The sequence below is a fragment of the Neofelis nebulosa genome, chromosome 5 (assembly GCF_028018385.1).
Source record: "Neofelis nebulosa isolate mNeoNeb1 chromosome 5, mNeoNeb1.pri, whole genome shotgun sequence".
Taxonomy (NCBI): domain Eukaryota; kingdom Metazoa; phylum Chordata; class Mammalia; order Carnivora; family Felidae; genus Neofelis; species Neofelis nebulosa.
In genome coordinates, this window is record NC_080786.1 from 21,486,118 (window position 1) to 21,558,206 (window position 72,089).

Consider the following 72,089-nt stretch of genomic DNA (forward strand, 5'->3'; position numbering starts at 1 on the left):
CCCAAAACTTGGTTCTCCCTGAGTTTATGATTCTCACCACCCGTTCTATTTTCACACCTCCTTGGCCTGAAGGCTCCCAAGTATCTGTAATTTCCTTAAGTCAGAAGGCCAAGCTATAGCAAGGACTCACCAAAAGTGGGTGCAAAATGTGAAACTGACAAGGTCAAGTAGTGGTGGGAACGATCTCAGTACAATTCAGTTACCATCCAGAGAAACAGGAATGTCTCTGGATTCAGCCACTTGTGTTTGCATGAGGAACAAAAACGGTTTATGATACACCCTGCCCCACATACCTACTCACCCCCACAGATCTGCTGGGCAGCAGTAAATTCTGGGAGGGGCTGCTAAAACATGGCTTCTCTGTGAGCTTCCGTAGTTGGTTCTGTTTAATGCACTGTTATTCACACACACACACAACCGGGTTATCCATCCCCAATCTGTGGACATGGGAGCCACTGCAGTGTAAAAAATGCAGCTGGTGAATTACTCTATCAGTGTGAGGGAAGAAGGCCTCTTATTTAATAGAAGTTAAGAGACCGACAGTCTAGGTTTGAATTTTGTGTGCCATTTTCTGTGTCCTGAACAAATGACCAAACTTCTCTATACCTTGACTTCCTCCTCTGTAGAATGAAGACACTTGGAGGGTTACTGTAAGTAATAAAGGAAATGACACATGTTTTCTAGGATGTGTTCTACCATAAATTGACCCTGAGAAATACATTCAAGTGCAAAGAGTTTATTTGGGAAATGATTCTAAGAAAAATATCAGGAGAATGAGAGAGTGAACCACATAAAAGAGGGAGGCAGATTAAGGGCATGATATCAGGCAAGCCACTGATGTGATCAACTACAACTTCATTCCACTAGGAGACAGTATGGAACCCAACTGAGAGTTTTTCTGATCAAGGGCAAGGATGACGGAGTATCTGCGAAATTTTTTTTATCTGCCATTGAAGTATGCTTCCAGAGTCATTTATTACCCAGAATTTCTGTTTTGTCCTGTACGTGTAATTAGTGAGTTCCTGCACCCTCAAGAGTTCAAGTATAGACAACCAGAGGTATTCTCCAAAAGCAGCCTTTGACGGAAAGAGGTGAATGTTTATTAAAAGCCTCTGCTACACACATCAAATATATGGAATAGTGCCTTGTGCATATTAAATACTATTGCAATTTAGATATTATCACTCCAGTTCAAATATTCATATAAATCCCACCATTTAAAAATTATTTTAAATAACATCCTTGTTAATGACTCCCTTCATGATCCCGGAAACTACTGACCCTCATTTATGACTACTTCCAAGGGACAATTTAAGCTTCCTGATTTATATGTCCTCAAACATACTTCATGGTTTCCCACTGCTATGTTTTGTACACATTTTTTTTTTTACCTCACTTAAAAACCTAAGTTCTCCATCATTTTATTTCCTAGTATTGCCTTTTCTATTAGACCCAAATCAAACATCTCCTCAGTGCCCTCTATGATTTTTTATGGAAAGTCTTCTGTCATGTGAAGGCTCATACAATTTTACGCTGAATTCTCACATTTATCATTTTTTGCCCTCTGTGAGAAGGCATTCTCTTCTCTAGTAAGAGTTGCGTTTGAAAGACAAGTTATATGTTTTGCATTTTATCATACGTTCCCCCTCAATGCTATTAAATGAATGTTGCTATGCATCAGAAGTTATAATTAAAAGTTTGGTTGGGAAAAGTTTGGTGTGATGAACTTAAAAAAAGGGTGGGGTAAATGTAGATGGTGTTGATTTCTAAGAAGTTGTGCTCAGGCAGAAACAAGACAAGGATGTATGCTTGCACCACATCTATTAAACATTGTACTGGTGGTTCTGGCCAGGGCAATTAGGCAAGAAAGAGAATACACACACAATTCACCTCCCATAACAGCTAAGACATGAATTCCGCAAATCTGTAAGATGCAAAATCAATATACAAAAATCAATTGCATATCAACACGTGAGCAATAAATCTGAAAATGACATTATGAAAGTGATTTCATTTGTAATAGCATCAAAAACAAGTTATTTAGTAATAAGTATAACAAAAGGAAGTATAAGCTAGTACATTAAAGACTGGAGACTCTCATTAAAAAAAATGAAGATAACCTAAGTAAATGTAAAGATATCCCACGTTTATAGGTTGGAAGACTACTATTGTTAAAATGGGAATACTCTATAAATTGATACACAGACTTAAAATATTCTCCTTCAAAATCATAGCTCAATTCTTTGCAGAAATTGACCCAACTGATCCCAAGATTCACATGGAAATACAAGAATCCCCTAATTGGCAACACAATCTTGAAAAGGAAGACCCAAGTTGGAGGGATCACATTTCCTGATTTCACAACTACAAAGCTATGGAAATAAAGACTGTATTAATGGTATAAGTGTAGACAAATAGGTAAATGAAATAAAATTGAGATTCCAGAAATAAACCCATAGATTTATGGCCAATTTATTTTCAACAATGGTGCTGAGAGAATTCAATGAGGAAAGAGTAGCCTTTTCACTAAGTGGTACATGCTACAATCTTGATGAGCCTTAAAATTAAGTGAAATAAGCCATATTTAAAGGGCCATATATTGCATCATTCCATTAATATGAAATCCAAATCCAAATAAATAGATTAGTGATTGCCAGGGGGTAAGGGAGGAGAGGGAAATGAGTGACTGTTATTATATATAGGGTTTCTTTCTGGGCTGATGAAAATGTTTTAGAGTTAAGACAGTGGGGATGGTTGTACAACCTCATGAATACACTAAAAGCCACCAAATTGTAGTTTTAAAAAGTGATTATGTTCCACGAATATCTCATTTAAAAAAAAAATGTGGTGATCATTGTTCTAAAAAGGAAAACTCTAGCATTTAAGGGAAGCAGATACAAAAAGTAAAATTTTTTCTATCTCTTTAGTTCCTGAATCCTATCTTTTGCTTAATTGATTCCTTAAACACATTTCTGTTTTATGCCAGATGGTATCTTCTATGATGGGCATACAGAGTGTAGAACCAGGTGGAGTTCCTGCACTCATAGAATTTACAACCCAACTCTAAAGAAAAGTCAGATCTATGCCAGAGTGGGGGGAAAAGTGTATGTAAAATAAGAAGTGATAGGACTCACAGCAAGACTTGAACAGCTGAGGCAGGCTTTCAAGCTTATCCCATGTTTTCTTCTCAAACTTCTCAACTGGTTTTCAACTCTGGGAGATTGTGTCCACTATTTCCTCTACACAATAGTGAGGAATGACTTTGTTGAGGTGACCAGCATGCAGACTGCCTACAAGACAGAGCTGCCAAATTTATACCCCCCCCCTTTTTTCCAGATTCTAAAGATATACCATGGCACAGCAGATACCTATTTTAAAAAAAATATCTACATCTCTTATTCCAGTTGCAAAAACCAGAAACAGCAGCAAAATTCACACCAAGTATCTTGGTCATTGTCTCTGGTTCCTTGAAGGAAGGGATCTGGCCTTCAAATACACCTACTTTAAAACTGTGTGCTCTCGTTACTGCATGCAACTTCTCTATACTCTCTCCTGTTTATTCCACATACATTTTGAAATCCCAGCCTTAATATTTTTTTCCTTAAAAATATGGCCATGTTATAGAAGTAAAGAGGAAGTAGAAGTCTCCGCATCAACCATACAAAGCACATAAGGCATGGTCAGCACAAGCCTTGCATATACACACAAAATTCATGTAGGTGCAGTGAAAAAGGGAGAACAGTGGGGGCTCCCAAACATTAGACTAAGGGTTGCAAAGAAAGTTGCAGAGTCTTTTCTTCGAGGTTTTTTTATGTAGGAAGAGGGCTTGGTCTGTGAATTTGCCCAGGTAATCTTTTGCCTAAAGACAGGAAGAGTCATTCCTGAGACTTCTGTTCTCCTTAGATTTCAAACACGGTTTTGCATGGGAATTATAGTTCTTTTTAAACTCTTAGTGACCTGGAGTAGTTCAAAGTCATTCTACACGAGTGTCTTCCTTACATCCTGTAGTCTTGAATCATCTATTTTTCACATTACTTTTGAAAAGAGATAAGTGAATTTTACCATAGTCCCTGCTTTCTTTTACTCTTCTGAACTTTTCATGGCTCAAAAAAAGAACTGGCATTTAACATTTCAGTAAAGAATGGTTATATTTGGGGATATACGATTTTTTTAAATGTTCATCATCTATAACAACTTAAACTTGAAAATAAATAATTCCACATTAAGCCATAATATTTCCAGCATGACACATGTGTTGCAAAAATATTTCAATGCCTGTGCTCTCATGCACAATCATAAAATAAACTCGAAATTTGGCTCAGAGAAGACAGAACAGGAAACAAATGGATGTTAGTCCTAGGAAAGGAACACATGATTAAAGAGCTGAAATAATACCCTAATTTGTAAAGGAAATTGCATCTGGAACTCCAGATGCAAAGTCAATTCATATACTTTAAAGATGTTTGACCAAATGACAAGAGAAGTTCTATCAGTGTTTACAAATACTGAGCCATTCCAGAAGGACTAGGAGATTAGAGTCCTTCACTGTGAAAGAAACCAAGAAAATGAAAACTCAAAGTAGAGGAGAAGGTGTGTGTGTATATAAAGATTTCCGGAAGGTGTACGTCTGAGTGGCTGTTGGAATTAGGCAACACGTGTTTACTCCTGAATGAAGTCTTGACTATGTATAAAAAAAAGGGAATAATGTGACAACTGCAGCATTTAAAATTACCATACAGGGGTGCCTAGGTGGCTCAGTCGGTTGAACATCCAACTCTTTATTTTGGCTCAGGTCATGACCCCAGCGTCAGACTCCAGGCTGAGATGGGAGCCTGCTTGAGATATTCATATTTTTTTCTCTCTCTCTCTCTCCCTCTCTCTCCCCACCGCCTTCCCCTGTTCATGCTCCAAAATAAAATAAATAAAATCATCATATGGATTTCTAGTACTAAATAAAAGTTGGCAGATTTGCTACTGGTGTATTTCAGGGAAGCATTACTCTATCACTCAAAATCAACACTTGCCTATCCGTTTGCCAAATCCTAAATGAAGAATTTAGGTCAGGGGAAAGGAAGGAAAAATAAGATGAAAACAGAGAGGGAGGCAAACCATAATAGACTCTTAAATACAAAGAACCAACTGAGGGTGGCTGGTGGGGTGTTGGGTGGGGGGATGGGCTAAATGGGTGATGGGCATTAAGGAGGGCACTTTTTGGAATGGGTACTGGGTGTTAAATGTAACTGATGAATCACTAAATTCTGTTCCTGAAATCATTATTACATTATACGTTAAATAACTTGGATTTAAATAAAAAATGTTTAAGAAGAAAAAGAAAAAAGAATTTAGGTCAGTGTAAAAATAATCATGTCACAGTGTCCACAATATCAAAATCTGAAACATAAAGATGCCGTTTCTAACTACTTAAGACACTCATGAAAAGATTTTGAAATAATGGTTGATTTGTTTCCATTTTTCAGTGAAAAATGTTACTGAAATGAGGTTTTAGCTAACCGGTATTTACCTGTAACTGAATAAATAAATGTGCATCTACCATATGCCAACACTCAGGCGTGCATGCTGGGGGGTGTGGGATGCTATAGTGAGAGTAGGTGATATAATATTGGATCTATTAATATCCACCATATTCTAGTGATCAGAGGATCCTCTGATGGAACAGTTGGATGATTCATTTGATAAGTAAATGTCTGTATTTAAATGCTGAAACAGTACTACTCTAGTACCTTCTACGGGCCAGTTATTATAAGCAACACCCGGAGCTCATTAGAAATGCAGAATCTGAGGTCCCATCCAAGACAGTGCATCCGATTTTCTAGGGGTGGTGCCCAGGATTCTGTGCCTGCATTCACTATTTCTTCCTACTATTATATCTACTAATAGGGTAAGTTATTGAAATATTCTTCTTAGAACAGAGGTGTATATGGCTCTTATACATCCAGAGTCCTCCCTCAGTCTTGGAGGCATCTCTGGTAACTCTTGAGTCTTTTCCATCCAGGATGTCCAGTTTTATGTTTGTCCTGTTGCACCAAACTAGTCCCTGTGATTCCAGCTTATATCAGAAACCCAGACTCTTGAGGTACAATGTTATTTACTTCTCTTGTGCTGCCAGTTGGAAAATGGTGGTGGTCTCCCTATTAATGCTAATCTCAGGGTTATGGTACCATTCACTTTTTGTCTTGGCCCTACCATCACCTGCTTAACTTACTCCCTGTATTAAATTCTGCCATTTTTAAATACTCAAGAGTGAAGTTTCTTTTCAAGGTTGAACACTAAGTTATAAATGTGCTTAATGATGTCCTTCCTAATTCCCTTTTCCACTTGTCCCCTCTTCTGTTGCAGTACTTTAAAAAAATCTGGACTTCTAAGTCAATCTTTTTGGATCCTTGCTTCCTATCTCTGTGACCTTGAGTAAGTTGCCTTCCTGATCCAGTTTCTTCAGCTGTGAAATAGGAATAAAGTTTCCTGCATTTTAAGAAGAGATAGTGGTTAAGCTCACTGAATTATGAGACAGATCGTAGAACTCCAATTCTGATTCCATCCCTTCCTAGCTGTGTGATTTAAGCAAGTAGGCTTGATGTATGTAGGCCTCTGTTTCCTCCATAAAACACGATTATTATAAAATTCTCACGCAACTATTCTGAGGACTAAATGAGACGACAGACATGAAACATGTAGTTTCCTGGTACCCTCCAAGTGCTCAATACTTGTTACTATAATGACCATAATGATCATTATCACAATTACCATAATATTTGTAAGTCAGGGAGAACCTTGCCAATAGTACCCCAGTTTTTTCTCCTTTCTCTTTATACTTCTTTTATCATCTCCCTTTCTATTCCTACTTCTGAAGTACTTATAAAAAATGTAACAAAGTTCACTTTTTTTTTTAACTTACCTCATAAAGCTCTTACTATAAAAATTTTAAATTAGGTAAAACAGAAGATAGCACTACAGTGTGCCTAATGCCATTATTCACAGTCCAACACAAGGGCTCATCACAGTAGGAAGAGAAATAACTTGTAATATATTCACGCAACGGTGTATTAACCAGCAATGAGAACGCATGAAGCACAACTACAAGCAACAATGTGAATTAATCACACACACAATGTTGAGCAAAAGAGACCAGATACCCGAAGACTTACGAATGATCCTATTTACATAAAATTCAAAAAGAGGTTGACTATGAGAAGTTAGTAAAATGACGGTGTCTTGGTGAGTAGAAGGGGGAACGTCTAAGGTTGCCAGTCATATTCTGTTTCTTTTTTTTACTACATCTTTTAACGTTTATTTATTGTTGAGAGACAGAGAGAGAGACAGAGAGAGAGAAAGAGAGAGAGCACGAGGGGGGAGGGGCAGAGAGAGATGGAGAAATAGAATCCAAAGCAGGCTCCAAGCTCTGAGCTGTCAGCACAGAGCCCACCTCGAGGCTCTAACCCACAAACCATGAGATCGTGACCTGAGCCGAAGTCACACACTTACATGTTCTGTTTCTTGACTGCACTGCTTATCACACAGGTGTACTCACTTAGAGAAAATTTACGTAATTCAACACCTATCTGTGCACGTTTCTCTACATAAGTTTTAATTCAGTAGACACACAAAACAGGCAGGAAGACAACTTGTTGTCTAGTATTAATTATGTCTAGAATCAATTGTTTTATGTTTATGGCCACCAAGTTATGTTCCCTTCTAATACTCTCAATAGGAACAAAACATACTTCCACTTGACTTCTTTTCTGCTACTTGCTGCTTTTCTGCTTCACTTTGTAGTATGTCAGTGAGATCAGTTTTAAGTGTCATTAACTGTATCTCACAGTTCCTGGGGGGAAATACAAATTGAATACAGTGGGTGGAGTGTGGAAAAAACCAGCCAACCTCAACATGGCAAAAGGCACTGTTTCTGGTCCCACTTCTTTGCTCACTTACTCAAACTCTGTGAGAAATCACAAACCCTCCCTGCACACCAGTTTTTTTCATCTATAAATATCATGGATGGTATCTGTGATGATAAAATACCACATGGCCACCGCCCCCCTGAGCTGCACTCAGAAACAAATGAGGTGGTCCATGTGAAAGCCTTTTGAAAGGTGAATGTGCTGTATGGACCCAACATGAATATACGAAGTAAATGTATGTAAGACCCTCCACGAGGTGTTCACACCTGTTTCTTTAAAGGCACACAACTTTATGCTAGCATTCCTGTCGATCTTACACATCTTACTAGACTAATCCAGATGTCACCTTCTCTGATTTCATCCTCCTAGGAAGAATAATTTTCTCTACATATGTTTCAATGAACCTTAGGCACACTTCCATCCCAGAATGAATAAGTTCTTATAGTTCATTTTTCATGATCTGCTCCTGTGATTCCCCCTGCGTAAGGAATCTGGCTTTTCATCCTAATAAATGACTAACAAATCACAGAACAGAGGATTAGGATTCCTGAGATTCTTTAAAGAATTTTACACTTAAATGATTCACTTTGTCATTCTATTTGTTCTTATATGCTCCCGTATTATGTGTCTTTCAAATTTATGCAAACATCATGTTTACTTCCCTTGCGTGGAATTAGGAACACGTGGCACCACCTCAACAAACTCTCATAGTGTGATTATAGGGCACCAAACCCACTAGTTCCCATTGTACAAGCTTTCTATTGCAGGGTGGAGAATGCTTCAAAGCCCTTAGTGGAAATGCCATCGAAGTTATAATGACCTTTGTAACAAAGGGAGTGAATCCAGTGGCATTTTGGAGCTTTCTTGTATTGTAACTGAATACTTCATTTCCTTTTTCAATTTTTTTTTTTTGACCTGTCTCCCCAACTGTATGCTGTATTTAGGCTTGAACGGTTCAGAGAAACTGTAGTTTCCTTAAGATTTGACCTACAACATCAGAAATTCAGGATTCTGGTCACTTTGCTGAGGTGAGACCTGAGGTATAAACAGAGGTCAGATGTCAGCACAAAAAGCACGCTGGAACAAAAATACTCGCCATGGATGACTTAGCTATGAAACGAGCTCTTACTATCATGTAAGTAACATGGCAGGCTAGTGTTTGAGAACCTGGTTATTTAATGAAGAAGGGAAGAAGACCTGGAATCCCATCCAACAGTGATGTAAAGCCAACAGGTATGTTCACTTTGGTCCAATGAGAATTCTGATCATCGCTTTCTGAAGGATAATACATTCACTTTAATTGACTTTCTACAGCTATGACAGCCCAATCAGAAAATATTCCCAGGGCACGTGGGTGGCTCAGTTGGTTAAGCATCCGACTTTGGCTCAGGTCATGATCTCATGGTTTGTGAGTATGAACCCCACATAGGGCTCTCTGCTGTCAGTGCAGAGCCCACTTCAGATCTTCTGTCTCCCTCTCCCTCTCTCTCACTCAAAAATAAACACACATTCAAAAAAGAAAAGAAAAGAAAAATATTCCTGACTGGTTCCTCTACACAATATTGAAATCTTGAGATCTCAGTCTTCCTGTCTCATCCTTGACATGCTTCTTTGTCTAAACTGCCCCCATGTGACAAAGGTAGAAAATTTATAATAAGCAAATGGACTGAATTAAACTAGGGTTTCTTCAAAGAAATGAGTTCTGTAAGTTCTGATTTCCAAACATTGTATTTTGTTGTCAGATCACATGTTTTACCATGAATCTGAAACTACTGTAGCCACACATCTAATGTGGGATGAGAATATACCAAGTCCTAGGAGTCCTAATTCCACTATATTCTGTTTCAGGTAAAATGCTCAGCATTCCAAGAAAAACGGAGAGTAAGTTTTCTTATAATCCACTTAATCCTTTATAAATGGTTTAAGAATATGTTTATTAGCAACACTGTCTTACTCATTTTGCTCTATCTTGAAAGGGTACAGATAACATACACTCCTATGTCTTACACATGGTAAGTGCTCAATCCGAATCTGCTTCAGAAATGGCACCAGATTTTCTGTTTAGCAATATATATTATTTCTTGATTATAATACCAAAAAAATTAAGGTATACACCACTCAAATTGTCCAACAAATGAATTGTATATTTATATTCCAGAGGCTATGTGCTACCTATCAGCAGTTACCTTTTTTTACAACATAGTTGACAAATATGGCTTATGTTTAAACTACTCCACTGGCAAAATCATTCTATTTTCAATACATGACTGGAATATAGTCATGGAGATTTCATCAAGGGCAAAAGTGAAGGAAATAATGTCAATGGGAGAGAAGTGGTGAAAAAAATGTTTCCTAACTTTTACATATTTGTGAAGTATGTATTCTTTTCTGCCAATATGATAAAGCATTCCTCCATTCATACTTTCAATCTTCTCATGTCCTGAATATTTCCACAGTTTACACAGGGGGGAAAAGTGTAAATACAGAAATATATTTGGAGGACGAGGAGGAGAAAAAAGATTTCCACACAGTATCTTTCCTTAAGTTTGTTGTCTTTGCCAGAAAAGACTTTCTTGTGTTGCGTACTCTCATGAGAGATTTAAGGAATGAGATCTTGCCTAAGACATTTCAATCCTAATTCAGTTAAATGCAGAGAAAAATTGTCTTCTTACACAGTCAACTATGACATCAACTTTGAAATATGTGTGAAAAGGGATTAGGAAAGTTCTGGTCTATATTAATTCTAGGTCATGTACTAGAATGCTAATCAAATAAAGTTATTTTGGTTTTGGTTATGATTTGCTATATATTTGGTTCAAAGGCAAATTCAGCATTACATGTATATCCTCCCTAGTTAATGTCATGCACCTGCAAAGAGTAAATGTAATCTTTAAGGGAAAGAATTCTGAAAGGTTTTGTTTCCATTTTCCGTTTCTTTTTCTCAAAGGTGGAATGTTATAGAATTTAACAGTTCTTACATATGACCAATCATAAAATCACAACTGGTTAAGAGAAATAAATACTACTACCTACTTATGTGACCTAGAATTTTATTTCTTACTTTTTGAGCTCTAGTTAAGTCTGATATGGCTTACATGTATATTTTAAGATACTCCACGCTGCTATTCAGTCATATGGCATCAGAAAACAAGAGCTATGATAGTCAGGGTTCTTGTAGCTATATGACCTTGGCTGAGTTAGTTAGCCTTTCCAACACTGCATGCCTTCTTCAGTTGAATAAAGAATTTGGGCAGTAATTCCAAACTTTTCTCTCTCAAGATCCAGTCAAGGATGAATTGAATGAGTTTCTTAAGTCTCTTTAAATCTGTAGATTTACGGGGTGCCTGGGTGGCTCAGTCGGTTGAGCGTCCAACTTTGGCTCAGGTCATGATCTCATGGTGAGTTCGAGCCCCGCGTCAGGCTCTGTGCCGACAGCTCAGAGCCTAGAGCCTGGAGCCTGTTTTGGATTCTGTGTCTCCCTCTCTCTCTGACCCTCCCGTATTCATGCTCTGTCTCTCTCTGTCTCAAAAAATAAATAAACGTTAAAAAAAATAAACTAGGGGCGCTTGGGTGGCGCAGTCGGTTAGGCGTCCGACTTCAGCCGGGTCACAATCTCGCAGTCCGTGAGTTCGAGCCCCGCGTCAGGCTCTGGGCTGATGGCTCGGAGCCTGGAGCCTGTTTCCGATTCTGTGTCTCCCTCTCTCTGCACCTCCCCCGTTCATGCTCTGTCTCTCTCTGTCCCAAAAATAAATAAAAAACGTTGAAAAAAAAATTTAAAAAAAAATAAAATAAAAATCTGTAGATTTTCCAGGAGCACCTGGGTGGCTCAATTGGTTAAGTGCCCAACTTCGGCTCAGGTTAAGATCTTATGGTTCATGAGTTTGAGCCCTGTGTCAGGTTCTGTGCTGACAGCTCAGAGCCTGGAGACTGCTTTGGATTCTGTGTCTCCCTCCTGCTCTGTCAACGACGGATAAACATTTTTTAAAACTTAAAAAAAATTAAACCTGTAGATGAGGTAAATCCCCTCCTCCAACTTCTTTTTTGTCCTCGCAGTTTATTTGTTGAATAAACAAGTTGTGGATTTTGCCGATTGCATTCCTATGGTATTAACATGACCCTTTGTCCCTGCATTTCCTAGAAAATGCTAGTTAAATGTAGGTTTGATCAAATTCAGATCTAATTTTGGGGGAAAAATGTTTTAGTTAATATTGCATTCTTCTACCTGGAGGCCCATAATGTCTGGCTGCTTTTCTTCTTGTGATGTCAGTAACTTGGTAATCATTGCCGAGTTCATAATTTCTATAGAGATCTCTAAGTTTGTTTTGGATGGACAGATTCAAAATACATGGTGAGGCTGTAAAAAACTTTGTGTTCGGAGTTCCGGAAGATGGCGGCGTAGGAGGACGCTGGGCTCACCGCGCGTCCTGCTGATCACTTAGATTCCACCTACACCTGCCTAAAGAACCCAGAAAACCGCCAGAGGATTAGCAGAACGGAGTCTCCGGAGCCAAGCGCAGACGAGAGGCCCACGGAAGAGGGTAGGAAGGGCGGCGAGGCGGTGCGCGCTCCACGGGCTGGTGGGAGGGACCCGGGGCGGAGGGGCAGCTCGCCGGCCAAGCAGAGCCCCCGAGTCGGGCTGGCAAAAGCGGAGGGGCCGGACGGACTGTGTTCCGACAGCAAGCGCGACTTAGCGTCTGGGAGGTCAGAAGTTAACAGCTCTGCTCAGAAAGCGGGAAGGCTGGAGACAAAGGGAGGGAGAGCTGCTGAGCCCCCGGACGGCAGAGCTCAGCTTGGCGGGGAACAAAGGCGCTCGCCAGCGCCATCTCCCCCGCCCATCCCCCAGCCAAAATCCCAAAGAGAACCAGTTCCTGCCAGGGAACTTGCTCCCTCCGCGCAAACACCCAACTCTGTGCTTCTGCGGAGCCAAACCTCCGGCAGCGGATCTGACTCCCTCCCGCTGCCACAGGGCCCCTCCTGAAGTGGATCACCTAAGGAGAAGCGAGCTAAGCCTGCCCCTCCCGCCCCCGTGCACCTTGCCTACCCACCCCAGCTAATACGCCAGCTCCCCAGCACCACAAGCCTGGCAGTGTGCAAGTAGACCAGACGGGCCACACCACCCCACAGTGAATCCCGCCCCTAGGAGAGGGGAAGAGAAGGCACACACCAGTCTGACTGTGGCCCCAGCGGTGGGCTGGGGGCAGACATCAGGTCGGACTGCGGCCCCGCCCACCAACTCCAGTTATACACCACAGCACGGGGGAAGTGCCCTGCAGGTCCTCACCGATCCAGGGACTATCCAAAATGACCAAACGGAAGAATTCCCCTCAGAAGAATCTCCAGGAAATAACAACAGCTAATGAACTGATCAAAAAGGATTTAAATAATATAACAGAAAGTGAATTTAGAATAATAGTCATAAAATTAATCGCTGGGCTTGAAAACAGTATACAGGACAGCAGAGAATCTCTTGCCACAGAGATCAAGGGACTAAGGAACAGTCACGAGGAGCTGAAAAACGCTTTAAACGAAATGCAAAACAAAATGGAAACCACGACGGCTCGGATTGAAGAGGCAGAGGAGAGAATAGGTGAACTAGAAGATAAAGTTATGGAGAAGGAGGAAGCTGAAAGAAAGAGAGATAAAAAAATCCAGGAGTATGAGGGGAAAATTAGAGAACTAAGTGATACACTAAAAAGAAATAATATACACATAATTGGTATCCCAGAGGAGGAAGAGAGAGGGAAAGGTGCTGAAGGGGTACTTGAAGAAATTATAGCTGAGAACTTCCCTGAACTGGGGAAGGAAAAAGGCATTGAAATCCAAGAGGCACAGAGAACTCCCTTCAGACGTAACTTGAATCGATCTTCTGCACAACATATCATAGTGAAACTGGCAAAATACAAGGATAAAGAGAAAATTCTGAAAGCAGCAAGGGATAAACGTGCCCTCACATATAAAGGGAGACCTATAAGACTCGTGACTGATCTCTCCTTTGAAACTTAGCAGGCCAGAAAGGCTTGGCACGATATCTTCAGTGTGCTAAACAGAAAAAATATGCAGCCGAGAATCCTTTATCCAGCAAGTCTGTCATTTAGAATAGAAGGAGAGATAAAGGTCTTCCCAAACAAACAAAAACTGAAGGAATTTGTCACCACGAAACCAGCCCTACAAGAGATCCTAAGGGGGAATCCTGTGAGACAAAGTACCAGAGACATCACTACAAGCATAAAACATACAGACATCACAATGACTCTAAACCCGTATCTTTCTATAATAACACTGAATGTAAATGGATTAAATGCGCCAACCAAAAGACATAGGGTATCAGAATGGATAAAAAAACAAGACCCATCTATTTGCTGTCTACAAGAGACTCATTTTAGATCTGAGGACACCTTTAGATTGAGAGTGAGGGGATGGAGAACTATTTATCATGCTACTGGAAGCCAAAAGAAAGCTGGAGTAGCCATACTTATATCAGACAAACTAGACTTTAAATTAAAGGCTGTAACAAGAGATGAAGAAGGGCATTATATAATAATTACAGGGTCTATCCATCAGGAAGAGCTAACAATTATAAATGTCTATGCGCCAAATACTGGAGCCCCCAGATATATAAAACAGTTACTCATAAACATAAGCAACCTTATTGATAAGAATGTGGTCATTGCAGGGGACTTTAACACCCCACTTACAGAAATGGATAGATCATCTAGACACACAGTCAATAAAGAAACAAGGGCCCTGAATGATACATTGGATCAGATGGACTTGACAGATATATTTAGAACTCTGCATCCCAAAGCAACAGAATATACTTTCTTCTCGAGTGCACATGGAACATTCTCCAAGATAGATCATATACTGGGTCACAAAACAGCCCTTCATAAGTTTACAGGAATTGAAATTATACCATGCATACTTTCAGACCACAATGCTATGAAGCTTGAAATCAACCACAGGAAAAAGTCTGGAAAACCTCCAAAAGCGTGGAGGTTAAAGAACACCCTACTAACGAATGAGTGGGTCAACCAGGCAATTAGAGAAGAAATTAAAAAATATATGGAAACAAACGAAAATGAAAATACAACAATCCAAACGCTTTGGGACGCAGCGAAGGCAGTCCTGAGAGGAAAATACATTGCAATCCAGGCCTATCTCAAGAAACAAGAAAAATCCCAAATACAAAATCTAACAGCACACCTAAAGGAAATAGAAGCAGAACAGCAAAGGCAGCCTAAACCCAGCAGAAGAAGAGAAATCATAAAGATCAGAGCAGAAATAAACAATATAGAATCTAAAAAAACTGTAGAGCAGATCAATGAAACCAAGAGTTGTTTTTTTGAAAAAATAAACAAAATTGACAAACCTCTAGCCAGGCTTCTCAAAAAGAAAAGGGAGATGACCCAAATAGATAAAATCATGAATGAAAATGGAAATATTACAACCAATCCCTCAGAGATACAAACAATTATCAGGGAATACTATGAAAAATTATATGCCAACAAATTGGACAACCTTGAAGAAATGGACAAATTCCTAAACACCCACACTCTTCCAAAACTCAATCAGGAGGAAATAGAAAGCTTGAACAGACCCATAACCAGCGAAGAAATTGAATCGGTTATCAAAAATCTCCTAACAAATAAGAGTCCAGGACCAGATGGCTTCCCAGGGGAGTTCTACCAGACGTTTAAAGCAGAGATAATACCTATCCTTCTCAAGCTATTCCAAGAAATAGAAAGGGAAGGAAAACTTCCAGACTCATTCTATGAAGCCAGTATTACTTTGATTCCTAAACCAGACAGAGACCCAGTAAAAAAAGAGAACTACAGGCCAATATCCCTGATGAATATGGATGCAAAAATTCTCAATAAGATACTAGCAAATCGAATTCAACAGCATATAAAAAGAATTATTCACCATGATCAAGTGGGATTCATTCCTGGGATGCAGGGCTGGTTCAACATTCGCAAATCGATCAACGTGATACATCACATTAACAAAAAAAAAGAGAAGAACCATATGATCCTGTCAATCGATGCAGAAAAGGCCTTTGAAAAAATCCAGCACCCTTTCTTAATAAAAACCCTTGAGAAAGTCGGGATAGAAGGAACATACTTAAAGATCATAAAAGCCATTTATGAAAAGCCCACAGCTAACATCATCCTCAATGGGGAAAAACTGAGAGCTTTTTCCCTGAGATCAGGAACACGACAGGGATGCCCACTCTCACCGCTGTTGTTTAATATAGTGCTGGAAGTTCTAGCATCAGCAATCAGACAACAAAAGGAAATCAAAGGCATCCAAATTGGCAAAGATGAAGTCAAGCTTTCGCTTTTTGCAGATGACATGATATTATACATGGAAAATCCAATAGACTCCACCAAAAGTCTGCTAGAACTGATACATGAATTCAGCAAAGTTGCAGGATACAAAATCAATGTACAGAAATCAGTTGCATTCTTATACACTAACAATGAAGCAACAGAAAGACAAATAAAGAAACTGATCCCATTCACAATTGCACCAAGAAGCATAAAATACCTAGGAATAAATCTAACCAAAGATGTAAAAGATCTGGATGCTGAAAACTATAGAAAGCTTATGCAGGTAATTGAAGAAGATATAAAGAAATGGAAAGACATTCCCTGCTCATGGATTGGAAGAATAAATATTGTCAAAATGTCAATACTACCCAAAGCTATCTACACATTCAATGCAATCCCAATCAAAATTGCACCAGCATTCTTCTTGAAACTAGAACAAGCAATCCTAAAATTCATATGGAACCACAAAAGGCCCCGAATAGCCAAAGTAATTTTGAAGAAGAAGACCAAAGCAGGAGGCATCACAATCCCAGACTTTAGCCTCTACTACAAAGCTGTCATCATCAAGACAGCATGGTATTGGCATAAAAACAGACACATAGACCAATGGAATCGAATAGAAACCCCAGAACTAGACCCACAAACGTACGGCCAACTCATTTTTGACAAAGCAGGAAAGAACATCCAATGGAAAAAAGACAGTCTCTTTAACAAATGGTGCTGGGAGAACTGGACAGCAACATGCAGAAGGTTGAAACTAGACCACTTTCTCACACCATTCACAAAAATAAACTCAAAATGGATAAAGGACCTGAATGTGAGACAGGAAACCATCAAAACCTTAGAGGAGAAAGCAGGAAAAGACCTCTCTGACCTCAGCCGTAGCAATCTCTTACTCGGCACATCCCCAAAGGCAAGGGAATTAAAAGCAAAAGTGAATTACTGGGACCTTATGAAGATAAAAAGCTTCTGCACAGCAAAGGAAACAACCAACAAAACTAAAAGGCAACCAACGGAATGGGAAAAGATATTTGCAAATGACACATCGGACAAAGGGCTAGTATCCAAAATCTATAAAGAGCTCATCAAACTCCACACCCGAAAAACAAATAACCCAGTGAAGAAATGGGCAGAAAACATGAATAGACACTTCTCTAAAGAAGACATCCGGATGGCCAACAGGCACATGAAAAGATGTTCAACGTTGCTCCTCATCAGGGAAATACAAATCAAAACCACACTCAGATACCACCTCACGCCAGTCAGAGTGGCCAAAATGAAGAAATCAGGAGACTATAGATGCTGGAGAGGATGTGGAGAGACGGGAACCCTCTTGCACTGTTGGTGGGAATGCAAATTGGTGCAGCCGCTCTGGAAAGCAGTGTGGAGGTTCCTCAGAAAATTAAAAATAGACCTACCCTATGACCCAGCAATAGCACTGCTAGGAATTTATCCAAGGGATACAGGAGTACTGATGCATAGGGGCACTTGTACCCCAATGTTTATAGCAGCACTCTCAACAATCGCCAAATTATGGAAAGAGCCTAAATGTCCATCAACTGATGAATGGATAAAGAAATTGTGGTTTATATACACAATGGAATACTACGTGGCAATGAGAAAAAATGAAATATGGCCTTTTGTAGCAACGTGGATGGAACTGGAGAGTGTGATGCTAAGTGAAATAAGCCATACAGAGAAAGACAGATACCATATGGTTTCACTCTTATGTGGATCCTGAGAAACGTAACAGAAACCCATGGGGGAGGGGAAGGGAAAAAAAAAAAAAGAGGTTAGAGTGGGAGAGAGCCAAAGCATAAGAGACTGTTAAAAACTGAGAACAAACTGAGGGTTGATGGGGGGTGGGAGGGAGGGCAGGGTGGGTGATGGGTATTGAGGAGGGCACCTTTTGGGATGAGCACTGGGTGTTGTATGGAAACCAAATTGACAGTAAATTTCATATATTAAAAAATAAATAAATAAAAATAAAAAAATAAAAAAAAAAAACTTTGTGTTCAATTTTATCCTTACTTCCTCTTCTATTAAATAAAAACTGTAAGTTTCTATTCACTTCTCAAGATTCTTGGCCAATAGAAATTATAAACAAATGAAATGGATAGAAACACACAATTTTGCATTAGTAATCTAAAATGAAAATGATTTCCAAGGCCATGAAGGGAAAAGAGAAAGGCAAACAGGAAAATAAAACTGTAGCACATACTCAAAGTACTTAATTTTGTTATGGCCTTGGTAAGCACCCTCATCTGATAGCTTTCCATTCCTGGAAACCAAATTAAAAATAAATAAGTAGAAGTCAACATTCCTGCATACTTTCCTGAGAAATTCAGTCTATTAGCCTTTCCAAGAGAGCTTTGAAAATGTTTTCTTTTTTTTTTTTTTTTTACTGTACTGCACATGTGAGTGACACTTTCTACCTTCAACCCTAACAGGAAGAAAAGAATTTACCAGATGTAGCAATGACATTAATGAGAAGACATCCTCCTAGTTAGGCTGCACCAGAAAAATTCTCCAGAGGACAGAGTACATGGAAATGAAGTGATACCCACCATAATGTTGGCACCAGGGGCAAAGGAGAAGCCTCATTATAAGCTTTCCTCATTATAGTGAGAAGGAACTATGTGTCTGCATTGTAGAAAGGAGTGATAGGGTTGGAGCCATAGCACAAGTTGCCCCGTCCACGGAGTAGAATAAAGGCTTTGCTGTCATCCTCCAAAGCCATCTGTGCAACACATAATTGCCTATGAGTCTTCTCTTAGACTATGCCTATTTGCTCTTTTGGCATGTAGGGTAGCACATTAGGCAGAGTCCCAGAAGAATTAGTTTCAGCTTGAGAGTACAAGTATGTCTGTATCTGAAGTATAAGGCACTGAAATGAGTAATTACCAGTCAGATAGGAAGAGAAAACTTAAGTCAGGTCCCAACAAGGGAATCCTAGAAAACTCTACTGGGAAGATTCTGATACGGAATAGGGCAGTACACCACTTTTGTGTTCCAAAAGTTTATGTGAAAATTATTTGTAACTCCAAATACATTTCTTCATAGGAAGAAAACGTTACACAATGATCAAGTTCCCAGGCAGCCTCGAAGTTGGCAACATTAGAGAGGGCTATTTATCATTCAATCATCCACCTACCTACCCATCCATCCAAAATATGAGCTTTTAAACACTGAGGATGCAGAAATAAAATCAATTCCTAATTACTTAGCACTAAGACAACTGGATACTACACAGCATCATGTATATTTTCTATCTATACTTCAGTGAAAATGTACTATAATACAAATGGGGAGATAATGTTACAGATAACTGATAGTTGAACATCACTCTTAGTAAAGCACTTTTTAACGGTTAGCTATAAATGGAAGAGTCTCTCTGGTAAAATCTGGCGGCAAGAAGGGGGGCTTGGAAGCTGTGGTCATATTTGCTGTTTGGTGGGGGTGGGGGGAGTAAAAGTGAGCTGCTAACGGGCTCAGTAAAACAGTCAATTGCCAACCTTTTTAATCTAAGGAACAAGAGGCAATCTTCTCTCCTTGGTTCTTGGGACTCTGTAAGTAAATGCCCTGAATGTTGGACTGAAGCCACTTACAAAGCAATGGGATAAAGACACCAACAAACCTTCAAAAATGTCTAGACATGTTTGGGCTCCATTTGCTACTGATAATACACAGTAATTGCAACCTTCGGATGTGTTGTTTTTACTCAGGACACAATCACACTCACTTGCAATAACAACTATTTTGTCCAAACTTCCTAAAATTTACTTTAAACTTTACGTTCCATCAGGGTTGTCTTCATCTTCCTCAGAGCAATGATTAAATTGATTTTCTAAAGAGTAATTCCTTCACTATTTGATATTAACGGTTCTTTGGCATTTTCACCGTCTGCTTCACTAAATCCCAACTCCTTAGCAAAACCAAAGATTTTTTATTTTGGTTCAATCACTTTTAGGTTCAGACTTCTCCCAACAGCTCGTATTTTCAACTTTCCTTTTAATCTGTGGGATAGTCTAGGTCTCTTAGGCTTACCTACTTTAAGAGCATTTACATGGTCAGAAGACATAGTCACATGAATATCGGAAAATAATGGTTACAATGTATACTACATTTGAACAACAAGAGTAAGATACTAAATCCTTTTGGGATTTCAATCCCAAGACTGAATAAGACTTCATTGCATATAAGACTTCAGTGCATTATATTCTCTCGTCTGGAACTCATGTGTAATTTCAATGATGTTAGTAGTATACACATGCACATTTATTATAAGAGATTGTTTCGTGTGGTGAATGAACTCCTGGTAAAAATTTTTTGCAAGTTATTATATCAAATATTCATAGAGAGTTCAGATTGCAAGGGATATCTGTCCTTCAAGTCAGGTATACATTGAGCTTTTAGCCTACCCTCAACAGCTTCTTAGAGTCTGACCTTTTTTTAAATATTGTTATTATACGATGTTAGAATAGTTGCTCATATGTCACTGCCAAAATCTCTCTCACACAAAGCAACACAATTAAAAAAAAAAAAAGAAGTCTTCTTCATCATGAAAAACTTGTGTTCCAGAAAATAGGCAACTATATGGGGTTCATAGGAATGAACTAACCAGTGACTATACTACACTGAACAGATAAGCTCCGTGACATATGCTTTGCGCCTACATTCTATTAAACCAAGATTTTGAATCACTTCGTTTCCCAGACAATGCATGAAAAATGGAATTACTTCTTTTCATGATTACTGAAAGTTTAAGGATATTTACTCTCATTATATGTTAAAATGTTTTATCAACAGTAAGTTTCCATCTATATATAAAGGGTTGCTGTTATGGGCTGAGTCGTGTCTCCTCAAATTTATATGTTGAAGCCCTAAACCCTAACACCTCAGTCAAAATGCAACTGTATTTCGAGATAGAGCCTTTAAAGGGGCAAGTAACTTAACATGAGACCAACAGGTGGGTCTCAATCCAATCTGATGGGAGTCTTCCTAAGAGGAAGAGATGAGAACACAGAGACACCAGAGCTGTGCATGCATAGACTACTGTGTGAATAGGCAGCAAGAAGGCGGTTATCTGCAAGCCAAAGAGAGAGACCAAAGAGGAAACCAACCTTGCTGGCAACTTGATCTTGGACTCCCAGCCACCACTATTGTGAGAAAATAAGTTTCTGTTGGTTAAACCACACAGTCTGCAGTGTTTTGTATGGCAACCCTAGGAAACAAATACAGGTGCTGTTATTATTGTTACTTGAAATTAAAATAGTAGTAGAGGTTAAAGTCACTGTAAGTCTTATTAAGCCAAACAAATTTTTAATACACTAGGCTATCATAAATCTAGTTGTTCCAAAAGGAGAAAGTTCTCCTAAAGGAGAAAACTCTACAAGCACAATTTCTTTTATATATAATGAAAGGTCGTTTCTATAGTAACCAAGTCTCTCACTACATAGAATTTTTTCATAAACAGGCTTGTGTTAATTTCATCACAGAGCCTAGCGAAACTCTCAAGTTTCTAGTTACCAGAAAGATTTTGGAAGCTATTTTTAAGAACATGTACCATAAAATATAATTATTGCTAAAAAGTTTACCTAAAAACTTTTATCACACTTACATCTATCTAAATCATTTGCTTCCAACCATGATTCTTGACCACTTCATGAGGCTTTAGACAAAGTCATCTATCATTCCAAATTCTTTTTCTTGCTGAGAAATACTTGTAAGAGATTTAACACAAACTTATTTAACAAACCAGGCAGAATAAAAGTACATCTGCATCATATTCAACGTTGATAACTCTAAAAAGATGACTATTTTAATTACGCCAATGAACTTAAAGTAGCTTCAATACCAAATATTTTTCCAGATCATGTGAACCTGAAATACACTTGGGTTAGTTTCTGAGATCTTTGGGAATACTTCATTTTTAAGTGCTCAGTTTTAAGTCAATTAAAAGGGTGCTTTACAAGTTAATTTTAGCAATACCATCTGAAGATAAAACAAAACAAAAATCACATATCTAAAAAATGCTTATATGGACACACATAAACATACACAAATATTAAAGACTTCATCTTAAAATTTTAGCCATGACACAGGTATGATTATGCAAAACTCACTAAGTTATAAAAGAGCAATTGATTCCAAATGGTGTTTCTGGAAGATAAACTCAATTAAGCTTACCTGCTTAAATAGCTAAAGCTTTTTCTATTAGTATTTGTGGAAAAGTCATCTAAGACTTTTCATTAGCCCAATTTCCAAACACTGTTCCCGCCCACCCCCGCCACTTTATGGGGAGAAAGATCCCCATAAAGTTTGCATTTCAAAGAATGGCTCTTAGTTGCTAGAGAAGACGAGATTAGAAAATGTACACCACAAAGACACAGAGAAAATATCCAAGCTTTCTCCAAGGAGTTTGGAGGTATATTTGCCTATTATCAAAGGTCTATAATAATTTTTATAATTTTTTAATGGTTATTTTTGAGAGAGAGAGAGAGAGCGCGCACACACATGAGCGAGCATCAGCAGGGGAGGGGTAGAGAGGGAGGAAGACGCAGAATCCAAAGCAGGCTCCAGGCTCCACACTGTCTGCACAGAGCTCAACCCAGGGCTCGAACTCACAGACTGTGAGATCATGACCTGAGCTGAGATCAAGCACCTAACTGAGCCATCCATGCGCACCTAGAATAATTACTGTTTAAATTTTTCCTTTCCTTAAGTGGAATACAATTCTGCTTCTAGCGTTCTGATCTTTTTACAATATCTGCAAGCATTTTGAGATGAGTAGGGGAGGTTTAGAGATTGTTAAAGACAGCTGGTATTTGAATTGCTTCTAGAGCCACATTTATGCTTTTGTAGAGATTTACAAGACAAAGACGTTATTTCCAACTCCTCAAAGAACTGGATTGCAGCGTGAATATCTAGGGAGTCACCTACCTTTTCCAACTTGCTTCTTTTTATGTGGGAGAGTTCCAAGTAAGACAGGAATCACAAGATTTCTAGAGCTTCATGGTTTAACGCAGTATGTCCTTGAAAAAAAAAATCTATATAAAATGTACCCAAAAAAGGCCGTCTGAGTATACAGTTCAACCTTGCACCAACTTATCTTAAAGAGAAAAACCTCTACTATTGCTTATATCAACCACTGAACATTGGCCCTAAGCTGATCTTTGTAGAAGAGCCTAGGAGAAATTATGGGCAACCATTTCTTCTGTGCAGGGGCATTTTCCTCTGGGGACGGACTTATCTGATAATGACAGTTTAATTATAGGTGTGAAGAACACCCATTAGCAGCCAGTCAAGGTCCCCATGAGTGAGATTATGAAGGCCCACTTATCTAAATTTTGTAGAATCTTCTCAAAGTAGAGGCAAAAGAGCTTTGTCATTTCATCTTTTTACGGGAGTCCATAAGACGAGCTGCCATACTAACTTCATGCTTTTATCTTTCCATAGGCAATTGTTTAGGATGAGAGTTCTCTAAGAGGTTTTTCAAATATAGATGTCTGTCCAATTCAAAGGATTCATCATCTGGCCATTGGTGAATAGGATATTACATTTATCTCAATAGTGACTCAAACCAGTAAGCCTTTTTATGGCTTTGCCATGGATGCAGGAAGCATCCCCCAAAAGTACAAAAGATGCAGCCCTTGTAAGATCTACAAAACTCACTCCCTGAAATAGCCTAAGAAAGCCAAGGCCTTTGCTATTGTGTGCAGTAAGAATGGTGCAGTGAAAATGGAGTCTCCAGTTTACCACGAGAATTGGAGACATCTCTAGTCATAGTCTACTAACTTGTGACCCTCAGGCAGGCACTACTGGAATGGGACTCTCCAGCACTAAAGAGACATCAAAGATGAAATGACAAAAGACTTTTATAGACTGGACCCCTTATGACAAACTCCCGAGAGCTATAATATTTAGATGGTAACAGTACTGTTTGTGTCTTCATGTCTCAGAAGCCCAGTCTGTTTGAGTGGCCACCAGGATGCACACCAGTATGATTACCTTCATGCTGGTGGAGACCAGAGAGAATATTCTCACAGGTCACAAAGCCAAGCTCTCAAGACAGAACAAGGTAACAGGAAATCTCATCCTTATTTTTCTCACATCCACATTAACAGCTTTAACTAGGCCTTGAGTCTCTCACGCCCAAACTGCTAAGATGGAGGTGTTTCTGGGTTGGGTATTGTGTGGTTTTACAGAATACCTTATTGCACCGTTTTTTGTTTTAAAATTTTTTTTAATGTTTATTTTATTTTTGAGAGAGAGCATGAGCAGGGGAGGAGCACAGAGAGAGAAACACAGAATCCGCAGCAGGCCCCAGGCTCTGAGCTGTCAGCACAGAGTCCAACATGGGGCTCGAACCCACGAACCATGAGATCATGACCTGAGCCAAAGTTGGACACTTAACCAACTGAGCCACCACCCAGGCACCCCTGCACAGTTTTCTTGAGGCTGACAAATGACCCAGTGTCAATCTAACCCATGACCAACTTCTAACATGGAAGTTGTCTTTGAGTTAGGTGGCAAGCACTCTAACAACATTTAACGCTCAAACCATGCCCACCAATTTTCAGCTTTGGCTTCCAAGATGTTCCTCAGCAACAGCCTTTACCTCATATGCACATTAACTCACAGCATGGATAGTCTAAACAGACAAGAGTCTGGTAAGAACCATAAACTCATTAGTCTGTGAGACCAGCTCAGCTCAACAGCAGGCTTGTAGGGCCTATGCCCACATTCTGCCCTATGATTTTCCCCTTACGACAAATGACACAACAGAGACCAAGAAAACAGTGACCATCTCTGGAAGGACAAGGATCAAATAAAAACCAAGAGTACTCATAATAAATCTTTAATGGAGTTGTTATACTCAAGGATCTAATTCCATAAATATTTCCTCCTGTTAATCTAAATTTGGAAAAGAAAACAAAAAGGGACTTTCACCACCCTCCTTTCCCTGCAGGCAGAGGTTTGGAGACTGATGTGACAAAGAGTTTTACTTTCTGCTGGGTTTTTGTCTGAAGTTCTAGGATTTCTCAACTGCAACAGCCCCAGGCGCAAGAGTGTCCCTTTGTGGTCACCAGCTGTAGGAAAGAAAAAACTTTTCTTTCTTCCCTTCTAGGTTCTTTGGATGGTCTAATAGTTAAATTGACATAAGGCAGATTAATAGGAGAAAAACAAATTTTGTAAATGGGAGCCCTATAAAAATCTGAGACCCAAAGGGGTAGCTAGGTTCCATGCTGACCTAAGGAAAGGGGTGGAAGTCTGGAGATACAGAGAGAAGGAAGAGCATTTACAGGGAGGTGAGAGTGGACACACTTGGAAAATAAAGGCTCGCTGTTATGAAGTTTCTTAGGTAAAAAGCTATCTTCTGGTAATAGCTGTATTCCTGAGACAGGTCCCCCTTTCCAATGTAAATTTAAGCAGTTGAGGGGCAAGTAAAGAGCTCTTCCTGAATCTGCTGTGTTTTGACTGGTTTTAGCTCAAAATAATACTTATGCCAAGGAGATAGATTTGGGGGTGGTAAAATCTGCTTCCCTTCATTCACTCAAGTAGCCAGTAGCTGCCTAATCTTGAAACCATAATCACTTAATAGATCTTTAGATACCAGGGCTCATTCCAACAGGCTTCAGAACAGGCAATTATGTCTTTAATGAATCTCCAAAGAGGTCACAGAGGAAGTTGTTTCCATGGTGATAAGATCAGTGTTAAATTTTAGACTGAGGCCCATATTGCTTGCAGGCTGGTCCTTGCTTACTCAGTCCATGAACTGTCAATCTTCTCCTCAACAGGCTTTTAAGGTGGGCCTACGCTGTCACTTGGCAATTAAGTAGAATGTTAACGTAACAAAAGGTTCTTTTTCAAAGATTGGATAATAAAAGTTTCCACTCTTCTATATATAATAACTACTTGTAATAATGAAAAGACTTCTGTTGTGGATGTTTGTAGCACACACTATGGAGGAACAAGAACAGAAGAACATTTTTACCTCAAAGTAAATTCAAGAGTAGAACTTGCAAGGAGAACCCATGCAGGACTTGGAGTCAATAACTTTTGTTCTAATTCCACTTCTATCTTTCAAATGTTATTCTTTCTTCCCTCCTTCCTTTCTTGTCAGCTCTACACCCAACACGGGGCTTAACTCACAACTCTGAGATCAAGAGTTTCATGCTCTACAGACTGAGCCAGATAGGCACCCTGATGCATTCTATGTAGAGGCCTGCCTTCCATTTGGTCATGGAGTTTCAAGGTTCTTCACCTGTGCATCCCTGGAAACAGGCCTAGCGAAAGGAAAATATTTTGATAATTTTGCTATTAATGATATTGTCAGCTTTTAGAATTTATGATTTATGGTTAGTTGATTATTCTAAATATTTACTTTTATATCCAATTGTACATTTCTAACTTTGAATGTACTAAGTAAACATCAGCCAAAAAAGGTATATACATCATAGCTGTTTTACAAACAATCTAGTTATGACTCAAGGTAAAAGAATTCACAACTCGAGCAAATTTTGCCTCCTGGAGGCCATTTGACAACATCTGGAGACATTTTTGGTTGCTATCACAAGGGGGCATGGCTACCAGTATCTTGTGGTTAGAAGCTAGGAATGCTGTATAATATCCTAAAACATAGGATACCCCCCACATCCAAAAATTATTCTATTCAAATTGTCAATAGTGGGGCACCTGGGCGGCGCAGTCGGTTAAGCGTCCGACTTCAGCCAGGTCACGATCTCGCGGTCCGTGAGTTCGAGCCCCGCGTCCAGCTCTGGGCTGATGGCTTGGAGCCTGGAGCCTGTTTCCGACTCTGTGTCTCCCTCTCTCTCTGCCCCTCCCCCGTTCATGCTCTGTCTCTCTCTGTCCCAAAAATAAATTAAAAAAAAAAAAAAAGTTGGAAAAAAAATTAAAAAAAAAAAACAAAACAAATTGTCAATAGTGCCTAACTGAGAGATCGAACAAAGCTGTCCATTCCTTCAAAATTAAGAGGTGTTAAACCAAGACTCTGAACCAAGTGTATCTAATTATAAAGTTCATGCTCTTTCTACTACATTACTCAGATTGGTTTTAGTAATTGAACTCTTTTCTAGCAGCAACACCAACATCAGTGGAACAAGTTAGTCTCAATTGTATGGTACATTAATGGTCACTGCACTTAACATTTGTAATGTTCTGTAATGGAAAAAAAAAATCGATGTATGTGCTGCTATACTGGATATGCTGTATGAACAAAAAAGGGAGGTAGACAAGCAAGACAGTACCAGTCCTTTTCCAGTGTTGGTCCTAGTTAATGGCCAACCATGCGACACAGTTATGCAAACTACACCCCAACAGCCATCCTTAGCTTCGTACCCTTCCCACTCTACCATATTTAATCCATGATTTATTTAACCCACTCCAAGTTACCCAAGTTATCATCCACTACTACTGCTCTAGCATTCACATTGGTGCATCCAAGTCTATACTACAGTCAGAATAACCCTTTGGAATACACATCTGAACATGATACCATCTTGATTGCTTATCCCCACACTAAACTAACTGCTCACCCCTCCGTACTGCTCCCCACTCCCGGCTAAAACCACACAATGATCTCCAGTTCATCTTAGGATAAACAGCCAAAATCCCAACCACAGCCACACTGTCCTCTTAGTCACACCTGTGCCCTTCTTTCTGGAATCACCTACCATCTTTCATGCTTGATGCTCTAGCCACTGGTTCTCTTTGAGTTGACATAAACATGTCACTTCCCACTACAAGTTCTTGCACTGGGCTTAAAACATTCTGCTTCTCACTCCTACTTATTTTTTTTGTAAAACACATCTCTCACTTTTTTGGGTAGGTCGCAGTCTCCCAGGTTAGGTTTTCATAGAACTACAAAGATCTCTTTTGTGAACTTATCACAGCTATAGTTTTACATTTATATGTGCAATCATTTTCAAAAATTCATCTGTACGGTCAGCTTCATGAGGGCAGGTACTCTGTTTACTTTGTTTAAAAAGCACAGTATACTGAGAGTCTAGCCCCAATGTCTCTTTGACAAGTTGACAACTGATGGGGTTCAATGAATATTTGTTAAATGAATTAGTGCATAAATAATCAGAAGAATGCTTGAATTAATGAACAAATGATAGGAAAGGCCTAAATAGACTTTAAGTATGAGCCTTAATGCTCTTATAACAAACTCTGCATTAGGTCTGATACAGCTAAGTCACAGCCAACAAGGTGTTAGGCAACCAGAGATGTCTAAGCCAAAATGGTCACTCTGACCTGCCCTGCCCGCAAAAAAAATTCAAGAACTATTGAGCTGAGTTTTTCTGCAGAATGAAGTCTTTTAATTTGCACTCTCCTGTGAACCAGTCAATTATTTTCCAGACATTTCCAGAGCAGAACATGTTAAGCCTTAAAGGATTACCACTAGTAAAAATAGACTGACATTGGTGAAGATAGTTCCACAGATTCAAATGCAAGTGGCAAAAAAATAAAATGAAATACAGAATTCTCCAAAAGACCAGAAACCCAAATCCAAGGTGCCTACCCATGATCCAGTAGAGACAACAGGACTCTTGGCATCAAGCCTACATCCTAAGTGACCCAGCTAAGGTCAGCATACTTTGAGCACTGTGGAGCCTTGGACCCAAACCATGCAGAGCCTGACAGCCCATTCAAGATAAGAAAACCAAAACATGAAAAAAGGCAGAATAATGCCTGATAAATCTTTGCAGAATCAAGGTTCAAATACAAGAATTTGTCCTCTCTAAATAGCACATAAAACGCAATGCCAGATCCTCAATTTAAGGCATTAAGAATTTGTACTTGACTTTAAGACCTGTGTTTGTGTGTGTTTCTTCTTCTAACAGTGCATTCTCCAAATTGCAGGTTATCTCAACTTAAAATAACCTTCCTCTAAATCTGCCAAGTATGGTCTCTTAAAAATGTTATGTTGAGAATAAAAAGTGGACCTTTGACCTACATGAACATGGTACTATAAACAAGAATAAAAGTTCTAGCTATAGCTTTCATCTTAAAACTATAATTCAACAACCTAAGATTCAACTCTTACTCTTTTGTTTTTACAATGACATTTTTCCATTTACCATTATGCTGCCAGTGATTGCCCATAAAACAACAAAACTGGGTTGGCTTTTCCCTAACTTGCTCCAAAGTGGGTAACTCTAGGTTCTGCCCAAACAAAGGATAGTTGTCCCCTTGATACTTCTTGCTTTTAATGTATCTTCATATAAATGAAGCAGATTGCCCAGCCCTTTCTAAAGCTGAAAGCCAGCCTTAAATGCCTAAATGACATGACCCTAGAGAGACACAGACACCTTAGGACAATGTGATGCTGGCATTAGAAGTGCTCATTGTTTTACATCATGAAAAGTCTCATTGTGCATTTTTCAGACAAACTCACACAAAGTGGTGACCCACTCGACCTGGCTGGCACTTCTTAGGGCAAACAAAAGGCAAACTGACTCCTTCTTCTAAAGTAATAACAGCAATGACAACATAATTGGTATCCAAGTGGCACCTTTCACAGGAACTGCAATAAGGCTCCACATCAAAGACCAGCTCACCATGAAAAACTCCAAGTTTAGCACTAGATTTGGTCTTGGGTGGATGAATGTAAAATGTTTCTGAAGTGCTGAAACATTCTAATACTCTTGGCACTTTTCCCATTCCAACCTCTTTTGAATACAGAATTATCAGCTCAAAGCAAATACACTTAGACAAGGCAGAATGAAAAATTGAGTGAACAAACGCTACTTTAACATGGGGTACCTACAAGGCTGATGGAGTGGGATGTTGTGACACTTACCTGTTTGCATGTACATCATGGTCCTCCCCTTGCTTTGCATCAAAGAGGGCTGACCCTGCAAACTACACTTCCCAGACCCCTCTTCTACCTAGGTTGGGCCAATGGCAAGTACTCACAGTGGATGATGGGAGGGAAGGTAAAACAAAGAGAGAAACAAAGATATTTCTCCTCTTCCTATTCTTTAGCAGTGTTTTTGTTCTTTGAGCAGTAGTCCCTGTGACTTCACTATTGTTTCAGCTCCCATCATGCTTGTCCACCACAGTTCCAGGTGCTACCAAGTGGCTCTAACCCATAATTATACCATGGGGCCCTCAGCCCTGAAATTGAAGGCAGCTTCTAAGAATTGCTGTTTTCTGGGTTTCTTTTCCTTTCCCTGTTCCTTTTCAGCTTTTCTAACGTCTTGTTACTAAATCCTCAGACTGCATTCCTTCTATTGAGTGACTTGGGATGGTGCTTTTATTTTTTTGGCTAACTTCTAATTGATGGGATTTCTGCTGGACCTGGAAGGGGTGGGCCAATGGCAAAAAACAAAAAAAAAACAAAAAAAACAAAAAAATAGAAAAAGAAAAAAAAAACTAGGGGTTGAGTAGACAGTAGCATCTCTCAGCCTTGCCCTCCCTCTCTTACACTCATGACTGCTGTGTAAGTAGGAAGTTCTTACAATGAAAAGATACATCAAGTTAGACCCTTTCAAAGAAGCTACTAAGGGGAAGTCATTCTGGCATGGGTCTTTCTCTCCCTACTCAGGGATTATTGGTGCAAACAGAAGAGGAATTTGTTTCCTCTCTGAAAAACAGGTGGTGAGTAATGCTAAAGACATATATGGCACTGAAGTGTGACTGAGCCTTCTGTACTTCCTGCTTTTTGGCTCCCGGGCATAGTGTGTTGAAGGCACATTGGACAAATGATACAAGGACACTCCATCGTCAGCCTCAATCAGTGTGAAAAAGATGCAGGTGGCCTGGCAAAGAGGCCATAGACACTCTATATCGGTAATGAACAACACAAGAGAGAAATACTCCGAAGTTAAAACACAGCACCCTGCAGACAAATCAGTGTTAGCCCCATGATTCAAAGCCATCTTACACATACAAACCAAAATATCTTTAAGAGATAATGGATTTTACCAAATTTCATCAAGCAGGCAGGAAATACATATAAAGTAAAATGAATGAAAAATTACTAAAGAAAAAAATAGCTTGACTTTATGGAGCTCAACTGAGTTTGCGTCATAGAATGAAGTCCTCATGTTCTATGGCTTTCAAAGCGGAGTTCCCCCAAACAGCAGCACTATTACCACCTGGGTATGTGTTAGAATTGCAAATTATTAGCCCCCACCACATAGCTACAGAATCAGAAACTATAATACTATTTATAGACTTAAAAAAAAAAAAGCTGTAATAGGTTAAATGTCACGATTCCAGGGTCAAATAAGTAATAGAGTTAGAATTAAAATTGGTCTTATGACATCCTATATTGTAATATCCTGGACACATACTCTACCTGAATGCAAGAATGGCATCAAGAGGATTTTCGACAACGTTGACCATTAGGTTGAGTTTTCCACAGAGTGCTATGTCACTGCTGCCTTCTCCTCACTGACAAAAGAACTCATGATTCCACAGATAATCAGAAGTATTTCTCTGCTTTGGGAACTGGAGCATTTCAATCATGCATCTTGCCTAGAGCCCAGGATTCTGTCATCCCTGATACTATACAGCAATACAGTATAGGAGGCAAAGACATGATCTTCAAAAGCAGGATATGCCAATTACACACAACTTTCTTAATCTTCCTGAGCCTACATTTCTTCATTTGGATAATGGGAGCATTAACATCCCCTGAATCAGAGGGTGTAATGTGGATTACTAAGAGACGGTTTACTAACTCCTTAGCATACTTCTTGGCATTGTATTTTCTTTGCATCTCTTTTCCATCTCTCCAAAAAGTAAGACTTACTACAGGGCCATGTATTAAATGGAGGTCACTGCATTGTCAGAATGCTTGTTTACAGACCCGTCATGGAAATTTTACGTGTTTTGTTTCATTATCTACAACACAGTTTCTCAACCTTAGCACTGTTGACACTTGGGCCAGGTAATTGTTATATGGGGTGTCCTCTGAATTGTAGGTGCCAAGAGCACCTTCCTCCCATCCCCTGGTTGTGACAGACAAAAACAGGTCTCCAAACACTAGGAGATGTCCTCTGAGTGTAAAATGTACTCCTCTCTAGCCTCAGTATTAAATCAGAACTTTGAGGAAGAACGAAAAAGAGGGTTATTCTACTCACTTCCACAAACAATTGGAGAAAGTACTTATTAAAGCTCACAGGGGATTTTTGCTAAATGGATTTGTAACTATTCCTGTGTTGGCAGACCATTTGCTTTGACAAAGAATATATTTACACAGAAGAAGCTAGTTGGTGAACTGGGGCAAGTAATTTAATAATTTGGGTAGAACAGAAGCCAACTACTAAACAAATTCTTGTGTTTTATGTTTGCATTTCTAATTTGTTTATTTATCCATATTATGTTATTAAATTCAACTAGCTCTACTCAGCACAACATAAGGCCTCCAAGAAGTTATTAAATTACCATTTTATTAATTTGTATTTCATTATAAACATAGTTAATAATCCCATTCTTACCAGACTCAACACTTAATGTGTTCAGTGATCGACTACTTAAAATAAAATACAAAATGGTCCACATCTGTCCCTGAGACAGACCAAGAAGCTTATATAAGTCTTAGAAATAAACGGATGCATTTTGTTCAGCTACCCCAGTTGAGTCTCAGTGCTGGTAAATCAAAGAACACAGCCACAAGGAACTCCTAATTATCTTAATTCAATCCCTTCCCCTTTGGGGAAGACCTTAGGCTAGACGGGCAGAGGCCTTCCTAGAATCCTGAGGTGAGACAGTGAAAAAGAGAAAGCAGATGGTCTGTGGATATGGGTGAAGAATACCTTCCATAAGTTTATCTTGGGAGAGAAGAATGAGATGATCCCTGCATCTGCATCATTGGAAGGTCTGGGATAGTGAGTGTCTCAACTGTTCATGTGGCTGAAGTAGTCAGACCGTCAGTATTGTCCACTCGAGTTTGCACAGGTGATTGTGTCTAGCCTGTCACTCACTAGTTTGAAACATCGGGATAAGCCAAGTTGTGACTGGTTCAGACCAGTCTATGTTTCTGGTCCGAGTGGTCAGTTTGTCCCAAGTGGAGGACCAGTAGCATATCTGGGTCATAGTGTGCCTATATAGCTTGAAGCCTCTCTGAGGCGACCAATCTAGATTGAACTGTGTGCTTGGAGTTTCTAGCCTGGCAGAACCATCATTTTGTAGAAGTTCTTTGTGTTGCAGCTAACTGGGATGTGTTTATGGATTGCGTGTTTGTATCCCCCAAAACCTGTATGTGGTAGTATTTGCAGGTGGAGGCCTTGGGACGTAATTAGGTCATAAAGGTGGAGCCTCCATGATGGGATGAGTGTCTTACTAAGAGAACTAGCCCTTCTTCTCTGTTCTCTCACATGTGGGGACATAACAAGAGGACTGTCATCTGCCAATCAGGAAGAGGACCTTCATCAAGAATGTAACCATGCTGGCACCGTGACTGGCCTTCCAGCCTCCAAAACCGTGAAAGATAAATGTCTGTTGTTTAAGCCCCCCAGACTATGATGGTGTGTTACTGCACCCTGAACTAAGGCTTCTACAGAGCCTTCCGAAGTTCTACGGAGCACGGTTTCCACTCTGATATCCCAACACTGTGGCTATGATTGTCACACATCACCGGATGCCTGCTTGTCCACTGGCTGGAGAAATCACACAAAAAAAGCCTATCAAGCTCAACTTTGGGGAAATAGAACAAAGCCTTTCATAGATGGAGATGCCACTACAGATGAACTTATTCAGTATTTACGTTACCCAGGGAGACCGAGTCACGATGTGTTCTCAACTTTTTGTCTTGACATTGAGTAACTTTCTTTTCAATCATGGCTGACAAAATTGGATACAGAAATGGACTACCGTTTCCAGAGACTCAAAATACTCTTCTACTATTATCTGAAAGAAAAGTGAGCTCACCAAACAATACATTCCCGAATGAGAAACAAGAGCCAGATGATAAACAGCCTGTGTGCCCTTCACCTTACTGTTTACTTTTCCTCTGCTCTTGTTCAAATAGTTATTTAGTGGATCAAATGTTCGAATGCCAGTCTGGCAGGCACTCAAGAAAAATAAGCAGGCTTTTTTTTTTTTTAATTGTTATTTTGTTTGGTTCTTGTTTTTGTTTTAAGACCAAGAGAAAATATTCCAACGACACTGAACTGACAGAGAAGTGCAGATGTCTGCAGTTTATGTTCCTTGATTGTATTTTAATCGAATTTGCATAGGGCCTTATTTATTTTCACTTTATCACATTAGGGAGTACAGACTCACGAAGCCAACTGAGGGTCAGCGTTTGTTCTGGTTGATGGATGATGGAGCCATGAGACTGGGATCATCCAAGGAAAGTCAGTGATTCTGAGCAGAGACAGATATTCAACACCGGAGAGCAGCTGCAGATCAACTTAAGCAACTTTTTCTCTGGGATCTCTAGAAAATAATTCTACCAATCATTGCTCGTGTCTTCCATTCCTTGCACATTCTGCTAAGCACTCTACATGAAAAAATCTAATTTAATACATTTATCACTCTGCGTGAAATGCAATTCTACGGCCAACCTCTTATCAGTAACTCTGATATCCAGAGAGCTCTAAAAACAAAGTAACTTTTCCCACAAGCTTCTGGCAAACCCATTTGTGGCAAAACATGACCAGAAGTGATCTGAGGCTATAAAAAACTTATTTATTACTCTACTTGGTGTGAATATTCATACATTTGCTGCAGAAATAGACTGTGATGATTACAGGGTGCTGTATCTCCTGGGGAGAGAGGTATATAATTAACTTTCTAGAAAAAAATTATCTAAAATCTGAAAAATGCTAAATTTCAAAATCTGTCTTTCCCTGAGGTTTTGGATAAGGGACTGGAAGCCTGCAACGTTATTATTATCTACATTTTAAAGATAAGGAAATAGACTCTCAAAGGTTAAATTGTTTGTTCTTCAGAATGTGTTTATAAAAAGATCTGCTCCTTTGTCTAGGTGATACAGAGCCAGTACACATAATTATAAGAGCCTTAGGCATATTTTAGGCCTCCTTGCCTAAGCCAACAATTTCTCCCATCACCTCCCTGAGTCACCCCCTGAGAGAAAATCCTTACATTTTAACATTACCATTTGATTTACATCTAAATGGGGACTCTCCTGTGAGTGAAGGGAGCACTATTAATAATTTCACCAGGGCAAGGAGCAAAAAGCAAGTCTGGGGCAAACTGTCTCGCTATAGATGTAACACCTTATATATGTAACGGAAATACTCAGGACAGGAAACATTGACTCTCCCCATGGGGAATTACCACTTAAATCCCACGATGTTCCTCTGCCACCTTGACAACTTTCCCCAGAATTCCTACATTTTTCCATGGCCAAATCTCTACTTGTTCTTTTTCTACTTATTCCGGAATGTTCTTCCAGTCTCTGCATGAGGACATCCTTCACATCCTCCAAGACTGTTCCAGTGAGCCCTACTGACAGAAGCCTTCCTGAGCAGCCTCTTGTCCTCTGCACCTCCGCAGCTCAACACTGGCTGCCTCCAGTACAGGACATCTATGATCTCATGTTAGAGTCGGTTTTGTGGTGCGAGGCACCTGGTATGTGGGTTATGAAGCACATTCATGAACAGTGTTGGTTGGTGGGCATTTAAAAGTCCATGCATCTCATTGGTCTTTTGAGGTGGAGAGCTTCCCTGACTTTAAGATCTCTAATGGAGCCTGCCAGAAACAATGCACGGGTAAATGTTTTCATTAAATTCCAAAGATGACAGATAATGCCTTTTGATGTCTCCCATTTCTTCTGTCAGATCTTGGAATTAATGCTTTTGCTCCAAGAGGAACATTTCTTCACCATAAATGCCAATGAAAACCCTTGCTTCCTGATGGCCTTTACAAGGCAGTAATAACCATAATCTGGTTCTTCACGATTTGTTTTGCCCAAGTAAGACCATGTCCAGTTGGTTTTCCCTCTATTCGATCATCTATGCTGTGCAATATGGTAGCCTCTAGATACATGTGGCTACTGAGCACTTAAAATGTAACCAGTCTGAATTGAGCTATTCTGTAAATATAAAATATACTTCGTATTTCAAACGCTCAGAAATACAACGTAAATTATCTCATTAGTAATTTTATATTGATTATAGAACAAAGTGGTAATATTTTGGATATACTGGGTTATATAAATTACATTAAAATTATTTGTATTTGTTGTTTCACTTTATATAATGTAGCTAGTAGAAAATTTAAAGTTAAATATATCACTCATCTGTAGCTCACATTTATTTCTACTGGGTAGTATCATTATAGATGCCTGCCTAGAGCATCTTACTTGACAATGTGCCCAAACTGTGTCCCAAACTCAAGACATAGGGAACCCAGGGTCAGAAAGGGGACAGTTTTAAAAACACAGGGACTCTAAGGACATAGCTCCCATCACTTGGGATGGAGCCCAGACTCTGTGTCTTAAATATGTTGCCCAGAAGATCCTAGTAGGACTCAACTCCATCACCACCTTCTATAATACCTCATGTTGTATAATATCAGAGGAGTCTACCTTCAAATGTTCTTTTTTGTTTTTGTTTTTTAAATTCACTCTCTCCCCATAAGCTAATTCCATCAAGAGGTGTTTTGTTTGTTTTTATCCTACCCAGTTACGGGGGCTGAGTAAGAGATTCATGGTAAGCAAAGTGTGATATTACCAAAAAGGTCCTCTTCCCTCTGTCAGAAGCCCACTTGATGCCTGTACAGAGTTGGATAGAGATGATGACAGGGAGGGGAAGGAGAGTTCAAGCTCATCTCGTGTAGCAAAAAGAACAGAGCCACAGATCATCCCTTTATCTAAAGCCCCATTCTTCCTAAACTGTCATAATCTGTCTGCTTTTTCAACCACAGATAATTTGGCTTTTCAAGAAGCACTTCCTTTGTCTCTTATCAGTTTGTACATCATCTGTAAGGGTGATACTCAAGTAGCAGATTCCTCCAGTGGCCTATTAGAATCAGAGATCACAGCACATTTTTTTTTCCCTGAAGACAGATACTAGATGTAAGGTTTCCTCATGCAATGAATCTCACTCATAAGATTCTAGAAAACTATCCACAGCAAGTCTTCTTTACAGTGGTTATTACAGTGACTCAAAGTGTTTCGGCCTTTTGAGAGGTTTCAGATGAATGTAAAGAAAATCGGGCATCAAACATATGTAGTGAAATTGTTCATCTCAGTATTATTCATAATTGCTCCATGATGTTCATCAACAGTCGAATGGATAAATGAATTATGCTGTATTAACACAAGGAGCAATATATAGCAATAAGCATAATCGCACAAAACCATGGGCAAGCCTCAGAACATTGAGCAAAAAAAGCCAGGCACCAAAGTCAAAGCAAGCTATGATGTTAGGAGCAGGGATGATCATTACCCTTGTGGATGGAGTAGCAGTGACGAGAAGGGGATGTGAGGAGGGCTTCTTGGATGCTGGTTGTACAGAATATGGTCTGCTCTACATTTACAATATGTACAACTTTTTGTATGTATCTTATGATCATTAGTAAAAGGGGGGGGGAGGAGAATAAAAAAGAGAAACCAGAGATTTTTATCAGGCCACTGCCACAGACTCAGGAAATGTTCCAATCCACGCCCAACTAAGAGAGGAAAGATCACACAAATATTGCATCCTTTAGAAACATTTCCAGTCTCTTCTCATGAACTATTTTTTTTTAAAAAGGGAGTAGAAGACTTCCCTGTTCATCTATCATCTCCTTTGTTATTCCAGTTTCCTTACCATAAATATTTCTGCATTACGGTTCATAGAAGCAAATTGCACAGATAAATGGACTGTTATCAGGAAGTTTAGGAGATAACAGGAACATCTAAGGTTCATTCATCCAACTATAAAACCAACAAAGGGGACAACAGGAACTACACTGAGCAACTATATAGACGTTCAAAACTTAAGAAAATTGAGCAGAGGAAACACAAGCACTTTAAAAAGCTTTCTGCCACTTATCTGAGTCACTAGATTTATGATGATTAATTATAGAACTATTATTGTTATTCCTCAAAAATATATTTTTTATACAATGAATAGTGCATTTATTCATTCATTCAACACATATCGATTGAACATCTACTAAAGGTCAGACACGATGTTAGATGCCGACAATTTAAGAATGAGTTGTGGTCTCTGCTTTTTTTAGGGTACCATAGATTAATGGGAGATAAAGCTAGTAAATAATTATAGTGTAATATAGTTAATAGAAAAAGCACAGATTCTTAAGACAGTAAAATCAGCTCCTCTACTAGGTTGTAAAGATAACAGGTGATGAGAGATTGTTTTCATGCCAAAAATCACTCATGGTAGCTTAAACAAAGTAGATTTTATTGGATGTATAGGAGCACATTTTATGAAATCCAGAGCAAAAGTGAGGCAATTCCAAAGGCATTGGACTGTGCTCTGAAAGGTCACCGAGAACTGAAGAAGGAACTTCTCTCTTGGTCACTCACCTGTCACCCATAGTTTCAAGCCTTCTGCTTCTGTATCTCGGCCTCATTCATCCCTTTCTCCACTGGTTACTTTTTCTGACATGTTTGTACTTGAGGAAGCCTGGCCATCACTGTCCTGATGCTATGCTATCTCTAAGTGTGGCACCCCAACAGAGATTATGTCCCAATTCCAAGTTTTCAGGTAACTAGCATTCTAGCATCAGGTTAGGTGCTCATTTAAGGTGTAGGTAGAGCCATCTCTGAAAGTGGGCACCAACTCCCCAGAAGCTTCACAGGAAAGGCACTATTTTAGTTGAGCTTTGAAAGCTGGGCAGAGCTTTGCCAGCCAACAATGAGGGTCTGCACGTCCTAGGTAAACAATACAAAACGTACAAATGTGGAAAGGCATGAGTTGCTCTACAAGTGGTTTTATAGAAAAGTCACTCACAAAGCCTTTTTAATACCTAGGGGTTAGTTTTCCTGCAGAGTAAAAAAGATAATTTCGGCAAAACACATTTAAAGGAAGTCACTGTTAAGAGACATTCTCAAATTACCCCTATCTCCCAGAGCTGTTAGAAAATGACTAGCTGCTAAAGAAGTGTTATCTGGAATGGGTGAAGAGAGAAGTCACTTATAAAGATGGCAGAGTCTTTTGAAGATCATAAATGGAAAGACTATTAAACTAATAGTCAATGGTGTTAATAAAAACAAACATGAAAAATCCCTCATCGTGAAAATAGGTTAATGTCTTTCAAACAGTAGGCATGTATTCAAAGTCAGACTCCATATAACAAACCCGCAAGGATTTGGTAAACTTTCATAGTGGTATATGTAACCTCTCAACTTCCCACTTTATTTAGGAAATATGAGTCATGGTGGTGAGTTCCAAGGATCTCTAGTGGCAACACTGATCTGAGTAAATCAGATCTATCCTGGACATTGTAACACATACAGCAAATATTTTTTTTCTTCCCCTGCATGCAGGTTTATGTTAACATTTATGTACTGTTTCTAATATTTTCCAAGTTTTGTCCTAGTGAAGCATAATTCTTTCCCCTTTATTGGTCTTTTTTATGGATTTATCAAACTCTTAGCCAAGTCACAACATCGGTGTTTTCAATTTCAACCCAAGACAACAATACTCACTCCCCTCCATTTTTTAAAAATTTTACTTTGGGTGGTAGGTTTTAGTTTTTTTCTCATTAACAATTGGACCTTTGCTTCTTAAACAGTTTATTTGCTTTCATATTTTCCCCTAGTTGTAAACTTAGAGAAATCTGCTCATAGCTTCAAGTTATGTAGGAATGAATTGTCCGTATATGTATTGCTACTAAAAGAATATTCTTGTGATCACTGACAACTGGACTTTCCTGGGCCTTGTTTCTGTATTTTCCCCTAGGGTCTGGCTTCCTTTTTAGGCACCTCTGTGGGAAGATGATGTTACACTTGCTTAGGAAGTAACTATGAGAGATGCTGACCTCCAGGTCTAATCTAATACCTGGGCATTGTTCAAAGAGCCCTTGATCTTGGCTTCAAAGTCTCCCTAGGCTTCTCACTGTCTCTCAGACAAAGGCAAGTCCTTAGTCACTGTGAGGATTAGGTGTTGCATCTGAAAACTGCAGAAACTGTCTAGCATCCTGAGTTTAGAAACATGTCTGAGATGATTTGGGGTTCTACCTAGGAGCTTTACCAAAGCAGACACATATTTACCTGTTTTTGATATTGAAGTTTTGAGAAAGATGTTATCTAACAAGGGCTTTCTCTTAAAATTTTGGAAACCCTTTGACCTAATTGATCTCTCAGTTTCTTTCCACTTCCCAAAGTCTAGAATCATGAGAAAGGGCACAGGAGCAGAGTGTTTCTCTTTTTCCTACAAGTAAGCTTTGTAATTACACTGCTTAACTCAGAGGAAAGAATAAAATCCATTATGACATGCTCTCAGTATTAGCAAATTCAAGATTGAAAATCTCTCTGGAGTCCTTGGTGGAAGTCTTCAACCAAGAACATTCCAGCTGAGACAAAACCAGGTAAGGACAGAGCCAACAGCCTCTTGAAGCATGAATTGAAGAGCTTTGTTCACTGCTACAACCCATCAATTGCTTCCCATTTTCATAAGATTTTTCTATAATCAGACTCCAATTATCTAAAGGGTTACTGTTCACTCTTCCAAAGTTCTCCCTATGTAATTGAAATTATTACCGAGAAAAGCCACGGTCAGATCACTTATATTGATACTGATCTTTCCTCCAAAGAAAAAGCCTGTGGTTTGTCCAGGAGACTCTAAACCAGTGGTTCTCAAAGAGCGGGAACACGACCAGAATCATCAGTATCACCTGGGAATTCATTTGAAACGTGTATTTTGAGGCCCCATCAGAAAATTCTCGGGGTGGGCGCAACCAGCACAGCCGTCTAGTTGAGCAAGTCCTCCAGGTGACTCTGACATACACACACGTCAACTGCTCTAAATCAGGTCTTTCTCAGGGACCAATGGTAAGTAGCTTGACGGAGGAGATGTTACAGACACAAGATATAAGGACTTGAAAGATGAGTGATTGTCCAGACATTTCCCCATCAGAGAGATTTACCTTTTCCCATCCCTCACTTCTTGCCTTTCCTCATGGAGAGAAAAGAAAAAGTTTTTCTTTGGGGGTACTTTTATCTTAAAGAAACAACAGAGTCAGAACAAAATCTAAATGGAAAGGATTTCAGAAATAAGTCTGAGATATGTGGGGGCTTTCAATTCTGATCATTCATGCACGATCAGTGCCACTGTGACACTACTAAGAGCTGTGACCGTCGGCACACATTGGCATTAGGCTCAGTGGCTCCCAACTCCAGGTACATTGAAGTCTTCTTGCTGCTATGGGTCCTAGCTGGTCTCCAGGCCCTCCTCTTGGCTATTGTTCCCACACCATCCCCAATCTTAAGATCCTGAAATCAAAGTGCTCTAAAATTCTCCAGGAAGCTAAGTCATATGCTTCTGTAGGCCTTACTGCCACCTGGGACATAATTGTTGCTACAAGAATTGGCTCTAGCGTTAAGTGGTTACTAGCTGCTTTCTGCAATCATTTTCAAGGAAACGATATTCTTTATTTGCTCTTCTGATTGACGGTAGCCTGGGATTTAAAACAAGTTTCTTCAGAAAGGTGGCAGTATTAGAGAGATGGGGATGGAACGATCTTTGGTATGTTTCATACATAATCTGCTCGCAAAATGCTCAGACATCTGGATAAAAGGCAACATTTGGCTACACAAAAGACACTTCTGGGGGGCCACATTTACCTAGTGAGACAAAGTTTTTGTGATTGTTTACATTTATTACGTTATATATGCTAGCTTGCAGAATTCATGAGAGTCATGGCTTAAATCCATATTCTACAAGTCTTTGAAATACTGTGGGAGGAAGGAATTTTCTTTCAAGGAAAAACTTAATAGTAGCCTCTTATCTGTTCATTGTGCTTTGTGGTTTTAAAGGGGGCTTCCAATATACACACTTTCACAATAACTCTGTAGAGGAGATAAGATGAGCATAATTATGCCATTTATATAAGTGAGAAACAAAAGCTCATGGAGGTTAAAGGGCTTGCCAAAGTCACACAATTAGTAAATGGTAGAGTTCACACCCTGACACAGAAGGGTACCGTTCATTTTTGCTTCTTGAAAAAAAGGAAAACTGAAAGAGAGGGAAATACTGTGAACATAACTCAGGAAAGCTAGTGCTTCTGGTTTCCCAAGTTCCCAGTCTTTCCCTACTAGCTAGTGTAAGCTAATTTGGACTCATCTTCACTTGGGCTCCAGAGAATAACTCTCACACAGCAGACCTGAGAAGTAATCTACCTTCCATGTCAGAACAGACCATTGTGTGGAATGTAGCGACAGTAAGATCAGTTGCAAGAGAGAAATGAAGTCATACAGCCATCAATTTAGGGTTGGTTTACTGTCTTTTGCTGTTAGCCATCCCGCAATGTGATTACAAACAATGTTTGTTTACATCTTTTAATAGGTAATGTTAAGGACCAGTAGTCACAATATCCAGTAGCGTTTAGAAGAAATATGGAGAGTAAGCATGGTTTTACTTATAAACCTTCCTTCATGAACTTTAAGCAATCTGCCTTGGGCAGCTCATTGTAACTGGAAGGAAATAAAACATGTACTGAGGGGTGCCTGGTGGCTCCGTTGGTCAAGCGTCTAACTCTTGATTTTGGCTCAGATCATGGTCTCATTGTCCTGGAGTTCGAGCCCCACATCTGCCTCTGTGCTGACAGTGTAGAATCTACTCGGGGTTCTCTTTCTCTACCTCTCTCTCTCTCTGCCCCTCCCACAAGCATGTGCTTGCACTCTCTCTGAAAATAACTAAACTTCAAAAAAAAATGTACCAAATGTCTGCTATGTGATGATGGCTAATACAGTCACTCCAACATACACTAATTACCTCATTTAAGTTTCACTCTAAACCTGAGGTAGACGTTATAACTTCCACATTGCAGATTCATTCCCTCAACTGAGTTATTGAGCTTCTATTATGTGCTAACCCCTAAAGAGAAAATTCTGAAAGAAAATTTATACCCTCAGATCACTTATCCTCTGCCTCAAGAGAAACATAGACATCGATGCAATAATAAGAGCATGCAGTGATAGAAAACAGGGCAACACTATGGGAATTAAGGGGCAGTGGAGTTGAGTCTTAAGACGTATGAGTTAATCAAGCAAAGTAGAAGGAGAATTCTAGGGAGAAGAAATGGAGACAAGAAGTGATATAGTATGTGGGACAAGTTTTATCAAGGGAAAATTTTAAGAAGTACAAAGTTGGAGAAAGGGCTGGGATAAGTGGGGTGAGCCATTGAAGAAATGTGGCTTGGGGCACCTGGGTGGCTCAGTTAAGAGCAACGGACTTTTGTTATCAGCTCAGGTCATGAACTTGGGTCTTGTGAGATAGATCCCTACATCCGGCTCTGTACTAACACCATGGAGCCTGCTTGGGAGTCAGTCTGTCTCTGTCTCTCTCTCTCTCTCTCTCTCTCTCTCTCTCTCTCTCTCTCTGTCTCCCCCTCCTCACACTCTCTTTCTCAAAATAAACATAAATTAAAAAAAAGAAACACAGCTTTGAGGATGATGAGGACTCACTGTAAAGAGAACTATAACACAGTGAGATTAGAACTTTACAGGAGCCACTCACTGCAGTATGGACAAGGACTCAGAGGAGCCAAGACTGAACAGAAGAAATCTAGTTAGTTCATTTACATCATTGGAACGATTTAGGCAAGAGAGATGGTATACAGTTGAATTTTCACAGTTTCACAACAAATGATGGAAATGAAAGATTTAAGAAATGTTTGCAATTAACAAAAAAAAGGGCCAGTTGTCAATGATTAAAAATAGATAAAGAAATAAGATCTATTAAGTTAAATATTTTCATCAAAGACAACATAGCCAGGAGGTGGCAGAGGCTGGAATCCGACCCCATGGATGGGGAAGGACACTAAAACATGAAGAAGCCCTCTTGTATACACTGTATACCTCTCACTCAGGGAATATAACCGATACACTAGATTTAGCTCCATCTATGTACATTAATACATAACTTGTTTCACTCAACACACCAAGCCTCAGCACTGGAACGGCACTGTATGGTAAGAAAGAAATCTTTTAGACTTTTTTTTTTTTTAAGAGAGAAGTGACTTGGAACTAGATATTAAAGCAGAAACGGAACACTCAGGGAAGGACTTGAAAAGAGTAATAGAACAAAATCAGCAAAAAAATTTTATTTGCATAGCTGAAAGTTTCGTAAAGCATAACCCCCATTTTCTTCTACTGAAATAAGTTCAAACTGTTTTTTTTTTCTACAGAGAAATCTTGGTGTGCATCATCTTTGACTCATCCAAGAACACTTGAGTAGCCGTGTCTGGTTAGGCAAATGTAAGGAGGAAGGGGGAAGGGGAACGGGACCCTTGCACCTGGCAGAGACTGATCCTTCCAATCTGCCTGAGTGCCAAAGAGCCTGCTGTAGACTAGATGGCATATTTGCCTAAGGGCTGAGGACCCTTCGGGGGCATGGGGGGAGGAAGGGATCATAAATCCATCCAGATTTTTTTTTGTTCATGTTCCTCGCCATGAAGGGAACGCACATAGCCCAAGGGAATGTGGGCATTAAAGAGATGCTCTGGCCTCAGGGATAGCACGGTGGACCTGAGAACAGTGTGCAGGCTGTAGATGCAAGTCCATTGGGACAGAGTTCTCCTTTTCATGGTGCCCATGAAAACAGAGGCTTTGCCTGAGTACACAGCTCAAAGATCTGTAACGCAATTATGGGCACCACTTGTAGCTATGCAAGAATCTGCACAAATGAAGCATTACTGCAGTACTGGCCATTCACTGTGCAAAACGCATTTTCAACAGTGTCCCCACGTTTGCCACAACAGAAGCCACCAGAAGGAGTAGATGCCAATTCTCTAGGCCTGGCATCTGCCTCATTAGGCTGGATTGGCAACTAGTGTTTATACAACATTTGAGGATTGTGGTAGGAAGGTCTCAAGCATTGGATTATTTGTTTATAGAATCTGTAGGAGCTCAAGTTTTTCAACAGACAACAAGGGATCCAAACATTTATGCCTTAAACTGGTAAAACTGAATATACACTATTAACTAAATCTTTAAAATTTTTTCTACTTCTATTTATTCACTTTATTCTTACTTCCTATGTACTTTACAGAACACTCTGGCATTATGACTAAACATCTTCATAGTAACATAGAAGGTATTCCAAAAGACACTATAACATACCCAGTTTATAGATGAGGAAAATAATAACAGGGCTGGGACTGGGTCTCTGCCTTGGCATTACAGCGCTGGTCCACGGCCCCAGATGTATTCTATTTACCACTCCTGCTCCTGCCTTCTAAATCTCCAGGCTGCATAGCTGTTTGTAAATTAAAACAGAAGGCTAAATTAAAAGGGAGAGAAAGCAAGCCGTGTCTGACAGTAATATTAATCCCTCTGAAATCGCTGGTCTTTTCAATTAACAGCCTCTTTCTGAGATGTTTATTGCTCTTGGCTTGAACTGAGGTCATTAAAATACTCATGACCAGGGTTCTCAAAAAGCCTGCTTAAACACTCTCCACAAGGGTTTGGGAACCACTTCTGCTTTGCATAGATTCAGAGAGAAGGCATAATAAAGCAGGCCCCAGGGCTGTCATTTTTGCCTCTTTGCCTTTATTTTATCGCTTGAGTTCATGAGCCTGTTCAGAATTCACCCCTGGATATACTCCATCAGCCCCGGAAGAAACCTATACACTTCATTTCAAACGTAGGTCTGAGAGAAAGTAAATATATAAATTAGGTACACCCCTACACACGGCATAAATTCCAGCTAACTTCAATGTGATTTGCACATCCACCTAAAAGGTTCAGCATAAAAAGCATGCTACATGGCAAGATGAATCACGGCGGCTTTATTAACCTACACTGAATTAGCCTCCTCACACTGGAATATTTTACAGCATTATTTTATTGGCAGCCACTGTCACCAAATAAACTACAAAGTAGTGACTGATGTAGTAGAACTAGACAGCTTGACGGATCTAGATTACTTGTAAAAGAGGAGTATTTTGCCAAGCGCTGCCACAATAAAGCAATCGTGATGCTCATAAAAGGAGATAACGGATGGTGGCAAATCTCAGCTGAACCAGGGCTTGGGAAAATTTACCTGGAGAGGATAAATTTGACATCGGAAGCCTTGGTATTTTCAAATGTGTGAGTTTGCTCTTATTCTTAGTGTAGTTTTTTTTTTTTTTTTTTATAACAGAAGGCAATAATATTCCTAACATACTGTATTTTATCACAGCAGCCAAACACATCGTACACTCATTACACACTTACTTTTGGGAGAAAAGTAAGTAGACTATAATACAGGAAGCGGTTCAGACGGAGCATGAAGCATTTGTACACAAGGAATGAATGAGGGTCTTTTTCACTCTAAGCATTCTGACTGGCCCGTCATTGATCTAAAGACAACCAACAATCATTTTTTCCCCCAGCAAGAAGGAATAACATATTAGATGGTCTCAGAGGTGACAGAAGTTTGAAATTTCAGTGCGTAATGCCATTTTACCAATGTTTAATATTAGGACAAAATTCATTTCATGCCAGGAAGGAGAAACTTCAGTCTCTTGAGTATAATAAAACTGACAATCTGAAGAGTGTGTCCTCAATTGTGTAAAAAGGAGGGGTTTCAGGGTACAGAGGGGTGAACACAGTCCTGTGTGCCTCCGTTTTGCATCTCCCAGAGCTACCTTTCTAAAACCAGGATCTGATTATTTCATCTACCTGGTTCAAAACTTTTGCCTACAGGAGAAAACCCAAGCCATTTAAGTGGACTTATATGACCTTTGCTATTGGGCCCCAGCTATCTTTCCAACGTCAGCCTTCATCTTTTCCTGGGAACATCCAGCCACAAGGTTCTACGTCCTTTGATTCTATAATATAAACTCAGTCTTCTCTCTGCCCAGAATACCAGTACCTTCTCTGTTTCTTCATTCTCCACTGTTCGCTCCCTTCTCTAGGTTCCTTTCATGCTTTGCACCTACCTCTTTAAAAGATACCTCAAGCCTTGGGGCAGCTGGGTGACTCAGTTGGTTAAGCTTCTGACTCTTGATTTCAGCTCAGGTCATGATCTCACAGGTTTGTGAGATCGGGCCCCACATGGAGCTCTGTGCACCAACAGTGCAGAACCTGCTTAGGATTCTTTCTTTCTCTTTCTCTTTCTCTTTCTCTCTCTCTCTCTCTTTTTCTTTCTCTCTCTCTCTCTCTCTCTCCCCCCCCCCATCCTCTCTGTCCCTTTACCACTCATGCTCTCTCTCTCAAACTAAACAAACATTTAAAAAACTAAAAAATAAAATAAAAGATACCGTAAGCCTTACTGGCAGCTCTTGTTCAGGGCTTACATCTACCAGCGGATAGAACAGCCATAAATAGGGATGTGATCAGACGGTAGGAACCAGTTCAGTGCTTGGCACGTAACAGGTACTCCATAAATGTTGAAATCAACTACACGTAATTTTTTAAGTTGTGCTTATGTCTGTCCTCCTCACTAGAGATTTCCTTAAGAATTAGGACTCTGTTTTCTTCATCACACTATTTATTCCTAACTCAAATGCCTAGCATAATGAGTAAATAAGATGAGCAGGGATGCTTTTTAGATAGCAGTATGTAGAGTTAAATCCAGGCTACTACTTACTAGAACTCTGGAGCCAGTCCTTCACTTCCTCAGCTCTAACAGGGTAATTCAACTATCTACCCTTTAGGGTTACTGTGACAATCACGAGCAGTGACATGTTTATGCAACAGCCTAGTGTGTGATGCAGGGTGCGTGTTCCATAAATGTCGGTCCATTCCCTTTTCCTGCTATGTGTTTCAATTAGTACTATTTTCAGTGCCAGGAACAGAATACCCAATGCACGGTGCCTTAAGCAAACGCTAGCCTATTTTTCTTAAACAGCAAGCAGTACAGCAGTAAGCAAAAGTTGGTGACTTTCTCCTAACATGTATTGCCTTGAGTCAGAAGAAAGCCTACTAGCTCTTCATGCTTATGGCTCTGAACAAAACCATGGATGCCCCCTGCCCCTACATCACTATCATCAGTTAAGAAGAGAGTACCTAAAATTCTGCTTATCCTAGCAAGACTCCTCATCCCAATATGGACCCACACTATCTGCCCTACAACCGTCAGGGCTAATTTTCACGCTCTTACTTTATATTGTGTGACATCAAGTCCAGAATCCAAGTCACCCTAGCACTCCTAACCTTCTCTTTTCCCTGCTTTATTCTTCTCCTGACATTTTGTGTCATTTTGACACACTACACACACACACACACACACAAATTTGTTTCCTGTCTCTTCTCACACTAGAAAATAAGACTCATGAGAACAGGGATGTCCTCTGTTTTCACTGCTATATCTCTAAAATCTAAAACGACGTCTATACCATGTAAATGCCCAATAAACATTTGTTAAAAAACTAGAATAGACAGCAGAAGCACTGATTCAGATGATTGTCAGTGACATCAAGACTCCGGTCTTCTATTTTAGCTGTTATTTTTAGCATGTCGAGCTGTAGGACGGCTACGCCACTTCTAAGCAGTCCCCACATGCTTTGGGCAGATTTCCCCTGACATATTATTCATCAGAACTATGTTGCACATTACCCTTAACTTCAGGGGGGGGAGGGGCTGTCTGCCCAGTTTAAACTTCCAATAAGCAGAGGAGGAGAAAAGGGATTGGAAATATGTATCTCGTTAGCCACTCAGTTTATGTTAGCATACAGTTTATGCCCTAAGTTTCTCCTTTTTAGTTTTTTTTTTTTTTGAGAGAGAGAGAGAGAGAGAGAGACAGATAGTGATCAGGGGAGGGGCAGAGAGACAGAGGGAGACACAGACTCCAAAGCAGGCTCCAGGCTCTGAGCTGTCAGCACAGAGCCCAACGTGGGACTCGAATCACAAACTGTGACATCATGACCTGAGCCTAAGTTGGATGCCCAACTGAATGAGCCACACAAGTGCCCCCGCTAACCAGGATTTAAAGCACCATGTATTACATGGAAGTAGCAGGTAAGGAATTTTAAACATAGTAGGATTTAATGCCTTAGAAGAGAAGGTAGGTACATACTTTTACATAAATGAAGAGAGGCAGAATATGGATACTTCAAAATTACAGGCAAGACAAACCCACCATTTACATTTGGTTTTGGAAAGTATCTTGAATTTTCTATTTGCATAGGATGAATATCACTTGCTTAGACTAATACAGGTTTCGCTTTCTACAGAACATTTCTAATAAAAGAAAGAAGTGCCTCCATTACAAATGGTGTGAAAGGATAATAGGTACCCTTTGAGTGCCTCCTATATTCTACATGCTTCGCATTAACTGAGTTATTTGGTGCTACAACAATCCCTCAAGATAAGCAGTATTGTCTCCAACGTGGAGGTAAATACTATCACCTATTTTAGCGGTGAGGAAACTGAGGTTCAGAGGTTTGTTTTTTTTTTTAAACCTAGTTTCAGTAAAGGAGAGGCAACATTTAAATTAAGTTTGGCTTCATCCCAGAGTGCACTTATCCAGCTACGTTCCAAGCTCTTCCTCACACACAAGAACCATACTGCAGTGTGTCATCCACAATTGTTTGGATGCAAAAGTTTGCCTATTTTCTCTTCCCAATCTAGACACTGACCCATCTTAGATGAAATACTTTCCCTCATACTGATGCAAGGTCTCCCTCCAGGGATTCCGGGATCAAAGAGAAAACAGGAAGTGACTAGATTAGAAAGGCTTTCTTCAAATAAAACATGAAGTGCAGGCAGTTGAGATCTCAACTAGACTCCCAGATTAGCTCTGATCAATACTGACTACCCCTGTCAACAGAGCAAATCCTTAAACAGAAAAGACCTTGTCAAAGGGGAAAGGAATAGATCATGCTATGGACAGAGCTCTGGAGTCTGTTGTCCGTTTTCATTTGCTTTTGAGCCTCTTAGAAAGGACTTCTATCAAAAGGTCTCTTGAGGGTTACCTGGGTGGCTCAGTCGGTTGAGCCTCCCACTTTGGCTCAGGTCATGATCTCATGGTTTGCGGTTCAAGCCCCACATCTGGTTCTGTGCTGACCGCTCAGAGCCTGGAGCCTATTCTGGATCCTGTGTCTCCCTCTGTCTCTGCCCCTCCTCTGCTCACGCTCCCTTTCTCTCTCAAAAATGAATAAACACTAAATGTAAAAAAAAAAAAAAAAAACAAAGTCGTATGTAGGGAGTATGTCCATCTCACACCAGTACCATGCACTTCACCACTTGACCACACTGTCTTCCAAAAATTTTTTGCTTTTCCCAAGATACACCAGCTCCTGATTAACTGTGATCTTTTCTTGTAAGTGACCAGACCAAGGCACACTTGGATCGATAAAAGGTAGTGTAGATTTAGAGCTACAGAAAAAGACTGTTTGGGTAAACAGTACGCTTCTATATGGAACAGCCCAAAACTGCAGAATCTCTAACCGAGTAGAAGGTGATTCTCTTTTCAAGTAACAGTCGCGAAGCAGATGGGGAAGCCAAAGGCAAGCAGCTCCGCTATGGCTGGTGCGCACACACTCAGGTTCCTCCCATCACCAGCACAATTTGGGGTGCTCCCTTCCTCTCAGTTACAGCTGTGGCTGATCTGCACCACAGATACTACTCCACAGGATTTGGGAAAAAGGAATGTAGGGCTACCTGCTTCCTTTTTGGAGAAATGATGAGCAGGCTGAATGAATTACATTCAAAATTCACACACTGAGAACAAACTGAAGGCTGATGGGGGTGGGAGGGTGGGTGATGGGTATTGAGGAGGGCACCTTTAGGGATGAGCACTGGGTGCTGTAGGGAAACCAATTTGACAATAAATTTCATATTAAAAAAGTTCACTGGCCACAATTTAATTGAATGATCACAACAATCCACAAAGGGTCTCTAGCTGGGTCACTATGGGCATTGCTAAGGCGTATTCAAGTCTGTATTGCTTAAAAAAAAAAGTGAATGGACACAAGGGACCAAGTACTTTCAGACATCCCTCTCTTCTCCTGATTGAGGTGGATTCATCTGGAAATTCTCACACATCGTCTTATTACGGTGATTTATATGTATGTTTTTCACATAACTAAAAATGTTGCTTCTCAGATCCAAATGACTTTGAGCCCTTTTTGAAACCAAAGTTGTGGCAAGGGGATAATTGGTGGCCAGCAAAGTTTCCAGTGGAATATTAGTGTCTTTAATCAATATTAATACTGAGGTTTACAGGAACCTGCTCCAATAACAAGCACCCATCTCCCAGTCCCAGCTAGCAAGTGACCTAGCTGAATAAAGGAAGTAACAATGAGCTTGACAGGCTCTGCTTTTTACAGATCTCCATAGGGTTGCTCTCCTGCAGAGAGGGTTGCAGATTATAAAGGAATGTTAAACAGACTTCTTTTCCCCATAGGAGTGATTGAAGAGTCTTTGAAAGTGCCCCAGGCACAGAGCAGGTTAGGAAGTCATGCCATATCTAGGGCTGTGCCAAAGTCCTCACAGAATTAAATCTTGGATTCTTGAAGATTCCTCTCTGTGAACTCATGATTTAAACAAAGCAGCAGCTCAACATTCAGGAAGTATCAGGATGTGACTCAAAGCCTCATCAAATATGGTAATTTTCTTGCCTAGGAAATTTCAGTATGACAGCCAAATGGAGTGCAGAGCTGGTAGAAAGCTGCATTTTACAAGCAATAAATCTCAAGTGTTAAAGAGCGCCTTGCTAGTGCTGTAAAGCCATGTCCCTCAAGTCCTTTGCATAGACTAGAAAAGTGGCTAATAACCTGGGAAAAGCACAGTGTGGTGGCTGAATGCTTATACTCTGAGCTCTTCTAACTGGTTCCAATCCTGATGCTGCTACTTCCGAGCTTTTTTTTCAGAAAGAAAGCTAAAACCAATTAAGAGATATTTGCTAGCCTTCAGTCATGCCTCCTTTCAATATATTTTTCTTTTCTGGTACCCGCTATGTGTGAGATAAAAACTGAGCAGTCTGAACTGAAGCATTGACAAGAATAGAGGACAGACACAAAAACCATTTGTTATTTTGCAAGGGGAACTGACATCTTCCTAAGTAAATACAGATCTCATTAGCTCATTCTCATCTTCCTGAGATCTACTGGATCTGTTGCAGCCTGCTTTCTGCTGTCATCTATTTTCTACTAGTAATTTTACACCAGGAGGTCAGTATATATAGTAGCTATCATAATGGGAAGGTTTGAATAAATTTTTATCGGTCAAGCCTGCTGGCTCTCTGCTTCCCTCACTCCAAGTACACAGACGTTTTAGATTACAAAGAGACTTAAGCAAGAAAAATACAGACACACTTCTCGTGCTATGAGCAGGTTGTGGAACAAAGAGCGTAAGGTTCAAAGCCAAAACTTAAAATATGTTTCCCGGGGCACCTGGGTGGCTCTGTCGTTTAAGTATCTGACTTCGGCTTAGGTCATGATCTCATGGCTTGTGGGTTTGAGCCCGGCATCCAGCTCTGTGCTTACAGCTCAGAGCCTGGAGCCTGCTTTGGATTCTCGGTCTTCCTCCCTCTCTGCTCCTCCTCCACTTGTGCTCTGCCTCTCCTCTGTCTCTCTCAGAAACAAATAAAACATTAACAAAAATTTTAAAATGATTCCTGGTTTAGCTCCTGGACAACTCTATTATAGTTACTGAAATTCTTCACCGGTCAAACGAGAAAGGTAATGGCTGTGCTGCCCGCCTCACAGAAATGTTCAGAACACATCAACTCAAAATACTTTATATCTCAAAGTATTTTTCAGGGACTTCTCCTGGGGAAACACAATTCAGGGTCTCATCAACTTTCTTAGCACATGATTTATGTTCAGAAGGTCAGATAAAAGCTAACACTGGGAGCAGCCCAGGAATATGACTGGAAATATGAAGGGATATCCAAGCATCTTTATGTGATAATTATGTGGTAAGTGTGTGTGTGTGTGTGTGTGTGTGTGTGTGTGTGTGTGTCTGTTGAAGGGGTACAGGACAGCCCCCTCCCCAGCATGTGCCACTGTAGTATGTGGAATATTTTGAGCTGAACTTTTGTCCCTTCCTTAGCTACACAAAAAATTCTAAATTGGGGGGCGCCTGGGTGGTGCAGTCGGTTAAGCGTCTGACTTCAGCCAGGTCACGATCTCGCGGTCCGTGAGTTCGAGCCCCGCGTCAGGCTCTGGGCTGATGGCTCGGAGCCTGGAGCCTGTTTCCGATTCTGTGTCTCCCTCTCTCTCTGCCCCTCCCCCGTTCATGCTCTGTCTCTCTCTGTCCCAAAAATAAATAAAAAACGTTGAAAAAAAAAATTAAAAAAAAAAAATTCTAAATTGGGGGTCTTCCAGAATAAGGATTATTAGCAGAAATAAATTTTATCTGAGTGACCCATCTGTATGGTAAGGCAAACATCTAATCACTAAACATCTGCTCTTTTTATCACCCTGTGAAGTGTCTTCCATTCCTCTGAAATCCCAGACCCTTACCCCTTGTCCTTAGTTCAGAATGACATACATACATCATTTTGCCTGTTTTTGGAATTTCCATCTCAATGTGGATTCCCTGCATGTAAACCTATTAAAGTTGATTTTCTCCTGTTAATGTCTCCTGTCAATTTGATTTTTAGTCCAGCCAGAAGGATCTTTGAGGGGACAGGAATGCTTGCTCCCTGTCAGTGTGTGTGTGTGTGTGTACACATACAAACACCATCTGCCTCAGTCACTGTTCTGCTTCTCCTAAGATCTCCTAGGACAACAGAGATGAACAGAAAAAATAAGGTGGATGTTGGAGCACTTACATTAATTGGCAATTTACTGTGAAGGTTTTGGTGTTGATTCAATGGTTCCAAGGCCTTAAATGCTCTAACATCTGAACTTGATAAAAATTATGGGAGCAAGGTTTTGCCTCTAATGATTTCAAGTTCAGTATCTAAACAAAGATCAGAACAAATGAGTCAAGTCTCTTCCCATGGTAGTTAAAAAGTGTTGATGTTTCCTCTATATAATATTTCTCAAGTCTACGTAAAAATTAAATGTCCTATCTAACATTTGAAAATCCTGATAACATGAGAAGTGGGTCTTGGACATAAACATTCTTTTAAGTCACCTGAATTTTTTTTGTTTTTAATACAAATGACCTAATTGCAACCCCACTCTCCTCCCATACTTTCGACTTGCTTTAAGATCTGTGCAAGGGCCTAGGAATCTCCGTGCTAACACTTGCCCCTATTAGATGCGGATGTGCTGACAATCCATGGCTATTCTAGGCAGAAGTGACCTTAGTCATCAATTAACGCCATCACCCATGGTTTGGAGGTAAACCAGATAGGAAAACTTGAGTGTACTGCCCAATCTCGCGGAGTTAGCACAAAAGTCAGCGATCAGAACTAGATTTCCTCCATCCGTTTTGAGATCTTAGAAGACCACATTAAACAATAAAAAATCTACACCTATTTACTGTTTGGGCATTAGACAACCTCCTCAGGCCTTTGAACTAAGGTCGAGCCTTTCTTGTCACATTTTCTGTAGAATCATAAATGGCAGTGTGAAGAGGCCATAAACCCCCCAATCCTGTTGAACAGTAGTAAGACTTTGCCACTTTGACACTTTGCTAGAGACTTGAGGGCTATCAAGTTTCACTTCCGCACCCATTTTTCTTACATATAGCACAATTTGAAGCTTAGCCACCCATTTCTAAGTTAGCATGTTTTGGGATTAAAGTTTTTATGGTATACCTGAGTATTTCAGTTCAGATCCAAAATAATAACCTCTAAGATGTGAGTCTTAACAATTGTTCATAATGACAGTCATTCCTTTGGGGGGGGGGGGGAGGGGTTCTTTTCTCTCTCTCTCTTCCAGGTTAATACTCTTATACTCTTACTTTTTACCTTTAAGAGTATACTATTTTGTATTAATACAGGGACCACTATCTGCTCTCCCCAAAAGACATGTCTTTCCACTTTTCCCTTTTTTTTTTAATTTTTTTTTAACGTTTATTTATTTTTGAGACAGAGAGAGCATGAACGGAGGAGGGTCAGAGAGAGGGAGACACAGAATCTGAAACAGGCTCCAGGCTCTGAGCTGTCAGCACAGAGCCCGACGCGGGGCTCGAACTCACGGACCGTGAGATCATGACCCGAGCCGAAGTCAGCCTCTCAACCGACTTAGCCACCCAGGCACCCCCCACTTTTCCCTTTTTAACAATAAAAAAAAGAGCTGCCAATTCCTTTTGGATTAAAAAAAAAAAGGTTATCTAATGACAGCTGTTTAATCTTTTACTTTATAGAGTCCCACAATGCATGGCACAATGAATTTGCCCAGGACTAAAAATCAATTTGAAGATAAAACATAAAGTAGTGATAATGAAACATTTATTCGGAAAACACTCATCAAGAGTTTACTCATTCAACAATACTTATATGTACAAAGAACCTACTACGTTGCAGGCATTATACTAGGTGCCGGGATGCAGCAGTGAAGGAGACAGATGTGATCCTTTCCTGGTGGAACTATCAAATGCCGAAGAAAGATGTTTAAAACAAACAAACAAACACACCTCAACTGTAACTATGACAAGAGCTAGGAAAGTAGGAATGCTAAGAGAACCATGGGGAACCCTAACTATGTTTGGATTAGAAAAGACCTTTCTGGAGCACCAGTTGTACAACAGGCACAATGTTCCCACAATAGCTATGATTCCACCCTATGCCTTCTCCCCAGTCATTGCACATCTCCGCTTAGCCACGTTTGCAGTATTTGCAGATACTCTTGTTTTACGAAATCTAGTCTGCACATAAAGGGTGCATAATTAGTTATTCCATCTACCTAGCCACAGGACTTTTATTTTAACAGTGTTTAAAGCTATAAAACCCTGAGGTATTTTGACACTACAGCATTGGAGGAAATCTGTGCTTCATAGAAATCTATGCTTTGCTTACAGCACCTTTATCTGGATTTTGATTCCTTAAGTTATAAATAACTGATGGCAATGCAAAATAATTCTTGTCTTTAGATATGCGACTGAGTTCTGTGGGTCGAGGGATACCCCACTCCCCACAGTCTCCCTTCTCCCAATGGTGAAACTAGTTTTACCTCCATTTTTTCATGTTTTTCAATAATCCTGGTCTATATACGGGTCTATTCTTTGGATTCCTTGTCAATAACACCTGCATGCTACCCTCTTTATAAGTTCAAAGTCTTTAATACATATTTCTTTTAATGTCTGCATACAATTCATGATTTTACCCCTTTTATCAAATTATCTTTTAGGAAGATGTTTGGTTCTAAACTTGGCATCACAGGTAAAAATTGTATATTGCCAAAGTCACTGTTGAAAAGCTCGTCAATCATCCTTGCAGTATTTGTTTAGTTATTTCATGCCAGGGGGTGTCTGGGTGGCTCAGTCTGTTAAGTGTCCAACTTCAGCTCAGGTCATATTCTCACAGTTTGAGTTTGAGCCCCATGTCAGGCTCTGTGCTGACAGCATTGAGCTTGGAGCCTGCTTCCAGTTCTATGTCTCCCTCTCTCTGCCTCTCCCCCACTCCCTGTTCTCTCTCTCTCACAAAAATAAACCCTAAAAACATTTTTTTTCATGCCAGAAATTTCATTTCAGAATTCAAATATTACTTTATAATGTATTGGATCTTCCTGTTTAATGCCTTCAATTTTAGCCTTCTAAAGTATAGAGCACAACACAAGATCTCACATATATGGAGATATTAATTCCCCTCTTTACTGTCTCACATTTCTCTATGGATCTTACTTTGCAACTTTCCTGGCTACTTAAGAACTATGGAGTTGCTTGTTGCTTTTTTAATAGCAGAGGATCCCTTTAAATCATTCATATACCCTTTCCAAAAGTTTACCTACAGGTATCATCTGATTCAACTTTGATTGTTTTCACACTGTGGGAAATCAGGGAGAATCAAACTAGGAGCCCTCATTCACAGACATATCCCCCTGCCTATAATTATCACCTGTGTTGTTTTTCATTTTTTAAATTCACACTCACTCTAGTTCTTGTTCTTTCATAGCACACAGACTTGAATTTAAGACCAAAGCATCCATGATTTGATTTCTCTATGAACAAAAATGTTGATGTTTAAGACACCTTGGGGAGATTTCCCAAATGGTTGGAGTCAGAAAGTGAAGGGGGCTGAGTGGGGAATGGAGGCAGAGATAGGATTTTTCAAGTGTGCAGATAGAAAACAGAAGAAAAAGGATTTTCAAAGCATCAACCCCAAGGACACTGTATTCAAAAAGCTATCTGAACCACACGTTACAGCAAAGAAACATTGTCAGTGATAACTTGACAAGAAAAAAAGTTGGCTTCTACTGGTGAAGGGCATTGATTTTCAGGAAGAATTTTGCCTGCGTAAGAATGTCAGAACAAGTTCTCAGTAGGGAATATCTTGGCTTACTGAACCTTTGGGAGACTTAACCATTCATCATAAAGTCAATGTGAATTTTTTCTATGGTTCAGCATTTTGTCAATTAACTTTCAAGTTAAGAGATTCTACATTACCACCAAAATACCATAGGCTGACCCCTCAGTATTGCACTCTAGCTCATTAGAATCCTCTTCCAAAATACACAGCTATACTTTTACCTTTGAACAGATGCCAAATATTCTATGATTACTTATAAATTTGATAGTGATAATATGCAGATTAGATTCCCTAACATTTCAAGCTAAAAAATGGAATTAGACAAAGGTATAGAGAGAAGGAATCTGAGTAATTATGTTTGCTTGAAATTCTCTGGCTGGTTTATTTGCCTTGAGGACTATTTTGGGAAATTTTGTCACTGCATTATTCAGATACTGAATTGTGGCAACACATAGGTGACATCATCCAGGAGCTGAGCTTGTTCAATTTCAGACACATCAAAGAGTCATGACCAGTTTCTGAAAAGTCAATCTGAATTGCTAACCAGCCCCACAGTCCCAAATGGAATTTGGACTAATTTTTTCATTAGCAAGATAAGCCCAGGTGAGTCTCCCTTAAACACACTTTACACAGTTCAAACCAAGGCAATGCTTTCTCTGCCTTAATGCAAACTCACAGAGTCTGAAAGTTTCAGAAAATATGTTTGTATGTGTATGTGCGCATATATAATGCAAAATATTGTATATAGCCTACTCATAAATAATGAAAGTACTGGTGAACTCATGTATATTTCATTAGACAAGATGGTCACATTTTTATCTTTTGAAGTAACTACAAACTTCTGGTTAGCCAGAGCACATTAAACCCAACATTTATCACCACTATCTTCTGAAATTCCTCAAAGATTTTAGTAAAAGAGAATGGGAGGAAATGGTAGTTCAACTAGAGGTGATGGCAAACATTGGAAAAAAGAAAACAGACGAGTGAGGGTAACTGACTTAGTATGGAATTTCTCAAACTTTCTGCCCAGTGAAATCATCTTCTGAATATCAAATAAAGCTATGATAAAAATGGATTCTAACTCATCAAATAAAACAAGAATAAATGAGTACTCATGCCCTACAGGGTTAACAACCCTGACCATGTTGGTATGGCAGACACAGCTGTTGCCAAGGCATTGGGCACCATGATTTACTGGCCAGGTAAGTGGTCTTCTGGATTAGACACACCAAGCCCTGGGTCTGTTCTGGCTTTTTAGAGTTATGTCTTAACAAGGTGCTTCAATTCTGCAAGCCTCGGTTTCTTCATGGGTTAAATTTAGAATATTGTAAGATTGTTATGGAGATTAAATAATTGCATGTTTGCAAATATTTGGCCTATTTCTGGCCCGGAATTAATATTTGGCAAAGGCTGCTGTTTCATTACATTAAGTGCATGCTTAGTTTCTTTGATGGTATATTCCTTGGTTATCACCAAAATGGGTATAAAATATGAGATAGCTAAATTAGAAAATAATTAAGATCAGTATTATCTAATTTATTTCAACCCTAAATAAAAGTAAAACGTAAGGGAATACAGGATAAAATATGTCATCAGCTTCAATGAAACGCCTCATAAATGCAGAATTACTAAACACTTGATCAATGAATTTAGGTAATTAGATAATTAGATAAACTCATTAGATCAATGAGTTCAAATAATATGTCTACTATAGTTTTATTACACTGTGTAACCATACATTGGGAGTCCATTAAGAAACAGTCTTCATGGAAAGTAGTTTTAAATTCACTGAAATTTGCAAAAGTGCACATGCAACTTTTCCTGCTAAAGTAGACGTTAAAGCATGATGGCCATTCAAAGATCAGGGGTTCCATTTTTACGAACACAACCAAAGAGTTGATTATCTATCTCACATATTGTTCTGTAGGTATATGCCAACAATAAGTAAAAATAGTATTTTCTCTCTTTTCGTTTGTCAGAAATGAGTCTGCTCTCTTGATCTATATTAACCTTCCCATTATTATGAGGTGCAATCGCCAGATGGCCCTATCCTTCATCATAATCATTTTTATTAACCTGCAGGGGAAAGGGTGAACTAATGGGATAGTCCAAACACAATATTCCAAACGTTTCTAACTACAACACCAGTGTGCTTCATTCATGGAATTTATTAGCTGTGAAAACTCCGACACTAGGTTTCTCAAGGCCAAGATTATATCAGATACAGAAAATGGAAGGAAAATAAGCTCTTCTCCTACACTCTGGAGGCTGGCTCAGTTTCGGGGAACTCCTTGGACACACTACCACTGCTATGAATTTGGAATTGGTAACACTGTCTCTCTACCAGATACCAGGCAGGTTTTTTTCAAAATCTCTGAGGAAAGACGAAGCAGAAAATGGCCACATAAAAGTAAAGCTGACATGATACATTTTAGTTGTGAAAGAGCCAGCTTGCTGGTGTAGCAGTTTTGTTCATATGTCCATTAATCACAGGACAAAACTTGGAGCATCAGTTCTATTTGGGGACTTTAAGGAGACCATACATATTCCTATTAAGGTTTACCCTTATGGATACTGAATTTGAAGCCAGTATGTGTCATGATTTAGCATTTTAACTAAGAAAAAAAAAACAGTCTTAAAGAGACCCCCATTGGATATATGAGTAGGCTATTTCTTAGTCTTCAAATGTGACTCAAGTTACATAATCTAGAAAAGACACTTCTCTTTCCCTCTCTCCTTCTCAACTGAAATCTAACAGTCTACCTATTATCTTTCTCTTCAGCTACAAAACTAGGCCAGGTTTGTAAAATTATCTTTTAATGCTTCACAAAGTTATTAATATTCTCATCAGTCCACCTTTTTCTTCCCTCCAGAATAAACAACTTTTACTTTTAAAATGTGGGGTTTCTTATCTTTAAGATTCCTTTTGTTAATTTTCTTTTCTTGTTTATGACACTTGACTGGATTGTATCATAATCCTCCCAATTTTCGTTAAGCTGGGTGCTCTTAAAACAGAAATATGTATGTTAATAAAGATCTGTCTAAACAAAAGCAATACTTATCAGGATGGGTAAATCCTCACATATTATGCTCCTCATGTATCTGGCTTCATTACCAAAAGTTTTATCACTAAAGCCATATATACCGGTTTATCAAAGTGGTATATACGTCGTCTGATTTTCATGTTTCTGTTTTTACCCTGAAAACTGAACTAGAACAAAGTTGTTAGGAATCTGAAGAATAGGCCCTTAAATGTAGGCTGAGAATACATGAAGGGATTAAAAGGTTAAATATCTCGACCAGTATCAAAAGTATCATATTCAGGGATTAGAACACTTACATCTGCTGAGGATTTTCCATGAAGCACATTTTCTCAACACATTAGTCAATCACACTGAAGGTGAAGGAAAACATCTAAGAGATTGGGCTTTTGCTCCTAACATTCCACACCAGAAACAGTTTCCCCAAGATCACCAAGACCTTTGTGTTGCTCCATTCAAAGGTAAATTCTCAATCCTTTTCTAACTACAGATCAGTAGAACTTAGTACATGGATAACTTTTTTTTTAAGTATCATTTACCAATCCTCAAATATACATTTTTTATGAATACAGCTGGGCAAAATTTGACAGCTGTAGGCACCACATAGAGACAACCCAAAACAAAACACAGAACACTTCCATCACCCAGAAGATTCCTTTGTGTCCCATTCCGGTCATTCCCCGCATCGCTCAGAAGCAGCCACTTTCTGACTTCAGCTATCATAGGTTATTTCTTGCATTTCATAAAAACGGTATGATTCAACATGAACGTGTGTGTGTGTGTGTGTGTGTGTGTGTGTGTGTGTGTGTGTGTGGTTTCTTTTACTAAGCATAGTTTTTTTTTTTTGGGGGGGGGGGTTGACATTCTACACCATAACTTGTTCTTTCATTCTTTTCCTTTTGAAGTATTTCCATTGTTTCTGCTCCTTAGTTATTATGATTAAGGATGCTGTGAACATTCTTGCAAAAGTTCTTCTGGGACTTTTTTTTTAAAAAATCCATTAAAAATTATACCTTTAGGTTGTCTTAAGTTGAACTATGCTGGACAAGCGTCTTTTTTCTTTTTGACTGCTTCAGATTTGTTGAAGTTCTTGGTATGTGGGTTAATATCCTTCACCATTGTTGGACTATCTTGGCTACTATTTCCTTAAATATATTTTTCTTCTCATTCTCTTCTCCATTTTACTGGGACTTCAATTACATGTTAGGCTATTTTGTATTGTCTCACAGAACTGTTCTTTTCTTTTTCCCCCCACTCTTTTTTTCATTTTTGTTTCTGTTTGGATATATTCTATTGACCTTTCAAGTTCACTGACCTGGTCTCCCTTGAATCCATTTGCTTTAGGCTCATCTGACGAATTGCTTTTTCAATTGTAGCGTTTTTATCACACTTTTGTATAGTTTTCAGATCTCTGGAAAAAATACTCCACCCCTTTATGCATGTAGTCTATCTTCTCCAGATTCTTAAAGCACTTTTATCAGAATTGTGTTCAAGTTCCTTTCTGATAACATCTGGACTATCTCTTTATCTACTTCTATTTAGTGTTTCCCCTCATGACCACGGGCCACATTTGTTTATGTCCATAGTTTTTATTATGCTTTTTGTGTAAAAGACCACTAGACACTTGATCTTAGCCAAAAGGCCGAGAAGCGATGTAAAAGACCACTAGAGACTAAAGGAGTAATACTCAGCTCCAGAAAGTGGCACACAGTTTCTTCTGACAGCTTAGAGTGGGTGGCTTAGTCCATCTTAACTGCAATTAGGCTGGACCTGGGTTTTTTGCGCAGGCTTACTTTAATATTTTAGTGGTCAGCCCAGAATATTTCCTTTTAGCCAGTCATTGGTGAGATTCCAGACAGCTCTTATTCCTTTACAGAATTCCAAACAATGGAAAATCTCCTTCTGCTTTATCGTCAGGCTGCCACCTCCTGGGGCCCCAATGAATTCTCCCTGCTTTCCACTCCTGTCCCCATTTTTCTGCATCTCGAAAAATCTTTCTCAGCCTTCCTGCCTTTTAACAAGACTTCCGAGGGTGGTTTATCTTCTATGGTATCTCAGGATACTTTGGTGCACTTTCACTCTACCTTCTTTCTCGGCGCACACTTTGGTGGACGAAAGCCCGGGGTGTCTCAGATGTATTTCTGCTACGTTACCATGATCCCAGCCTTCAGGGCATGGCTACTTTGTACTCGGGAGAGTGGTCAGTAGGGGTCTCTCCCAGCTACACGTCCACAGCTCCAGCCTTCAACATACTCCCTGCATGCTCCACAAAGGCCCATTGGAAACTGCTGGCCAGTATATGTCCATCGGCTCCTGGTGAGGGTCTTGAGAACTCTAGTCTTAGAGGCCACGTGGCCAAGAGATGTCTGTTCAAAGTTCAACTCATTTGTTCTTACTCAAATCTATGGCATATTCTTCTTGTTACTCTCCCAGTTTTAAGACAACTCTAGGCTCTTCCCTCCTATCAAGAGCCCATCGCTTTCTAAAATTGAATTAATTTTCGTTTATATGCTAAACTTTCTGGTGGGTTTTAAGAAATACAGGACTTTGGTAGCTTATCTCGTTTGTTTTGGTTAAGATGGAAGAGTGTTTTGCAACTTTCTTCCTTACAGCCAGAGGCAGAAGTCCTCTGCCCTCTTTGACATACTGCCCAAACCAGCCTACGTGATCCTGTCTCTTGCATCTGCCAGAATTCCCACTTTTTATTTCCCTGATCCCTTTCATTTTTTCTGTATTACATATTGATTTTAACCCATTAGATTCTTTCTTGTGTTTATTTCTTTTTTTTTAAATTTTCTATAGCTTTTTGCAAGAAAATAGTTTCTGTGAGGTCAGGGATTCTTATGTGTGTTGTTTACCTAATACCCCATGTGGCTAAAACAGAGCCAGGCACATAGTATATATATCTATTTGCCAAATAAATAAATACTTTAAAAGATTTGAATTTTATTAAGATATTAGGGATTCCATTAATGTACCTCTATCTACTCCCTAAGCAATTGTAATTTGAGTGGAATCACTTGTATTTATCAAGGAAGATAGGTATTCTTGCAGAATAAATTCTATTTGCTGTAAGACCCATAAAGTTTTGCAGTACATACAGATCAAGGCAAAAAATAACATAACTTGAAGTACTTATTCATATAATGTTCAAAAGTTTAAATTAGATTATGGTTTCCCTGATGAAAGAAAATGTACTATAGCACTAAAATAGTTCTGAAGATAGGATGAAATTTTTTTAGGTTTATTTATTTTGAGAGAGAGCACACCTGCGTGCAAGCCAGCCTGAGTAGGGGAGGGGCAGAGAGAGGGAAGGAGAGAATCCCAGGCAGGCTCCGCGGTCTCAGTGCAGAGCTAGATGCGGGACTCATCTCACAAACCGTGAGATCATGATCTGAGTCAAAATCCAGAGTCAGACACTTAACCAACTAAGCCACCCAGGTGCCGAGAAGATAGGATGAATTTTTTTTTAATAGTTATCTTTGGGAGAGTACAAGCAGAGGAGGTGCAGAGAGAGGGGGACAGAGGATCTGAAGCAGGCTCTGTACTGACAGACTGACAGCAAGACCCTGATGTGGGGCTTGAACCCACGAACCACAAGATTATGACCTGAGCCGAAGCCGGATGCTTACCTGAATGAGCCAGCCAGGTGCCCCAGGATGCAATTCCTGATTAGGACATTATTAGAATGGCTTAATGGTAGATTTTATCCTGCCAAACTTGTATTCTACTAGAGACTGCTATCATTAGTGCTGTTTTACAACTATTAAGATTGGAGAACTTGTTGAGAGAACAAAGACATACCTTTCGACCAGTACTTGTCAAATCAATGCACAATGCATATACAAATTACCTGGGGGAGGATGTCAAGTTACCTGGGATTTTGTTGAAATGCACATTCTGATTCAGTATTTCTAGGGTAGAACTGGGGGTTCTACATTTCTTTTAATGTTTATTTTTGAGAGAGAGAGAGAGAGAGAGAGAGAGAGAGAGAGAGAGAGAGAGAGAGAGAGAGGAGAGAGCGAGTGAGTGCAAGCAAGCAGGGGAGGGGCAGAGACAGAGGGAGCCACAGACTCCAAAGCAGTCTCCAGGCCCCAAGCTGTCAGCACAGAGTCCAACACGGGGCTCGAACCCAGGAAACATGAGATCCTGACCTGAGCCAAAGTCAGATGCTTAACAGACTGATCCACCCAGGAGCCCCAGGGATTCCGCATTTCTAACATACTTTCGGGTGAGGTTGATGTCCATGCTCCACATTTTGAGAAACAAAGCTCTAGATTACACATACCTACCATGCGTACATACTTAACCTAAAAACTTCTGCAGCAAAAGTACTTAACATGTCTCATCTCTTTCACCATATAGACATGCACGAAGAATATGGCACTGGGGGTAACTGCTTTGAATCTCTGGCATCCCGTGGCCATCACACCAGATGGACATGTGTGTACTCCTCTAGTTGTCCTTCAAGTTCCCCACTCTCTAACAGCTGGAAAGCAACAGCTCTCCCACTATCCCCCCCCCATGAGAAAAGCTGCACCCTGAATTTACCTAAAGCATAGCAGCAGCCATCAAAAAGCTTTATGACCTCAAGAGATTAAAATTCTGTAGAAAAGAGCAAACCTTGCTAGGGGAAGAAAAGAGAAAATGTTAAAAGGAATTGTAACACACACACATACACACACAAATAGATGAAAAGAGCATGCAGAACTTCAGATTAAGCTTCCCTGTACAGATGTGAGCCACATAAGGAAGCATTAGCAATTCTACAGAGTCTGTATGGGACTGAACTCTATAAAGAATTTGAGTTGTAGCACTGATAATACCAAACAATAAAATGTTATCCTTTTCACGTTTCTTCACAAATAAATTCTCCCCAGTCAGAGCCACCAAAATGTATTTTAATCAGAATTCTATTTGTATACAAATGACAGATAAAATATAGGCAAGCACTTTTTTCTTTCTTTGCAGAGCTCATCATTTCTTTGAGGAATGGAAGCACAATAAAAGAATACTGATTTCCATTAATTTTGTCTCCTTGCAAGTAAATTTAGGAATGAGTCAGTGAACAGCTCTCTACCTTTTTTTTTTTTTTGCTTTTAATTCTCCACCCAGCCAATTTCTAATAGTATCAAGAGAATTCTGCACTACATAATATTAACATGAGCACATTTCTTTAGTGAATGAAATGACATTATGTTCCTAATATTCAGCTTCTTCCTCCTGTTACAAGTCACAAGAGGCAAACTCCAATTTCAATTACTCAAGGGTCATCCCAATTTACCAATTTTAGGGTAAGTACCAGCACAAGTGGCTCTCACCAATTATTCAAGTAAAGTGGATTCAAACTAAAAAAAAAAAAAGAAATCTGAAGACAAAATTTACTCATGAATTGCACAGAACCACCCAGGAACAAATTTAACCTTAAGGAGTATGCATAATATTAAAAGGGAAACATTATACTATTACTAAAATATAGAGAGCAGAAAGATGAAATATACTGCAAATGCCAGCAAAACTCTAAAACCTTTTCATCAGAATTTTAACTTGTTTTGTTTTTGTTGTTATTTGAGAAGGTGAATGAAACGGATTGCTTGGGTCCTTAGCAGGAAAATGCTGTTTTGAGTGAAGGAAACATTAGCCTACAGTAGAAGGTATTATTACATTCCTTGAAAACTACCTTAACTCTCTTTTCTTTCACACATATCTTGCAAAGATAAAATTTACTGGATTATTCATTCTGCTCTGGAGATTTGTGGTAACAGGTCCTATGGCTGTGAGAAATATTCTCCCCACCTATTCCAGAGTCATGAACATTCCTTCTCTTCCTGCCATCAAAGCCAACGACATTCTTTAAAATTTGTCTATGCTGAGCAGTTCCCTCCATAGGGAGGGCTACCAAAATCCTAAAGGGATACTTTGTGTACGTATAAAAGCAAAAATGTCAACGATACTCCTAATAAGGTCATATAAGAAAATGTTCAGTTGTTTTAATTGGACAAATTCTATGTTACCTAGTTCGATGAACTCACTGAGCTGAAAAGGCCATTGCCAAATGATGGTTAAGTAAGGTCAACCACTTGGAAGGAAAAAAACTGAATAGATAACAAAGTAAACTGTTTAATCAAAACTGGTATTATTGCAGTTTTTGGCTGAAACACTAAAATATGTCAGTGAGATGGATTGACAGGGGTCTTAAACACACTTATTACATTGGATTTGCAGAGAGAAATTCAGACCTAGTGACTTAATAACGTTGATAGCATCATCCGTCTTAGCAGAAGAAAACGGCTAATCTACTTTAGCACCGAGTTCATTAAAGACTGATTTCTGCGCCCACCCCCCCCCCAAACACACCTCCATGGGAGAAGCAAGGCCTCAGATAAGTCACCTTCGGGTACGTATTCACACACCATTCCACTGACAGCATGGCAGCCCACAAATAACAAAGCACAAGAATAAAAAAGGCATGTGTATTTTAGAAAACACTACAACACAGGGAGTATTAAAAGATATTGACACACCAATTGGAGTTTACTAATTTAAGTTTGAGAGATGATTAAACGGTTGGTCAAAAGGAAATAAAAGAAAATGAAGGAAGCTTAAGAAGAAAAGAGGTAAGACACTTGCTTGAGAGAAGATGCCTATACAGAAGATTGTAATGGCGATCCGGTCCAATGAAATTTTTCTAGTATGTTCCAGGCATTAGGGTGCCTGTCAATAGACAAACCAGTGACTGGAAAGGCTTCAGACATGGAGGGAATCCAGACAAAGAGCCATCCGAGTTGACAAAAAGCTTGCTTCAGGGCGTAACTTTTTCCCTCAGATGACCTAAAAAGCATCCTGACCGTAACAGGAGTAGGTAGGATGGTCCCAATACCAAAAAAGAAACAAGGTCCTTTGGCTTTTTATCAAGATGAGGCAGCCATAAAGGGATTTTTATGAGGAGTCATAAAGTCACACGCCATGCGTTTGTGTTCAAGAGACTTTTTCCAGGAAAACATTCCTGCCAGTGACACATAAACTATGAGAGCTATCTACCCGTATCATCCTTGGGCAAAATGTAGTTGGTATAGAGTCCAATTTTGCACAAGTGATTTTCCTGAGAACTGCTAGAGTGTGAAAACAAGGATGTGTTTAAACAGTGGCCAAACCCCAAAAGGCACAGCAGTTATCCCTCACCTCAACAAAAATTAAAAGGAAGATATGTAATAACTGTGGTATAAGATCTAGAGCAAAAGGCCTGGGTTTCATGAGACTTACACCTGTGCAACCCTAAAAAATCTAATTGCCTGAATCAAGTCAATGTAGATAGCACTTCACTAAACACACTATTCTTATGCAAAGCACTGGTTTAAGTGCTCTGTGTGCATCTCATTTAACTCTCCAAACGATCTCCAAAAATAAAAAAAAAAAAATAATAGGTATAGTATTGTCATTTTAGAGATGATACCACTGAAGCCCAGGAGAGTTTAATGTTGGCCATGTAACTGGTCAGTTTGAAATCAGGTAATGTGGCATCATGAGCCAAGTACTGAACTACTTAACCTCTAGCCACTGCTTATAAAAATCTACAAAATGGTATAAATCTGATCACCTTCCTCACGAGGCTACCCCAGACTCAAATACAGTCACATGTACAAAAGCAATGCATACACTTTAAAGCACGATTTTAGTTACTGTAACATTATTTGCATAAATTAAGGGTTCCTGAGCAAAATCCTACAAAGGAAAGGGCCCTCATACCCCCCCCACCCCCAACTGCCATCTCCCTACATTCTCCTCCAGTAGCCTTCTTGCTGCCAGGCTCCTGTAAATGGTGCTGATCTCTATGGCAGGACCACTTTTGATTTTAAATACCAGTAATGACACCTGTAACATATTGGGTCACTATTGTAGCTGGCCTCCTACATATTTCAACTCAATTCTGCCAGTGTCTCTGTAATATTGGTATGATCATCTCCGTTTTAGAGATGAGGAAATAGGCCCTGCAACTGTTTAATTTGTGTAAGCATCCACAGCTAAGGAAGTGAAGCTGAGAATCAAACTCAGGGTTCTCTAACTCTAAAATATGTGCCCTGTCATCACACCAGGGATGATGGGCAACCAGGGTTGTTTCAGTTATTTAATGCTGCCTCACATCAAATAGGCATCCCTAAAACCACCATATTATGCTTACAACTTCTATGGATCAGGAATTTGGACAGGACTCAGCCGGGATGGCTTACCTCTATTCTACAATGTCTGAGGCTTTAACTAGGGAGACTGTAAGGGGTATAAATGACTCAGTATGGCTGGGGGTTGGAATCATCTTGAGTTTGCTTACTCAAATGCCTCATACCTGGACTGGAAGGACTTGGAAGATTGGGCTCAGCTGGGCTGTTGACTGGATCACCTACACAAGACTTCTCTGTGCAGCACGACAGTGAGGTTCCAAGAATAACATCCCACACCAGAGTATCAGAGAATGAGCATTCCACAAGATGCAGAAACTACCTGGCCCTTGAAGACCCAGCCTTAGAAGTCACACAGTATCACTTCCACTCTACTCCACTGGCCAAAGCAACCATAAGCCCGTCCAGATGCAAGGGGAGGAGACATAGACCATCCTTTCCAGAAGGAGTCTGGATCACATTACAGAAAAGCATGGGAAATAACAAGTATTACTGTGGCCACCTTTGGAACATTCAACCCGACACAAGACTGTTCCTTTCAAAACCAACATTGAATCTTCAAATACTTGCTTCTCCTACTTTTCAAACACTTCAAGTCTCTGTGTATAAACATTTTATGTACTTTTCTTCCTCAGCTCAATACTAAATCCTTAAAAGCCCAATCCAAGTTTCACCTATTCTACCCAATTCTTAAGAAACTCTCACCAACTCTGATTTATCCCCGTTCACCTTAGAATCCTCATGGTCTTTATTTAGCATTTTAGCGTTTAAGTATGCTAAATTAGTAACTTGTTATTACACTCTTCGTTCCATTGCTATTAACTGTTCTTTTAGTGTCTCACTTCCCTAAAATTCAGAACCCCTTATAGACCTCATTTTAATCTCGCTGCACATGGCACAGCTTTGGATATAAATCTTAACCATAATAAAGACACTTTGGATTGAATGATGCTATATGGTCGTTTTCAAGGCATCTGACTAAACATGGTTGATGTATCTGAATGTCTATTTTAACATACATGAAAATGCAGTGGTGATTTACATGTCTCAGTTCATCCAACAAGCACAATCGAGGACCTGCTATGTGTGTGATAATATGCCAAGTGTATATTTCAGAGATAGGCCGTGGGCCTGTTTTCCTCATAGACATTATTGGGAAACAAATACATCACAGACTTGTGCATGTGTGTACCAAAACAAAAATGTACAGGTGTCATAGAGAGGTATGGGTATCTTAGAGATACCAAATGGGGACCCTCCAAGGACAGTGAGATTGGTTCTAGCTGAGGTATTGAAGAAGACTCTGAGAACTCATGTAGGCTGGTTACTAAGGGTTACATAATATTTGCACAAACTGAGATTGACAAAGGACAGATTCTAGGCGAGAAAAGAGAAAGGCTGATCATATTTGGTTAAAGGGACCCAAGGTATTATGCTGCCCGGAGGCACTCAGATTTCTCTCTAGTCTCATTTAGGGTAAGAAATCTGAGCTAATCAGTTTGCCAGTCTCTGTATTCTTCAAATTTTCTACATTTGGGATTTAGCTTCTCCCTCCAGTTAGTCATTTTATGTGAAGTTTCTTTTGAAACCCTCAGCTCCTTCTCAATAAAGAAAAAGCCTTGCACGTAGTTGCTTTTTTGTTCTCTTGAGGATTTGACCAAGATACCCCAGCTTGCAGACTATTTGCTTGACTCTATTTAGGGTTACAAATCCAACTTCTCAGTTTTTAGTATGTGTACAAATCAACTGGGGATCTAGTTAAAATGCAAACTCTGATTTCACGGAGCTAGGGCAAAGATTTTGCACTTCTCAACAACACTCAAGTGATGCTGATTTTTCTGGTCCACTAGACACACTTAGAGTAGCAAAGATCTAGATTAATATTATGAGAACAGCAGTCACATTGCCCACACTATGCCCAATACCTGGCTCAGTGCCTTTTACTTAACAGATGCTCAGTTAATATATTCTAGGGACTATATGAGTGAAAGAATTAATAAGTGAATAAACAGTTAAATTATCCCCCTATAGTCCTATAGGCCCTGCTAGCCTACAATTAAAGCAATTTCCCAGTACCTCATGAGTCAGCAAATAAACACTGGGAATATATACTTTGGAATGCACAGACCCTTTATTCAATCTACAGTGCTTCCGTAAATTCAACGACCAAAACAAACACAAGTAACATTCTGCTCCCAACAAAGAACTTTAGAATCGTTAAGGGTTTTTCCTTGCCTCAACAAAATGACTGAATCCTAACATCTTTACTTTGTCTCCTTTTCATTACCTCGTAAGTCTCTCACAATCTCCCAGCTGGTAACAATCTTTCTTGCATCTAAATTATCCTGGGGCTCTGTCTGTATCTGTCCTTGGAAGAGTATTTTGCTACCGACTGAATGTGTCCCTCCCCCCAAAATTCAGATGTTGAAATCCTTACCCCCAATAAGATGGTATTAAAGGATGGGGCCTCTGGGAGGTGATTAGGTCAAAAAGATGGAACCTTCATGAATGAGATTGTGCTTTTATAAAAGAGACCCCAGACATCATCTCATCCCTTACCCCATAGATGATGCAGCAAAAAGTCAGCAGTCTGCAACCAGGAGGAGGAGCCCCAAAAGAACCTGACCACACAGGCACTCTGATCTTGGATTTCTAGCCTCCAGAAATGTGAGAAATAAACTTCTATTATTGCTAAGTCACAGTTTATGGTATCTTGCTACAACAGCCCCAATGAACCAAGACAGTATTATCACGTGACCCCTCTCTTCATAGCTGCTTCTCCTGCGTACAAATCCATAGAATCTGTGCAGATGATTCACATTGTACTTGGAAGGTTCACAATGGAACTGAAACTCCCACAGTCCATCTTCTGTACCCATCAGAAAGCCCAATGCAGACATGCTTCCAAATCATTACTCTGGCAAATAAGGAAATGATGCTGTGATTGACATTTTTCTAATAGTTTTATTCTAATAGCTCTAGGGCTTGATAAATGCCATGGACTGTTTAGGAAACAATACAGTTATCGTATCATTTTTCCATCAAAGGCCACATGTGGCGACATTTAACCGTTCATAACATCTAATCCAAAACTGGGATCAGGACTGATAGCAAGCAACAATTGTCCTTTTATAAAAGCAAATGGAATTATATTTTGGTGAAATTAATCCACCCAGTAAAATCTCGGGCATAATTTACAGCCCAGAAAACATGACAA